We start from the raw sequence: 71043 nt of genomic DNA, 5'->3' as shown, positions 1-71043 counted from the left end.
ACATTGATTTAAAGCTGTTTTGCTTGGTTTGTCAAGGGATACGTTCATCACATTTTTTATCTGTACACAGGAGGAGAAGAGTTTGGTCTGAAAATAACAGGTAAAGACTCCCTGGAGAGTTCCATTCAGTCACATGTGGAATGACACTGCAAACACATGCCAAAGCATAGTATTATTAATACTGCAGTAGAAATTTCTTATTTGAATAGCATTTGTTAGAAAAGGCATTCCTCTGTATTTCTCTTTTTTTTTTTTTAGATAACATTCAACAACAACAGCAGCAGCAAACACTCATCTGAGTTTACCTTTGCTTTTCTGGCATTTGGCTTTTTTCCCTACTTGCTTACTGAAGTATTTCCTCCTCTCAGTTTGTAAACTCTACTTCCTTGTCTCTTCTTTCATATTTAGGAAGCAGAGCTCCTCATTTGTGATTACCTTCTTCCCTCTGCTTGCTTAGCTGCACGTTTCATCTCTAAGAAGATCAAGTGACACCACATGCACATCTTTTCTAACTTTCACTAAGGGAGTCCCAACTAGTGGTCTTATGTTCAGGCATATATGCCTTCAAAATACAGCAGAACCTCCCATTTCCACTCTCCATGTGTTTGCTTAATTTCAATATAAAACATTAAATAAAACTGCTGACATTCAGAGTGTCAGTTTCTGTTAATGACTACATAAATGGTTAGACAGCACTTTTGAAGCACAGGCAAATCCTGTTTGGGAAGCTTCTTTGCTTCCCAAAAATTGCTTCTTGGAAATTCATCACTTCAGTGATGAATAAACAAAACCCCAAAAAATTAATTAGGAGTAAGACGATTTTCATGTCTATGGGTAGTGTCTAACTGATGAAGAGCCTAATTGTTTAAATATTTTATTTGAAAATACATATTTTTAAAATTATTTTATATGAGATACAAAGTAATACTTCAGTATTTTCTCCACTGTTTTCTTATATACAGCAAACATTCCCACTGTGAAAAATGAAAATATACTTCTCTTACTTTACCCAGAAGAACAGCCATTTTATGTCTCCATCTGCCTTTATTTAAGGAGGCAACTCTGATCCAAATGTTGAGTTGAGAGTTATAAATCCAGACATCCCGGCTATTGATTCTTCCACCTTTAAAATGAAACATATGCCAATTTGAATAATCATTGAATGGGTAATGCTGACTATGAACATACCCCTCTAGAGTGGACAATGAAAACCTTACATCCCCTTTAGGGATGTAATAAGGCTCTACCAGTATTTACACATTACACTAAAAAGGTAATTTGCTGTAGATTTCAAAGATTAAATCCTGCAGTAAGTTGTTTTCCTCATGTTTTCCTTTCCCATAACGCTGAGATCACACCAGATTATCTCCTGAAGGTGGAATGCATTTTAATGGCTTTTGCCCAAGCTCTCCAGATTTCCTGTAGTGTCAGTACCCAGATGAGACCCCCAAATCCCCTGCCCGTGGCTCATCCCTCCCACCCCACCCTGTGAGCACCTCCTTGGCTTCATACCCTGTTCAGATGACACAGGCACACACACCTGAGGCCATATCTATGGCTAAACCAACACACAGAGCCTGCTGTCTGAACCATTAGCTGCACCTGTCACTGTCCCTTGCTGAGGGACTGAGTGTGCTGCTGAGAAAAGCCTGCTTGGGGTTTTTTGTCTGTAGCTTTCCCAGCTGTTGCTGCACACAGGCTCCTGCTGCATTTCAGTGCTGGTCTCTTTAAATACAATTGATGGCCTGGAATCAGCTGTAAAAAACTGTGGATTCATGCCAAACAAGAACTCCAGAAAACACTTTTGTTTACAGTAAGATTGTGCTGGGGCTGGTGTTCACAGCAGCAAGTGACTTTCAGCTGAGCTTCTGGAAGTTCACAGTACTTAAAAAGCAAACCAAAACAAACACACCCCACACAAACAGGACACAACAAAAACCAAGCAAGCAAAGGAAGAACTCTTCAGTTTTTTAGGCTTATTCACCTGAAACAAGAATATCATTCCGCAGAGCACACACGGCATACTCAGACTTGGTAAACTCTGGAAGTTTGGCCAGTGACTTCCACTCTCCTGTCACAGGATCATAGCACTCTGTGTATGGCAAATTAAACCCTCCAACTCGTTCACAGCCTCCAACAACAACTATCACCTCAGAATAGCCGGTTGATCTAAAAAAGTGAACACAGAAAATTAAGATGTAGGAGATATTTATTTTTACATGAAGGCCAAACAACATTGTCTTCAAAACTCTGTGAAAATCAGAAAAAAACACTATTTAGCTTTAACTTCCACAACAATGAAAAAAGGAAATAGAAGAAAGAGTCATTTAGCAAACAGGTTTTCACCATTTCCAGCTTATTTCCACATGTCTCATAACACAGCAGGTTACCACAGTGACAGGAGTCCTGTGAAAGTGGTGGAGTTGTAGTGCACAATGTTCTGTGTAAAAACCATGTCATTAAATAACATAAATTAAACAGAAAGCCCTTACTATAACATTTTTCCTTTGACTGTACACAGAATCAGAACAGAAACAGAGTTCAAGCCAAGCCAGAAACAATGAGATGAACAATCTGTTTCAAAAACAAAATCAGTCTTCATTCCCCCTCCTGAGCTTTACAAAATTATTTACACTTTACAGCACTTAAGAATTCCAAGTGTTTAAAAGCAGAAGGAATGTAGTCACCAAAATAAGGAAAACAAAAAAGACCTTAGAGCCACTGCACAGTAAAACACAAATCAGCAACGTCAGGAGGAAACATTAAGGAATACTGAAATAAAAATTCAAACCTAAAACTCAGTGGGAAGAAATGAGGCATTAGACAGTCTGCAACATACCCAAATAGACCTTTAAATTCTATTCCACATACTGATTATCCTTCTACTAACCAGATGCTTCTGCATTATACATATTCTATATTCACAACAGTAACAGAACTTATCTAACAAAAATCAATGCACATTTGAATGTAGAGAATCAACCAACTATCTTTGATGTGCAAATCGAACTGTGACCACCACAGACTTATAATTTCTTGTCAGCATTTGCCAAACTCCTTTCTTTTCAGGGCATTTTAAAATTAAAGCACTTTGCACTGACATAGTTATTTCAAGAACTGCTGTCAGTTAAGCAAAACTGAATACAAGATTGATTTTATTTCTGATGAGCCTTTTTGTTGTGTTGTGCTTTGTACTATGATCCCACCATGAATAGGTATCTCATAGAACAGCCATTCATGCCATTGCTGAGTACTGCAGTCTTCTCTCAAAAATAAAGAAAAAAGGACTTATGACTGGATTTGAGGCAAAAGTTGCATGATCTGTCCCTAAAGTTCCCAACATGAACCTATGCACATATTCACCTATAAATCCTGATGAGGCTTTCCCTGTCTTGAAACATCATGAATAAAACCAGTGAGGCCTTCTATCTCCTTGTCACCACACTGCAAATTGAAATATTCCATATGTGTTTCCACCCAGAATACTGTGAACAGGCAAAGGCAAAGCTAAATGCTCACACCCTGCAGGATGAGACAACTGAGACGTGTCTGAGGAATGGCACTCGCGCACCTGAACCCGCAGGAGAAACTCCTGTCACTGCTCAGCTTTGAGGTCATGCTCCTTCCTGGGTTCTGTGTATTTACTGCTTACTGCTTTGGGCTTTTTTGAGGAACAGCTCTGAAAAGAATCTCTCAAAGGGTAAGAGAAGGGAAGTTCCTGTGCCAACAAAGCATTACCCAAAAAAAGAACTTCCATAAAAGCAAGACACTCATCTCATAATCTGCCTGAGAAGCAAGGCCAAAGACACCAGCTGTGTACAAAGAGGTTTGTCTGTGCATGACTTTCCAGATCAGAATTAAGGCCTCTATTCACTTGCTGAAAAGATGACTGTGACAGATTATTAATCTGTGGTTTAAAACTAAACGAACCAAAAAACTTTCTCAGAAAGAGCTCTTTATGAATTGCTCTAATGGAGTTTTTCAAGAAAAGATTCATTTAGCATAGTAATTCAAATCCAAAGAGAACCAAAAATTTTCTTAACGTTGGAGTACCTATATGACCATAATTCTTTCTTCCGGTGCACCTTAAGTCTTTCTTTCTCCATTATATTTTCTTGAATGAGTCTTGCACTGTTCAGGTTTTATGGTGAGTTCCAAACTTATTTTTTTTTAAATGACAGAGCGCACACCCGTTTTTTAAAAAAGTAAAGTGTGGTAAGAATACACAAAAAGAACATCCAGGTAAAGGCTAATTCCAGAAACAAACTAAGGATATAATTAAATGAAGGTTAGAAAGAGCTGTGACCTCATCCACTGGTACAGGTGCCCTTCCAGTAGCCCTTGGAAGAAACAGTGTGAGCAAAGTAACACAGGTGTTAAACAGGCTGTAAAGATTCCAGGAGACACTATCCCAGCAAAAACAGGTGCATCAAATAGAAAAGAGGGAGTGAATGACACTCAACAGTGTCATGCAATTCCATGCATTCCCAAGAGCAGGCTTTCCAAGACTCCTGAGCTCCACACACATCTCTTGAGGAGCTGAAAACACCAACCAGCACAGCATGAGCTGCACAAAAGAATTTGTGGTAGTTCAAACAGATCACATTCAAAACCATGGTATGTTCAGAAAACAAATTACAGACATCCAAACAACTACAGAAATTCTGGTAAATCACTACTTTATTTCTTCATCGCTGTTAAATCAATTTTGGGTAGTAAATGAGGTAGCAGACAAAATATAAAGTGAAAGAGAAACCCATCTCCAAGTGGGAAAAAGAAGGGACTACATTAAAGCTTTCCAAAGGCAAAAAGGACACGTTAAAATGTATAAACATCCTAACTTCTGGTTAAAGAGCACCCTCGTGTACTGTTACCAGAGAGCTTCACAGCAGCTTTGATCAAAGGCTGAGGATAACTCAAAGCACACAGCAGGAGGAGGCCCTGTAGTTCTGGGTATGGAAGTGCTTGGTCTCAGCTTGGAGATTTGGTGTGCGACACCACCAGGAGGGACAGGACAGGCTTACAGGGAGCAGGAGGGACAACCTCAAGATGTCACTGTGTCATTGCAAGTCCAAGGCTTTCTCAGAAAGACCTGCACTTGCCAACTACGCCCTAATGGCAAAGAGAACAGTTATGCCACACTTTAAACTTTTATTTACTTCAGGTAACTATTCACTGGCTTAAAAAAAAAAACAAAAAAAACCCAAACCAAACAAAAACAAAAAAAACCCTACACAAAACTCAACTTGAATTGCAATGTAGTCTGTTCTTTGGAAAAACAAGCAGAAGCCATTTCACCCACGGGTGCATCCATATCCATACAACTGATCTCAGTTTATATCCCAAAGTTTCAGTTAAAGCATTGGTTGTGGGGATTTTTTTATCCTGTAGCCTGTCTCCTTTTAGAAACAGTTTCTACAGAAAAGACATTGGAGGAAGGCAAGAAAAGGAAAAGAGCTCTCCATTGCCCTCCTCAAAGCCCCCCAAAATGCCCAGAAAAGGTGCAATGAAAAGATGGGGGAAGGGGGAGCTGGCAACTGTTTTAAAACATCTCTTTTTGCCATAGGCAACGGAAACAAACAGACAACAGAAACAAATGACAAAGAACTATTCCATGAATGTAATATAGAAAAGGAGAAAAAATTCCTGCTGGCATGCCAGCCAGTTTTTCTCTTTGTAAATTGCTTCTCTTGTTCCTTCCTACTCAAACTCCCACTGCAGCTCAACAAACTCAGCAGTAAAACCAACAAACCCTTCGGCTTCAGAAATCACCTGTATTAGGCAAGGTACTTCACTTGCCAGCTGGAGCCCCACTCTGGGGATGTTCAGAATTTCAAGCACACACATCCCCCACACTGACAGAACTGAGTGTATTTGCCTTCCTCAGCCAGTTGAATAAGAAAAGCAGAACAAACACCAAACCAAACGCTGCAGCTTGCAGCCCCCTCCAACTGTCTGAATTCCCGTGCTCCCTCCTTCAGCCCTCTCCTGGGGCCCTCCTTCCTCCAAACAATCACTGCAGCAATTCCCGAACTGCCCGGGATCCAAAGAGCCCCCAGGGCAGTGCCCAGCTCAGAAAGCCTGCCTGGGAGCAGGGCTGCAGGGATCTAAGATGAGTTTCTTCTCTCATGGCAGGACTGAAGACTGGAAAGCCACTAATCGGGCAAACACTGCCAAGTGTTTTTTTTTCCCCTTAAGCAAGACTTTAACACCTGCCAAAAAAATAAAGGTTCCCTGCACAGTCATTGTAGAGTAACCATCTATGAGTAAGAGTAAACAAAGAGGAGTAACTCCCAACACAATCTGTTTGTCTAGACCATCATTGCATCAACTTAATGTAACATATTATTTTATAAAAAGCTGCTCAAATCAGCTGGAGTTAACTATATTGTCTCTACTATCGTTGACATGAGGCTAGGAAAATATTTTTCAGGAAAAAAGGAAACATAATACTCATTGCTCATAAATGCCACTAATGGATTCTTCCTCATTTCTTCTTGCAACCTCAGTCCCCTATTTGTGTAACACATTATTAAGCAGCAGCAATTCTGAATTATTAAAATGTCACCGAATGAGCACGAAATGCTTCAGGAACTGTTTCATGATTCTTTAAAAATACAATATTTTGTTTCTTTACAATGAAGAACCTGTTGTTCTGCTGTCTATTACAAATACATGTGCTACTCCATCGGTAAAATATTTGTGATGTGGCAAGGAAATGCTCTGAATACATAATATCCCCATCCACATCCTCTGTGGTGTGCTGTACATTTACATGGCTTTGTTACAAAAAGAAAGCTGGGGAAATGGAGTGGTTTACCTGCCACAGCACAGTCTCTTCAAGACACTGCTATTATACAAAGTACCTTAAGATCTCCTCTAGCAAACTTTAAGTATTTCACTTGCAAGATAATATTACTTCACTTACCTTTTTTCAGAGCAGTAAAGTGCTCTGTGCAAGAAGACACATTTACGCACATTCTCAAGAGACATGTGAGCTCCATGCATGTGGGGAAGTACAGAAGTACAGAAACTGCAGCAGCTCCAGAATTTAGCAAAGTAAAATTATCTGCAAGAGATTTTTCTTCAGGCACGCAGATATCAAACATCTGTATATCAAATTATGTCTTCCTGCAGAAAAAAAAGGTTAAAAGGATTTCCTCACCTGCGCGGCCTGGTTCTAGGAGACATCATCTCATTCCCAAGGATGTGGTATCGCCTGGCCTCGTGCAGCAGCTGATAGCACTCTGGGGAGTTCTGAATCAGCTGGTCCACCTCCACAGTCTGAACAAAGTAATTGGGGTGCAGGAGCGGGAGCCTGACGTGCGTCAGGAGCTCGTGCAGCACGGGCCGGCGCAGCTCGACGGCGCGGTACACCCAGCGCATCACGGCCTCGAACACCATCTCCTCCTTGCTGATCACCAGCTCGTCGCTGCAGATGTAATCGATGAGCTCGTCCTTGCCCAGCTCCAGGAACTCCTCGTGCTGGGACACGTCCTCGAAGGTCTGCAGCGCGAAGTTCCTGCACTTGGTGAAGAGCGTCTTGAGCGAGTGCGTGTCTGCGAAGCGCTGGATGCCCAGGCAGTTGCAGGGGTCCAGCTGCTCCTCCAGGAACTTGGCGCAGGCGTCGCGCAGGACGCTGATCTGGAACAGGCTGGACGTCTCAAACAGGTACTGCACGTTCTCCGTGGTGATCTTCACCTTGCCCGTGTACACGTACTGCAGAAAGCAATCCATGGCTTCGGCAAAGATGCCGTTGATCTCCACCAGCATCTCCCTGCTCTCCCTGTGGTCGTTGCAGAACATGGCTCTGAAGTAGCTGCTGCAGGCGGAGAGCACGGCGCGGTGGCACGGGAACTCGCGGCCCTCCACGCAGATGATGACGTCCGTGAACAGCCGGCTGTCGCGGAACTCATTGAAGATTTGCAGAATGCTCTCGGCGTGGGATGATCCCGAAGAGAAGTCGAAAAACTCAGGGCCTGACAACGACTTTGGGTCCATTTCAAAAACTTTCCGCTTGGTTGCAGGGGAATCTCGTATCCCGCTCTCCTCTCTGTTCAGTCTGCGTCCCAATATTAGTACCATTGTTACATCAGTTGGCTATAGAGTCATTGAGAAAAACTCGTCGAGGTTCTTCTTCTCACTGCGACGGTCTGAAAAATGAAAACATCTCAGTATTCAGTCTCCCAGTCTTAGCTGCATCACGGGAATTAGACAAGATACTTGCTTGCTCACTCTAACAATTGGGGAAATTGGTGACCTTTCTTGGAGGTGGCACAGGGCAAATTAGTGTTCACCTTGCCCAGGGCAGTGCAGCACTGCCAAGTGTTAAATGTGTTAAATATCCCCAGCAAACACCTGTCATGGATGGCAGTTGCTGCATGTCCCAGCATCACGGGTACTGCATTAGTGTGCAAGACAAAAATCTGAAGATCTCAGCTCCAGCAAATCACCTGCCTGACAGAAGCCAAAGACTTCCTGGATAATGACCCAGAGCTCGAACTTCTCCCTTTTTCCAGTGTGATCCTCATTTCAGCTGGAGCCTCCAAAGTACTAACATAACAGCACTAGTCAAAAATGGGGGGGTAAGATTGAAATTCTAAATTTGATTTAGAATTAATTTTTTAATTTTAATTTTTTAAAAATTTTAGTTTAATTAAATAATTTTAATTCTAAAACTTAATTGAGTAACCACTTCATTTTCATTATGAAGTCTATCATAATGAAGTCTTGTAACACTAGTGTTAAATAACAATCTGTGATCTCTACAAGAAACCTTGACTCTAAGTTTTTATCTGTTCAGTCCTAACATCTAAAAATTAGTTCACTGATAATCTATGAGTCAAAAACTAATGTAAACTGCTAGCACACAAAACAGAATGAAAGATGAACTACATTTTCTTGTGTAAAACTAATGGAAATATGAACAAAGGAAAATTTGCTGAGGACAGGGAGATTTTCTGTTTCCAAAGCACTACTGGCAAATAAGTATTAGCAGAAGCTTTTGCTTGAACACCTTCCAGTTTCAAGTACAAGTGTAAAGGTTCCTCCCAGCCTGCAAACACACACATTATCGGAGTACTGAAGTTGCAAAAATCAAATACTCAAGCGTTTGCATGTGCCAATATTAAAGTGTGTAGGTGAAGAAAATGCAGCTGACTTTGCAAATAGCACATTTTAGAGGTAGTGAGAGCAACCTATCTACCACAGGGCTTTTTGCTTCTCCTGAGCTTAAAAATGACCTGGATGAATGTACACCAAGACATACTGAGGTAGCAAAAGCCTGGCAAAGCACCTTCTCGGGCCTGGGATTGGTACAATTCCAAATGTTTGTAATATTTATTTGTATGTCTACAAGGCCACAAAAACTGAACTATTTTAAAGTTTATGGAAATTTTTTTCATGTCTCCCAAGGTTTTATTCAGTTTCCCTGAATGCACAGTCAGGAAACACCAACTCCTCATGGCAACTTGATTTCCTGACGAGCTCCCATCGTCAGAGCTGCAATTACCCAGTCCCAGACTGGCCACGTCATCACTTAATATAGAACACAATGAACATGCTTTTTTTAAACAGCCTTTTTACACAGCACCTTTAAAAGGCACCACTGGAACAAACAGCAAGGAAAGAATGCAGGCTGCACCTCCACTCATTGAGAAAAGAGTTCTAAAACTATCATGCTCCCAACAATTTTTTTTACACACATTTACAAGGCAGATTCTTGCTGTGGGGCTCATTTACCCTAGGAAATACTTAGTTTTAATTTGATTTCAAATAGGACCAGTTTGTCAGTCTGATGCCTGAAAAACACTGTTGCAATGAGCCTATCTAATAACTGATTGCTTCAGAGAGACTAACGAGGCACAAATGGACAATCTGATCTGCAGCTGACATTCTATCCCATGTATTGCACAATCACCTCACCCTGGAATGACACAGGCCCGATACAAAACAACACCAACAACCACCCCCAGCACCTCACCAGCCCTGCTGCCAAAATCTACCCCGATATTGAATTTCATCTGTAACTAACTAGATACTACTACCAGGAGAAACCGGGCATAAACAAAACAGCAGAAGCAGCAAAGGGAAATACAACAATGCAAATGTAAATACTAAAAGCTGAATTCCAGCATTGCAGATTTGAATCAGATGAATTTCACATAAGCTAATGGACCTTTTCCAAAGAAAGCCTGAAATGAGAAGCAAGACCCTGACGTTGCATGAAAGGGCAAAACACAGCAACCAAGTAAAAATTCTTCAAGATTATATCTTTCTCATTAAGTGAGAAGTTAAGACAGCACTGTATTATGCAATCATTAATAACCAGAAACAAGGGCTCTGGTTTATAACTGCTCACTGAGGGAAGCAATGTCTTCTTTATGCTTGGAACGCCACAAAATTAGTGGTCAGCAAATGATTTTTTAAATGTCCTAACAGTTTAAAGAAATGGGAAATGAAAAAAAAATTACACAGAATAAAAACTAATCAAAGGGATAAATATTGTACACTCACAGATAAGATACTAAGAAGGAGAAAGAACTCCACTTCATCACAGAACATACTGTTTTTAAATGTACTTTCCTTCGGTTTCTGTCCAGTTAATTACTTCTGCAGGTTTGCTTCAGCAAAACAATTTCACAAGCCTATCAGTAACAGTGTCACATGTTCAGCTCTATCACATATACGTGTTGCCTTCCTGCAAATCTGGCTCTGGCAGTTTTAAAATGTCACCTTCCAGCTGCCGAAGTGGGAAAGGCAGAGGGGAACCTGGGCCTGGGGCTGAGCAAAGAGGGGAAACACAGCAGGACAGACCTGCCTGCACCTTTCCTCTATGCAGAGATACTTACATGCCTTACCTGCCTACAGACCCTGCACTGTAAATACTGGTGATTCAGAGAATTTAACACTCAGATCTCCTCAGTAAACTTAAACAAAGCAAAAGAAAAGTACATTTTTTTCCCCAAAAATTCCCAGTAATTCCCCCAGGGAATTATCTAATCAAAGAGAAAAAAACCACAAAATCTACTGGATTGCCTGTCTGAGCAAAGGCCAACAAGGATGGATCTTAAGCATTGAGAGTCTGCCCATCTGAAAAACTGGAAAAGAAAAATGCTTTTAAAAATGCTTTCCAAACACAGACAGGGCTCTGATACAGATGTCACCTCACACACTTGTATTTCTGAGTTAAGCTGGGGTCACCACGAGTTCGGGTTCCTCTATTTCCTTCACCTACACCACCTGTAAGCCTGTCCACACAAACCGTTCAGGAATACCCTACAGGCCCAATTCAGAGGCTGCTAGAAGTCATCTATAAAACATTTGCCCTGACACCTTCTATCAGTAAATCCTCTTACTCAGAACACTTTTACGTTGCACTGAACTCCTCCTTGCCCCAGTGCAGCACGCAGTGTGTTCCCCGTGTCCCCTCAGGCAGGGCTGTGCGGCAGCCGGGTCTGTGTGCCCCGTGTGTCACTGAGCCCGGGCCGGGCCTCCCTCGGGCGGCGCCGTGTCCCAGGTGTGCCCGACTGCAGGGCCCGCCCGCGGGGTGTGATTTCCCGTACCTGAGGCCGCGCTGGGCTCCTGCGGCTGCCGGGGAGGCGCCGTCCAGCCGTGTCCCCTCTCCAGCGGCCTGGCGTGGCCGGAGCGCTGACCGCCCGCCTGTGAGGGGAGACGGGGAGGCGCTGGGACGGGCCCGGTGCGGGCAGCGGCGCCCCGCGGGTACCCCGAGCACCCCCAGAAACCAAACCAGTGCGGAGGGGTGTTCTCACCCCGGGGCCCGGGAACTGCAGCGGAGCTGGGCCGAGCTCACGGCGGGGCCGCCCCAGGGGCGGGAGGGGAGCACAAACCCCCGCGGAACCGCAGCGCGTGTTCGGTGTTTGCACAGGAACGGGGGTGGGGAAACAGCACAGCCTTCCCTCCCACAACACAAAAACAAACGCCACGTTTAGCTTTCCTTCACCTTTCTTTGTGATATCAAAAAGACCAAAAAGTTGTTGGTTTTAAAGATTAAAAAAAAAAAAATCTCGTTCTACAACAGACTGAGGATTTGAATGTCTAAGATGAAATCTTTAAGAACGATTAATTAGTAAACATGAATTCAGTGATCGAACTGATCGACATAGGCGTTAGCTGAACGGCAGTTTTTTATTCTAAGACACTATCTTGATTTTTGAAAGAGAATGTCAAAATTCAATAGCAATCCAAGCTAGTGACACACGCACAAAAAAGCCGTAAGTGCCCTCAAAAGTCGCCCAGCAAAAAACAGGAACTGACTTGGACACGAGAGTCACGATTAAGGGAAACAAAACAAAAACAAGCTTCAATATTTCAAGGGACACCTTGAAAATGCAGAACTCTTTACGTACTGTGTTGTAAACGAGAAAGTCCCTCAGAGGGGAAAAAACAGCTTATGTGGGGAAAAAAGGAGAGGAAAAAAAAAAGCACACTGCGTAGTATTAGTATTCACGTACGGGGAAGAAAGAGTGAAAAAGTCCGAACCCTTCCCCTTTGGCTGCCGCTATTGCACGTGACTGAGACTTTGCTAAAGCAAACCCGGCCCGAGCCCCGGCCCGAGCCCGGCCACAGCGCTCCCGGGGCTCGGGTACCGCCGGCACAGCGACACCGGGCACTGCCCGCCGGGCCGGAGCGCGGCCCGAGACACCGGGGAAAGCTGCCGAACGGACCCGCCCGGCCCAGCCCCGGCCCGGCCTGGCAGGGAGCCCGTGGGAGCCGCTCCCGCAGGGCACACCGCGGCACCGAAACCGACCGGGACGACGGAAAGCGGGGCCGGAGGCGGCGGCACAAAATGGCTCCTCCCGTCCCGCCCTCCAGCTCACCTTCACCCCGGGCCCCGCCGCGGCCCCCCCGCGCCCCGGCCAATCCGCGCCCGCGGCCCCGCCCCCGCCCGCCCGCGCGGCCAATCCGCGTCCGTGGGGGGCTCGGGGGCTCGCGCGGCCCCGCGTTACGAAACGGCCGCGGGCGGTGAGGGGGCTGCGCGCCCCCCGCCCGCTGTGCCCGCTGTGTCCCCTGTGCCCCGCTCTGCCCCCGCTGTGCCCGCTCGGCCCCGCTCTGCCCCCGCTGTGCCCGCTGGCGCTGCGGAACAACAACGGAACAACAACAAAACAACAACAGCACCGCGCACCGCCGCGGGTCCGGGGCTCCGGCGCTGCCCGCAGCCCTCCCCAGACGTGGCGCCGCTGCCGGCAGAGCCCGGACGCGCTGTCCCCTCCGCGGGGACTAACGGTGCCGCCCTGCCCCGCGTTCCGGCCCCGCGCCCGGCGTGTCCCGCGGTGGCCTCCGCGCCTTCCCCCGCAGCTCCCGGCCCGCCGTGGGGCACCGCGCCCCTCGCCCTCCCAGCCGGGAGCGCGCCCCGCCGCCCCGCACTCACAGCCGGGAGCGCGCCCTGCCCGCGGGAGCCGCCGGGGCCGGTGGGGCCGGTGGGCTCGGTGAGGTGGGCTCGGAGCGGAGCGCAGCGATCCGGAGCGGTGCAGCGCTCGGGCCTCTCCGCCGCCGGTCGCGCTGCCAGCGCCGCTCAAAACAAAGGGGCTGGCGGGGCATGTGACCTCGGAGCACCGCACATGATGTCACCGCTCCGCGGCCCTGGGAGCTGTAGTTCTGCAGTTCCGCCGCCCCGCCCGGACGGCCCGCGGCCCTCAGCGCCCCGGGAGGGGCCGGGGACCCTCGGCGGCGGCAGCAGCAGCCCTGCCCGGCAGCAGTTCCCGTCGCTGGGAGCTCCCGCCATCCCCGTCCCTCTGCCGGGGCCGGGAGCGCGCCCCGCGCACCCCACGGGTACAGCGACCCCCCGGCCCCGGGAGCCGCACCAGCTGCAGGTGCCTCGGGACGGCCCTTCCCCCGGGACGGTCCCTTGTGCCCCACCGAAGCCCTCCAGCAAGAGCCGGCCCCCAGACTGAAAACAACACCCTGTCCTGGGGTGGCTGTTCAGCCTACAGGACCAAAACAAAACATATTACGTGAAAAAAACTGACCAAGATAGAATCTTCGTCTACCTGAGCTACAGCTCCACCCAATTAATTCAGAATTTCCAGTTCCTCTCCAACAGTAACACAAAGCAGAGTATCCCTGTCCCCGCTGAGCACGGGAAGCCAAGGTCAGTTTAAGCCGGGGCACTTACGGGAGAGCTGTGCTGGCACAGCTGGGGGTCCCGGCGGGGGCGGCCACTCAAATGCAAATGTAAAAGCAGGACCCTGGTGTCATCGCCCTGCAATTCCATGAGCAGGTCTGAGCCTGTCCTGGAGCCCAAATTCACTTCATATCCAAAGTATTTGGACAGTGGCCCATGCTCCAGCACAGGCTGATGGAACATGCCTGGGAGTATGGAAATTTATTTTTGTTCTGCCCTTTAGCATAAGCAAACTTGCAAGCCCATAATGCAGAGTAGCGAGGCGAGGGCAGGGACATGCATGCTTAAATTAAGATCATTACCTGGTACTAAATGAGGCCTTGTGCAACGCCGTGGAGCTGATGTGGGCAGGTAACTGGCTGTCTTCTCCTTCCTAGAAGGATGACCTCCCCCTCTGGCCCCTTGCTGCCAAGGGAAAGGAAGAAATACAAGTTCTTCTATTCGCTCCCCTCTACTTTGCTCTCCTAAATGTTGGATATATCAATCCCAGGCATAATATATCTTTACCTTTCGGTGGCTCTCCCCAGTCTTCTGAGCCCAGGGTATTCCCAGGAAGCGCAGCCAGCCGTGTGCTCTTGGCAGGAGCTGACTGTGCTCTGCCACTGAAACTTGAAGAGGAGCAGTTTGTGCTCAGGACTCCAGGGCTGACCCCCTCTGGAGCAAACTAGGCTCAGGTTTTCATAGGCTGAACAAGCTCTGATTTCTCCTGGGGTCAGGTAATTGCAGCTTTGCAAAACAGTTACAATTATTAATTAAAAATGAAAGGCTGAGTTCTGAAAATAGACAAAATTATCAATTGATTTTGGTACATAAATTGTTTTTATATAGATCTTAAACAATTGAAACTTTCAACCGTTTTCCTGCAGAGCTAAGAAGTCAGAGTGTTCAGCCTATTTCTCTTGACCTCTGCCTGGAAAAGCAAGAAGGACTCCAAACAACATAAACAGCAAAGAGAAAATCAGCAGCAAGTTCTCCTCATAGAATACAGGTCTGTTGCAGTAACGTATTCCACCCACTGAATACAGGAAACATTAATAACCTGAAGTCTTACTTGTTACAAAGACATTAAATCTAGAAGTATATGACCTAAGAAAAATGTTTTGCTTAAAATAGATTTCTTATCCTTTATATCCTCTTGTCTGCCCCAGTTCTTTGAGTCTGTAACTCTTGGGGTCAATATGAGTACGTAGGGTTCACTTGAGAAAACATAACTGGGATTAAAGGAATGAGTCAGAGGAAGGAGAAAATCAAAACAGGATCAAGATACCTCTGCACTGGCTTGAAGGAGCTATCTGAAGGGACTATGTTTACTCCAATAAAAACTGCACGTGGCAAAAAATATCTTGAGTGAAGAGGATAGATGGAGCATTAAAAAGAAAATACTAATTAAAAATACTCATTGAGCAATCAATCATTTCATAATGTACTCATGTATGCATGTGGTCACATCCAGGCACTTCCAGTTCTGAAAGCCAACGTCACTGAGGATGTCTGAAATTAAGGATACTTGAGTTGCCACTACATCCTATTGCTCTTCATTCCTCTGCTAGCAGGGGCATTGGCTGTTCTTTCTCAAGCTGCGCCAAGCATTTCTCTCAAAATAAGCAGTTGCATGCTGCCTGAGAGGCTGAAACCAATTATTAAAGATTACTCATTTCTATAAAGCTTTGTTAATACTTTTTTTAACAATGTAAAGTACTTGTAAAGCATTTAGGCCAATGTTTTCCAAACAGGTCGGTGATTTTGGAGATTTTGGAGGCTTCTTCAGGGCACTGGAAAGGTTAAAACCTAAAATTAGAAGCCTGCGTGAAGGTTTTGGCATGTGTCCACCAATGTTCACGTGTTTTTCTGGTGGTGTTGGATTTGAATACCACTGCTGGGCACTTTTCAGACACATCTCACCAATGCACTGGGCTACCTAAATGGTCTGTGCATTCCTCCAGGTAAAGGTATTAGCTATTTTGGGAAGATTGCCACTATGCTCCTGGGAAGTTTCCTCTGCTGTGGGGAGCATGGTACCTCCTTGCCAGGCTTTTCTAAAATTGGGGAAAGCCCAAAGGTGTTCAAGTGGCTCATACACAGAGAAAAAACCCAAGAAACTCCATGATTGCTGCTCATGGGCACCTGTGCAAAACAGTCTGGAGAGGAGCTTGGATCTGAACAAAGGAAGAGGTGAAGCAACCAGAGGAGGAGGCTGAGGAGGAATAGACATGGAGGGGACAGTCTAAGCACCATGTCCCTTACCCTGATCACTGATCAGAGAGAAGAGAGCAACGTGTAACTTGGACAACATTAAAAACCCTGAATGCAACACGGAAGGGTATCACTGGATAAAAGAGAGGATTTAGACATTTGAGTTAAGACAAAGATGAGTACACACTGACAACTAATAACCAACACAAGGAACGTTATGAAGAGCTGTGCAACAGATTTACAAAAAGGCTGGATAAAATGAAGATGGAAGTACAGCAAAGTCTATTTGTGTGATAAGGGGACAATTCTCCCCCTCTGCTCTTGTGAGACCCCACCTGGAGTACTGAACACAGCTGTAGTCCCCCCAGCATAAGAAGGATATGGAACTGCTGGAGAAGTCCAGAGGAGGCCACAAAGTTGGTGAGGGGACTAGAGAGTACCTACCCTGTGGAGACAGGCTGAGAAAGTCAGGGCTGTTCAGCCCAGAGAAGAAAAGGTTGCATGGAGAACCCATGGCAACCTTCCAATACCTGAATGGCCTTAACTGGGCCAGAGGAACTCTTGGTCAGGAACTGTGGTGATAGGCCAAGGAGTAATGGCTTCAAACTGAAAGAGGGGAGATTTAGGGTAGATATACAGAAAAAATTCTTTCCTGTGAAGTGGCTGAGGCACTGGAACAAGTTTCCCAGATGACTGCCCCATCCCTGGCAACATTCCAGGGGGCCCTGAACCTGGTCAAGTGGAAGGTGTCCTGGCCCAGTGCAGGGGGGTTGGAATGAGTTGATCTTTAATGTCCCTTCCAACACAAACCATTCTATGATTCTGTGATTCTATTATTCTGTGATAAAAGACATCACAGAAATACAGAGAACACACAAAAATTTTCTAAAATCCTTCTCGTGGCTCTAGACTCTTTCACTATCCTGCCAAAAGTCCTGTGGGTCATGTTGACTTGAGCTGGTCTGCTGGGATAATCAGTAGGTACACCCATTTGGGCTGGAAGGCATTTTTCCAGGACCAGTCCCTTTCAGCCTCTCCTCTTCCCACCACCTGTTTGAAATGGCACCTGCACCAGGAAATGCCATCTGCAACACAAGCTGCTGGGCTGGCTCTTGCATAGGAAGGGCCCTGGCAAACACTACACCCCTCCTCTAGTTATTTTTCCATTTTCACTGTGTCCTGGATGGCTGTGTAGATCCCCCTTTCCTTTGGACACTTCTGCTGCACATTGTAGCCCTTTGTTTAGGCTGGCAGTGCCTCCTGAGGCAGGAAGATGGGAAGGAATGGGGCATTCTCCAGAGCCAGGCTCTGTGCTCAGCCCTGCACACCCCATGCCCAGCTGGGCTGTCCCACTGCCTGCACACTCAGTGCTCACTCCTGCTCAGCCAGGGAGGCTCTGAGATTACACGGGATTATTTCCAGTACACACAAAAGTCACCGTGTAAAACATCAGTATCGTGATTACATATTCAGCACTGCAATTAGCATTGCCTACCCCCTGTACACCCTGCTCCTAGGCCAGCCCATGCTCCTAGCCCATGCAAATCCCCTCTCTTCCCACCCATCCCAGTGATTCCCACTCATTCACTGCTGCAAGCACCTCAAAACAAGGCCCGTGCCAACAGTCCTCCTGTGCAGAAAATAGGTGTCTAATTTTTTCCACCCAGTATCTCCCGTGTTCCAGGCTTGGGAGATGACTATGGGAGTGTAATTGCAGAGCTGAGAAGAATGAACATTGCATCACTGCTGCCATAAACACTGAACTATTTATTTTTTGTACAGCACAGAGTATCGAGACACCATGAAACCAATGCCTAGCTGGGGAGATGGAGTCTGTTGTGCTGGTGTTTAGTTCCTCTCTTTGGGGACAAGCAAGAAACAAAGAAACGAAAGATATTTGAGTTCTTGTTGGTCCCATGGGTGATGACTTGAAGGGAGTTGTTCTTGTGGAATGGCAGACACATGCAACCACTAACCCAGCAAGAGAGTAGCAGGTACTACAGAAACAGTTCCCTGAGCCCGTGAGGTGTTATCACTGTGTTCCCACTCAGCCCTGTAACCTCAAGCCCAACCACAGCCCCACAAGTGTTTGCATTAAATATTCTCTCACAACAGTATTTTTTCACACCTCCCTATGCCACAGGCCATGCTGCCACAGAACACCCTAGGGCACAACTCCAGCTCTGCCCTTCAGCCACAATAAGTAGCTCTCTCCTCAAACCATTTGTCAATACCAGGACCAATTAATAGGCAGGAACATTGCACCTCTTCATCTCCAAGACCTTTGGGCATTTCACAAGTTAAATAAATCCTTTCTCCAACCCAAGTAACCATGAAAAGCTTTGACAGTGAAGAAAACAAACAGGTTGCAAATAAACAGTATTTTGAATGGGCACATGCATGCCAGTCTTCCTGAAGAGAGAATCTCAGACTTTCAAAGCTATCAGAGACTTCCAGGCTTGCAGATCCCTGCCACCACCTGCTCCTGGTGCACCTCTGGCGATAGGCTGGAGGATGGAAAGTTTAGAAATTGGTCAGCTTGGATTAATACCCTTTGCTACCCCTAACAGTGGCAGTGGAGAGCATATTCCCAGTTGCAGGAGCAGCCATTCTGTGTGCCAAGGTCCTCACACTGGTCTGGGCTGCCTTCGGGGTGGTGCTTGGGCAAATACCTACATGACTTTTGCTATCTTAGATTTTTGTCTACTCCTTCACATTTTTCATCAACAAAGCTTCATCAGTGAAGTTAATCCAGAAGAGGTTAGTTCACCAGGAGCTCTGTGATTTTTTTCTCCTCTGCTTGCAGCCAGAGCTGCTGAATGGCTCAGCACCTGCATTCTAAGACACACTGAGCAGCTGCTCTGTACTGGCACAGGGGTGCAAAGCAATCTCTCTCCAGGCTGACTTGGCTCTCCAAGGATGGAGGAATCATGGATGCCAGAAGGATAACTGATAATTCTGTCCTCAAATCCTGTGCTTCCTTCACCCAGGAAAGAGCCCCCTACTACCCAGAAATCACTGGCTGGACTCACCAGCCTGGCATTCCCAGCCTGAAAGCTGCTGCCTTGTCTAAAAGTGGTGGCTGCCTTGGGCATGGACAGCTGGGAGGGATGTGGAACAGCTGCTGTGCCCATACATCTGCTTTGGAGCAGCACGCAAAGTCCCAGCTCATATCAGCTCCCCGGTCACCCCCTCCTTTGTAAACAAGCTTTTGCGCACCTGTTCTGAGATCTAAAATGGGACTGTTTCTGGAGCTGGAATAATCCTATGGAAAAGTGTTGTGTCCTTCTCTAAACAAAGCTCTCAGCTCTACTGAAATGCTCAGGCAGACTAAAGCAACTTCAGATCACTGCTCTTGGACAAAGACTCATCACACGAAGACAGGAAAGAAAATGTTAGCCAAAGTAATCCCCGGAAAAACACATGTAATGAAGGTTTGCAGATTCCAATGCAGCAGCAGCTACATCAACACCCTGCTTTGCCAAGAAAACATTGTGAAACCTGCGGTTTACTCTTTGATCCTAAGCCTTCCCTACCCTAGGTCTTTTCATAAGCAGTATCATTAGACAGAAATGATTGTAAAACTAAGATTGGTTTGTCAGTGAGCCTCTGATAAAAGCCAAATTGACTTGTCACATCACAGATGGTTGCTGGACTATGCTGGCATGCATTACCATGGTATGAAACCTTGAGGAAAAAATGGATTATGTAAAATATTACATATGGTAGGATAAGCTTTATTGGACTTTTTAATTAACATTTTATGTATAGGATATAATATTTTGTAATTTTAAAAGGGGAGGAGGCTGAAATGAGGAACAAATCATTACCATAAGCAGGAAGTAATACAAGGCAAATGCATGTCTCATTTCTTTAGATGTATGCTGTATTTATATTATTCATATTTTTCCTCTAAAATTAAATAAACCTAATAATGCCCTTTAACTCAGAATCACACTAATAAGAGTGTGAAATTCTGAAGAACTTCTGTCTTTCCCCGGAGCAGATATTATGGAAATAGCACTGGAATATTCAAATTCTCCATTCTCTTTTTAAGAGAAAATTTTAAGAGAAAACTTTTTCTTAAATCAATATTGATTGGCGGAAAAATTACAGTAGCGCTTCTAAAGTTAAAACTCTATAATTGGAAGTGGCAAACTTTTAAAAATTCCCCGCCTGCTCCGATCTAAGATGGTTTTGACGTCCTGTTTCTCCTGTGTCGCGCCTCCAGAATTTCCCCCAGCGGGACTTGAGCTCCCTCCCTCTCTCCCTCCATCCCTCCCTCTCTCCCTCTCTCCGATCCGGGCTCCTCCTCCCGGCGCTGCCGGCGCGGGATCTGTCAGTGTTTCCACAGGGCGGGCGCGGCGGTGATCCCGGCCCGCTGCGGTGTCCCAATGCCCTACATTCCAGACAGCTTCGCTGATGGAAGGCAGAGCCCCGAGAGCCGGCGAGGAGCTCTCTCGGCGGGTCCCTGGTTGTGCCAGCTCCCGGGGGATGTTCACACAGACCCCGCGGGCTCCCGGGGGATGTTCGCACAGACCCGGCCGGGCTCCCGGGGGATATTCACACAGACCCTGCCGGGTTCCCGGGGGATGTTCACACAGACCCCGCGGGCTCCCGGGGGATGTTCGCACAGACCCGGCCGGGCTCCCGGGGGATGCTGGTACCGGTACCGGCCCCGCGGCTCCCGGGGGATGTTCGCACCGGCCCCGCGGGCTCCCAGGGGATGCCGGCCCTGCAGAGCCGCAGCAGCTCCTGGAAGGACACCTCGCCCCCGCTCCCGGAGCTTCCCTGGACCCTCCCGGGAGGAATAGCAGAGCTCCCGGCAGTGCGGGCCCCTGGGCTCGCTGCCGAAGGGTGCCGGGGGCGCTGCTGTGCCCCAGGAGCAGCTCAGGCAGCCGGGGGATAGCGGGGGCTGCAGGGCAGAGGGGCCGGGCCGGGCAGCCCGGGGAGCCCGCGGGGAGCAGAGCCCGACACGGCCCGCCCGGCCACATGGCACTGCAGCAGGAGCAGGGCTGGCTCTGGAAACTGGCTGTGCTTTTCTGGCCACCGCTGCCGGGAATCTGATGTTCACAGCTACGGCTGTGTTAAGTAAGATAACTCTCTGATCAGCTTAAAAACCAAACTAGCAAAGGCACAGGCTCCTAACAGCAGAACTCCTTCCAATTTGGTACACAGGCAGTTAAAGCACACTCAGATAATTCCCTTCCTCGGCAGGAAATACTGTGACTTTTTCAGCAGTTCCTCTTTTTATATTTGAAATCTTTGCACTTGACCCAGTACCTTTATTTGCATAGGGATCGTAACAACTCACCTACACCGTTTCTAACTTTGGCTCATTCATAATTCCCTTACGTAAAAGGCAATAACGGTTTTTGCTACTGGCAATAATTAGCAAAATGTACATTTCTGCAGCATAATTTCTGCTCAGATAATTATTTTCCCACCTGCTCAGCTACTCAGCTGACAATCTGCCAGCTCAGTTCTCCCATGGGCTGCAGGGGTCTGGAAGCTATGGGGCAGGAGAGCAGGGCTGATCCACATCCCTGCTCTCCCTGGCTCACCGCAGGATTCTAGTGGATCCTTGGCAGGGGGTTGGAACAAAAAGGTCTTTCAGGTCTTCCAGCCCAAGCCATTCTATGATTCATACAAAGTTAAGAATAAAGATCCTTCCTCTATAAGTGATGTTGACTTCTCCTGTCTAACAATGCTACCTAAAGACCAGTTTCACACAAGTTTAAATTTTTTGCAAAAGAGACAGTTAAGACACCCTGCTGAAAAACTGCAAAGGTTCCATTTTTTTAACAGTATCTTAAAACTTGATGAAGCTTCAGTTGTTGTAATGGTGTGGAACTAAATGAGAACTACAGTGTTTTTTAAAACTAACATTCAGGTTCACCAGACATTCACCATTCTTCCCACTATTAAATTGCAAGTTTAAATGTCAGGTTTGAGCTAAAAAAGTATCTGTGGATGAAAAGAGTCAACTGGAAAATCAGAGGGACGTAGGTAGTGGTTTTGTACAGGAGAGCACTTGTGTGTGGATGTATTAAATCAAAATGCACTTTGACCAGAAGTTATGCATTTGTTTATTGAAAAACATGTAGATTTCTGCTCCTTTCTTTGCTTCTTTCCCCCAGACCAAGCAAGGCTCATCTTTCAGCAGTCACTTGTCACTGAACCAACTGATTTCCCCCTTTATTGTGTCAGAACAGGAAACACAAGAATTACAGAAACTTTAGGATAAGTTTATCTCAGGGATAAACTTCCAGGGATAAGAGTAGCAATTCCAGCTTCCAAGAGTAGCAATATTTGCCAATGCCATCCTTATTTTCTTGATAATTAGACAAGCTAGTAAATGACCCCATGTTAGCCAGTAGTGGCAAATGTACCACACGATGGTCAAAAGAAATGACTGACAGTGATCTTCTGAGTGCACCACAGAGTGTCACTCCCTCTTGAAAAGAGTCCTGCTTCCTTTTCCTATTACAATCTCCAGATTAAAAAAAAAATAAATCTCATTTGGCTCCAGAAAGTTTAGACTGGACTTGATTCTTTTGCTTTGGGTCTGTGTGGGTTTCTGGTCTGATAGACTCAGTCCTGCAGGGAAGCAAACAAAGCAGCCTGGTTTGACATCCTGGTGAGGATACAGAGCACACAGACCATCACATTGGCTTCTCTGCGTGAGGTCTGCCCAGGTAAGAGGCTGAGAGGCTTTACAACCCAAGAAGGAGATCTGTGTTGCAAATGAGCAGAATCCCACCACAAGGAAGGTAAACAAGGAACCACACTGATTTTGGGGCCAGCATTTCTAAGCTTCATGCTGGTGAAAAACTGGAGCCAAATTCAGTCACAGCTCTGGAGCATCACTCAAAGTGTGAACCCATCAGTTGGGTGTGTGCACAGAACTAGCTGAGATCAACAGGCCTCACAAGAAATGGAAGTCAGTGTTGCTTTACACATCCATCAGAGATTAGGTTTATTTCCATGGTTTGGGGTCACACTGTGAGCTTTTCACAGGGCCACTCAGCAAATACTATGAATAGTCTCAAGAACTCAAACTTTAATCCAACCAGTGTCCCATTAACATTTTAGGCACTAAAACACAGACCTCCACGTAATTCACTACAAGGCAGCTTCCTCTGTCTCCCAGCTCCTGCCAAGCAGAACGGCTCTCCTGCATTTCAAGAGCTGCTTTGTTGGTCAGGTTTTATTAGGCTGTGGAACAAGTGTCTGAGTTACAGCACTGTCATTCTTGCCAAGGCTCTGTTCCTTACCTTGTGTGCTGGATTCCAGAGCCTGGCAGCAGCAGATTGAGGCGCATGAAGAATACATCAAAATATCACTGAGGACAACAGGCCTCTATTTCTTCTAGCATGGACCTGGTTCCTGCTGCCCAATTATGAAGATCAAAGGTATAATTTACTTAGAGGAAGAATTATTTGTGCATAAACAGCCACTAGCTAATAATACAGAGAAGATGCTAATAAATTCTAATGAGTGGCAGAGCAGACAGCAGTACAAAAGTGACCTGAGCATCTTGTTACATAAACTGAAACAAGAGGGAGTCTGATGCTGATGACAAAACCTTTTTGTGAGTAACGCTGGCAAAATCTTTCAGAGAATAACTCAACTCTAAGTTAAAAGAAAGTGAGGCTCTTCTTTCCTACTAGAAACTAACTTTAGGAACTTCTTTCTGTCTTCAGAAATAACAAGAAATGAAGTAACTGCTGCTATTTTGTTTCAAAGTCTGATTATCTTGAGGACAGAAAAGGAAGAACACTTGTCTGCTGTCTTGAGAAACCTGCAGTAGTGTAAAGTGTTGACGAAAGGCCATCCTTCTTCCAGGGAGAAGGAAAAGACTGTTGTGACTGGGGAAGGCTTGTTACAGGTCTCCTGAGCTGCCATGGCTGGCACCTACTACATTTCTTTTGGTTCTTACCTATAGCCACATTCCTGTCCTCAGCCCTTCCAGTTTCATTTGGATGTATCTCATCCTGGGCTGTAAAATCTTAAAATACGCCGCTAAGTGATGTCCCAGCTTGTTCTGCCTGCTGCTTTGGGAGTGACCATACTGCACCCCCAGACTGCAATTCAGCTGCTCCAAATGGAACAAACACTTATTTAAATAGCAGCCTTCCTCCACCACTCCCTCAAAAGCTAATGAGCAGGGGATCAAAGATTCTGGAGCTCAACTGGCCCATCCACATGTCAGGGTGACCTCCATAGCCTGTAGCAGGCATGGGAGCAATATAACAACCAGACTTCAAATACTGAACCCAAATAATTTGGCATTTACAGCTTGGTCAGCTGGGACCTCTCTTTTATACAAGGTGAAAGCATGGTTTGGAGTCACTCATCTGGATTGTTAGCACAATGCCTGACCATCCCGAAGAAAACAATACATGGAAGCAGCAGTTTTTTCTAGAAACATCTCAGTGACCTAAAATACATGCAAAAACACTCTGAGAGCAAAAGATGGACAGGTAATAAATGCAACACAGCAGGGTAACACTGCAATCCTCCCTAAATAAGAGGTAATTTTCAAGAGTGAGGGAATGAGACAGGCCAGCTTCACAAAATCACCATTATTTGCTGACTTTGAACAACTGCAGCTGCCCAGAGGGAGGGACATGAGAAGGCTCAAGTAGTAGTTTTTGAAATGGAAGGTGGTGCTGGTTCAGCAGAGGAAGTAAACTGCAATGAAACAAAGATTCCAGTTTGCATTTTGTAGAAAATCTGATCCAGAAGTTCTGTATGTATTTTCAAAAACTGAAATCCCATTCGTTCCCCCATAGCTAAATTAGGAACATGCTATTTTGAGCCAGTGAACATTATCCCAATGTACTGAAAACACAGACAAAAATCCAGCAACTCTCCAGGGTCGACATGATTATCTCAGGCCTCAGCTATCTTGCTTTGCACTGTGCTAGAAAATAGCTGATGGTAAGATGAGCCCTGATACGTGTCCAGCTGCAGTCACCACCCCTGCTCCTGCACCAAGGAACTGTCTCTGCTACCCAGCAGAGTCCTCTGTGCTCTCAGGTGTTTTGTGCAGGGATTGTTGGGATGCACAGTGGAAGCAATTGCACAGTTTTTCTACTTGAAGAAGTCAAAACCTTGCCAAGACCTTTCTTCTGCTGTTGTGTCCTTGCCCTTTTGGAGGCCAGCACCTTTAGAAGAGCTCTCTCAGATGAAGGAATGCTGCCTTTCACAGCCATCAGGAAGCATAGTGAGGCCTGGAGATATAGCTGTCAACGTGGTGTTGGGTGGCTTCAGCTTTGAAAGGAATGTAGGAACTCTAAGGTGGAATAGCCTGGAACAGACTTGTCTGGAGTAAGAGGAAAAAGACAAACTGCAATGACCACTTTGTATGAGCTCCAGGTCAGAAATAAGAAGTCATTGTCATCTGAAAGTTTGGCAACCTGCTCATTACTTAGAGTAGGAGGTTTCCATATCCCATTGTGATACCAGGATGGCTGAGCATCTTATTTCTCACTCCAGAAAACTTCCTGCCAGTCTATCTGGCCTGTTCTTTGACGCAGCCACACACTCTCATGTCTCATAGCTGGTTCCTGTCAGACTCATCTGGTCCAGAGGGGCTCTGTTAGCTAAAGTACAAAGACGTGGGAAGCAAAACAAGTAACAAGAACTGTCAGAAACAGGTTCCTGAGTTTCTGCCTCTGTTTAAAGAGTACCTCGGCTCCTTGCTCTTGATCCATTGTTGGTGGGTGTGATTTCTTCCATCCTTCCTCTTAGTCATGGCCACAAGTCCACAACTTTTTCCTGGGACCGCCTGAATCTTTCACTTTACAAGATGGGAACCAGGACTCCTGGCTGGCCTAGGCAGATTCATCTGTCGAGGTCAGACTCTGCAGTGCTGAAATGCCACAGTGATGAGATCCTGGGTTCAGGAACAGACAGTTGAAAATGGGCTGGTGTTGGCTACAGATCAACATTTAAACATGGAGCATGGTCAAGAGGGAGCAGAAGACACAGAAGTGAGGAAGTCTGGGCAGGATGGAAAGCAGCCTCTGAGCTCAGCTCAAATGTACTGTACAGAGATTCACAGGTACCAGCAGCAGGCTGTGATGCTACAGAGCTCTGTAAACTTGCTATGACACAAGCGATGGATATACATAATTGACACAGTAATTCCAGCCAGGTAGCAAATTCTCTCAAGCTGATACAGAGTATACAGAGGCCAGCTCAGTACTCATAAGGTAAAGACAATAGACAAACAAGTCATGAACAGACAAGCCTTCAGCTCTTACCAGTTCAGTGTTCATTTAGCTAGCAGGTAATTCTTTACTGAAAACAGTATGAGAGTGCAGATAGAGCAAGTCTCTAAAGGCCAAATGGAAGAATGTGTCTGGAAGCTTCTACTATGAAGTAACAAGCTGGATTTACCCCAGGATTAAATAACACATTGCTGCTGCAGGCCTGGGCCATAGAGCACCTCAGGAGAGTAGCTGCCTGGTTGCTGGGTTTGCTGTTCCCTTATACCTGCAAGGATACAACACTCACCTCAGCACTGTCCTTGTGCTAGTCCAAAGAATGAAACCAGTTACTGCATTTGCAGGTTAATCCCCAAGCAAGGGGTTCTCTGAATACAAGGCAGCACAAATGTGGGGCACAAAGGGCACAGATTTTCATTGGGATGTCCTAGACTGAATTTATTGCTGTTATTTTAGTTTAGCTAGTAATGAGCAGGTTGCTATGCCTGCCACGGGCCTTGATTGCCTGCCTGTAAATGACATTCTGGTGCTCACTGGTGGTCACTGATGCTGTGCTGCTGATTGCCTCACTGTGTTGTACTGGGAGCTCTTTGGTCACAGCCGTGGTGACAGGCTGGGCTGGCAGGTGGCCAGGGCATCACTGCTGTGTCTGTGCTGCTGCATTGGGCAGGCTGGACCTCCAGTGGGAACCGGGATGGAAGGCACTGTGACCTGCACAGGAGTCCACGGTGGAGCAGAGATTTCCCCTTCAGCCTGTGGAGCACGCAGTGCCAGGGCAGGGGGATTCCTGAAGCAGGATGTGACCCCATAAGAAGCCTGTGCTGGAGCAGGTTTGCTGGCAGGACCTGTGACCCCACAGGAGACCCACACTGGAGCAGCTTGTGAACTGCAGCCTGTGGAAGGACCCATTTCCCATGTTGGAGGAGTTCAAGGAGTGTCTCCTGTGGGTGGGACCCCACGCTGGCACAGGGGAGGCAGGGATTCCCCTGCAGCCTGTGGTGAAGGCTATGGTGAATTAGCTGTGCCCCTGGAGCCCATGGAGGACTGTGATGTGGACTATGCTGATGGTGGAGTATAGCAGGAACCCCTTGTTCAAGCCAGGCTGGGGACAAGGGGAGGAGTTCACTGCAATGTTAAACCCTGTAACCTGGCCAAAAAGGACCTGGGGTGGAGATTGTAATGGATACACCTTTGTTGTAAGCCCTGATTTGAGCTGTATGTTATGGGAATTACTGTAACAGGAAGCATCCAAATCAATGGAGGAAAAGCCTCCCAAGAGGCTGCTGCAGTGCAGAAGTGACCTGACCTAAGCTGGCTTTGGTGCCCAGGAACTCCACCTTACACTTGGGACAGTGTCTTTCCTGTCCCAAGTAACCACCAGAACAGATGGAGCTCAGTCACAAACTAAATTAACTCAAAGGACATTTTGTGGCCATTTGTGAACATGTTGTTGGTATTTTGCAAGGGCAGTACATAGACTAAGGGAATAACACCTGTGTATTATATCCAAGGCTGGGAGGTGGGGTGGTGGTTAAGGAGGTTGTACTGGGTAGTGTGGCACCTGAGCACGGTGTGAATGATATGGAATAAGGGTGGAATATGTTTGCTTTATCTGGGGTAGGGTTGATTTTCTTCACAGTGGCTGGTGTGGGGCTTTGGTTTGGATCTGTGGTGGACATAGGGTTGATAATATAGAGGTGTTTTTGTTATTCCTGAGCATGGCTTACACAGAGCTAAGGCCTTTTCTGCTTTTTGTACCACACCCCAAGTGGGAAGGCTGGGAGTGCATGGGAAGTTTGAGAGGAGGTGCAGCCAGGACTGGGGACTCCAACTATTCAAAGGGATATTCCAGACTGCGTAGCATCATGCTCAGTATGTAGTGTGGGGTGAAGAAGGAGGAAGAGGGGACATTTGGACTGATGGGGTTTGTCTTCCCAAATAACCATCCATGTTTGATGGGTCCTGCTCTCCTGGAGGTGCTGAACACCCACTTGCCCATGGGAAGCAGTGAATTGAGTCTTTGCTTTGTTTTGCTTGTGTGTGTGGTTTTTTCTTTGCCTACTAAACTGTCTTTATCTCAACTCATGTTTTCCATCTTTTGTCCTCCCTGGTCCCACTGGTGGGGGAGTGAGCAAGCAGCTGCTGGCTGGGTTAAACCACAACACCATGGCAACAGAGAAATGAGAGGAGGTGCTTGTCAAGAAAAAAAAAAAATAATTAGGGGTTAAAAACACACCATATGGGTTAGCAATGGCACGGAAGGAGACAGACTGTGGAGAGTGATCACTGCTGCTAACAGTGAACAGTTCCTTGAGCTACTGAGGTCCTTCCTGCAGTGCAGTTACTGACAATACCACAGACTTTGACCGACCTAGTTACTGCAGGGTTTCCGTTCCCAGCCCTCACAGCCAGCACAGACTGACTCCAATTTCACAACTATTAATGCTTTGCTTAAAGCTTTGGCAGCTGGAATCAAGTGATCGCTGCGGAATCTCAGCTTTCCCTCAAACAGATAAGCACAATGTGAAGCTTCTCACCCTCAGAGAAAGGTCAGAAGTCATGATGATAAACAGAGAGAACCTAGCCCAAGATAGGGTTAAAGTAATGTGATCTTTAAAGCACACCTAGTACTTTTGAGGAGTTTTCTTGATTTTCTTATTGTATTCCTACAGGAGTATTTGGGAAAGAAGGGCCTGGCTTTAGAAAAGGAAGCATTAATTAGCCAAACTTAGCACAAAAGGCAGCAGGAACACCTTTATATCTGCTAGGGAAGGAAAAAGCCAAAGGGCTGCACAGACTACACAAGATGAAGGAACATTACAAGGAGGTAGAGGAAAGCAGGAAGGATATTTTTTGCTTTCCTTCCTCTTCACCTTCCAATCTGTCTCTCTCAGACCCTGCTTTCACCTCCTAGAAGAGGGGGAAGCCAAGCTTCCCATAACACTCTGAGCTCAGCTATGCAAGCTGGAGACAAAAAGAGGAAACCAAATACACAATAAGAACCTGTGGATTGGCCAAACGAGGATTCCTAGAAGTAATTATCACAAACACAAGGTTGGTTAGCACTCAAGCTACCAAGGTGAGGATTGGCCCTACATTACTCTCAGGGGGAGACAGAGGTGTGCTTTTTTACTTCCCAGTGTAAGAGTTCCCTAAGCAAGCCAGGGATTTGCTCTGTTACTCTGTAGTGCTTATTAATTCACCTTGGATCAGGTTCTCACCTAGGTGACATCCAAGTAGATCTGGTCCATCCTTAGGTGAAGGGGAAACCTTCAGCACTGTGCTCTATGTGCTGCTGTCATGCTGGAGGTCCAGCCCCTGCAGTGTTCCCACTGCCAGGTGTGCAGACTTGGCCCCACCACTCACCACTTTGGGGACAAGTCAGATGCAGCTGTGCCCCAAACTACGCCCATCAGTGAGGCTGGTGGGGATGACACGGGTACACTGCTCCCCAGGCTCTCTCCCTGGGCTTTCACTGCTAGTCAGAGCAGGTTGCAGGGCTCTGGCTGCATGGACCACATCCCTGTGCCCAGCAGGGGAGCCTGAACACCGCCAGCTGTGAGATCTTTGATGCTGCTCCATGTCCTTGAGAGAGTTGTGCCCATTTAGCCTTAAAGAAAAGCCATGCAATGGTTGCCAGCTAACAAGTCATGAGGGCTAGAAACATCCACTTGGAGGCCGTTCTGAATATGCAGGCATATTATTAAAAACAAAACCAACCCCCAAACCAGCTCGGTTACTAATAACTGCATACCTGGAAAAAGAAACATAAAATATTTTGCTTTTACCCTTAGCAGCCCAGTCCACTAGGAGTGCTTGATAGGCATGTGGTTCACCTATCAATACAACCAGCAGAGCCAGATAACAGCCAGGGACTGGCCTGAGGGTGGGAAGCAGGCTGTCCCTGTCACTTGTAATCTTCTCACATCCAGTGGCATCTTAAGGCCTTTCTAAAAACGTTGATACTGCCTGAAAATCACTGAAAAAAACCCACCCTTTGTTTGTGTTAACAGGATGAGAAAGTGCAAGGCTTCCTGTTATGTGTGTGTGACAGCTACAGATAAGCGGAGACCTCTGGACAGGAAATCCGCCCAACTTCTGCAGTGTGATTTGCCTGAAGCTGAGGAGCCCTTTTTAGATCCAAGCACCAACAGAATGAGACGGGGCTGCCCAGAGCATGGGGGACACACTGGAGAGGAGCTCTGAGGAGCCTGACACCTCTTTGAACAATGAGTGTTCCACCAAAATGGGGGATCTGGTGGAAGTGTCCAGTGGTGAAAAGGTCAAGTTTGACGATACAGGTCTCTCCCTGCTGCTCCAGAATGGCCTGGAGAACCTTCGGCTGGAAAATTCCCTCACGGACGTCATCCTGTGCGTGGACAGCAGGGAATTCTCCTGTCACCGAGTGGTCCTGGCTGCAGCAAGCAATTATTTCAGGTAAGGTTTGCAACAAACAAAACCAATAAACTTATTTTGCTTCTTTGACTTGAGCTGTAGGTCTCCAAGGAGTGCAAAATGGGCACTAAAGATTTGCAGTGAGCTTCTAATTCCTTATGTCTTTCAGCTTGTTTTTTAAGGTTGGAGACTTAAATAAGGCAGGTGCCAAGTTGTGGATTTGCTGGAGTTCTGATACCAGCACTCAAAAACTCTGCTGGAGGCATGCAAAGGAAGACAGAGTACTGGCAGACAAGTGCATGAGAAAAGGGTGTTTTAACCAAGTATCTTTAGCCACTCGGCTTGTCCCTTTGGGACAAGAGAAATACCCATTCAGATAGCAGGCTGTTTTTATTGAAATAGGAGTGGGGTTCTGGAACTTGTTATTTTTCCCTATTACCATTCTGGGGTAAAAATATGTATTGGATTAAATTGTCGACGGGGAAAGAGAAGGAATTTTCCATTTGAAAATCAGTTGCAATGGGAAATAGCTCCTTGAAAGCAATTTTGCCACTTCACTGTCTCCTTCTGGTCTGGTTGAATTTTTCATTCTTTCAGTACAATAGATATTCTATCTGAGACCAGTGGCCAACAAGAACAAATTTTAGACACACAGAGGAACTTGGTATCAGTTCTAGCACAGATTTTCCATTATCATTTAGACAACATCATTTAGACCATCACATTTGCATGGCTGGGATTTTTTTCTTTCTTTTTTTTTACTGGTCAGATGACTGAGCTAACAGAGGAAACACAAGAAAAAAGAACCTGTGACCACTTGTGACATTAGCAGAAAGCTAATTTTAATGGAGTCTGGTAAGCTTTGCTGATAGTGCCTGGAAGAATAGTTCTGCTTTTCTAATCTAGAATATTGTGCCTGTGAATATTTGGAGACAGGTATTATTTCTACAGAGAGACTATATTTACTGCATATGAGAAAATACACAACTAAAAGCAGACATGGCCAAATATTTCTTACCAGCATTGTTTGCATAATGGACAGCAGATGCACAAATTAAAATCAAAATTATCATAATGATACTTTGACAAAAAACCCCAATTTCACTATAAGTAGAGGTGCTGGAATCAGAAGGACTTCCCAGTTAAAACCAGGCAAGATAGTTTTATGACAACAGCTGTTGGCCAGCTTTCCACTGAGCTTTTCCTGAGCTACAGCCTGTCCCTTGGAAGGAGGGGGATACCTGGACAGAAGCAATCTCATCCAAAGACAACTGCGCATTTGTTTAGGGTCTGCCTCTCTGGGCACTTCTGTTTGGCTTGGCTTCCCACAGAAGCCAAGAGATTTGGCTTCCCACAGAGTGGAGATTTATTACCTGTCTGTCAGTGCCTCTTGTCATGACTCTTTGAGTTAGTTTCAGTCACGTTTGGAACAGGATTGAAATCTGAAACCTGAAGTTCCTGTGAGATTGATGGAAATCTGCAGCTAGGAGAGGAGAGGAGAGGAGAGATGCTGGCCAGGCACCTCTGCAGGGAATGAGCAGGGTGTCCTGGGCAGCCAGCACACACAATGCCCAGACTGCCCTGCCCTGCTGGGCACAGCCAGCACAGAGCTCAGCTCCTGGGAGGGACCCTGAAATGTGTGAGAGGAATAATGAGGGAGAATGGAGGGCTCAGGAAGGGGAAGCTGAGGTTACTGTGAGGAGGGAAAGGAGGACGCAAGTCTGCAGGGAACTGAGCTTCACTGGTTCTGCTGCTCACGAGGAGGCTTCATTCGACTTGCCATAATTCTCTAGAAGCTGCACGGCCCCAGAGAAAGAAAGAATTCTTAAATCAGACTGTTGCTGAGAGTACTCTCCATGCTATTACAGGACCTCTAACAGCCATGCAGGGGAGCAAAGCAAAGGGAGCCAGTCAGTGACTCATGGGCTTCATTCCCCTGCAAGTTGCACAACCCCCTTCCTGAACGTTGGGTGTCACAGAGCAGGCAATCTACAGAAGCTGACTGGAACAGTTAAACAAAGCTAACCACTCCTAGTCCTTCTTTGCACTGCTGGAGAGTAGATAGACTAATTCTTGTGATGTCCTGCACCTATAGACATAAAGTCATTCACTGTCCATTAACCTCTGTGATGGTGACAAAGCAGGGAAGAGAAATACCAGTGGACTAAGGTGGAACAGTAGTTCTTTAATCCTGCACTGCCCAAGAGTAGTGGGAGAATGGGGCTGGGAGAATTGAAGACATTTTCCAGAGCATCCTTGAGCTCCAGCACAGTTGTTTGAAGTCAGGTTCATAATTCCATGCACAAGCATTCCAGTGGGGGAGGGTGCTTTAAAAGTGCCTCACAAACTGCAATCCCTCATTAATTTTATTGAGATTTCTCCAATTTTGAATTGGAAAAGATTTAGAATTTTTTCTAAAATTACCCATTTTTGGGTATCCAAATTCGGAACTGGGCCCTCACTTCAGAAGTGCATTTCTTAGAGTACATGTTGGTTCAAAGGTGCAGTTTAGAATCACACAGGGACAAGAACCAGGAAAACATACAATGGAATCAGTAGCCACATCTGAAGGAATTAGAGGGTAAGTTCAGAAAGATTCAGAGACACCATTTTAATCCCTAGGAGAGAAGCTTGGCCTGATCAGCCTGAGTGGTGTCAGTGGTATCCCTCTGCCAGCACACAGGGTGGTAATGAGAACCACTCCACGTGTGCAGAAGGAAGGCCACAGGAGCCAGCTCTCCTGTGCAGCACTGCCCAATTCAGCCCTGCCACGATCTGGAGCAGAGAACTGGTGGGAGAGCACCGTGCTTTAGATGTGTGATATCTGCAGCTCACAGCCACATTACATGAATCCACACCCCATGAAATCGGGAGTGGATGGCAGCTCTAAACCAATTACAAAGATTAGGAGATAGGCCAAAGCACTCTGACCAGACCCCTGTGCAAAGCCACCACCAGGATGCTGAGGCTGTGTCTGAGCAGCCTTGCACAAGTGTAACCCTGGGTGTCTCTGACTGACCCCATCAAACACTCCGGGCTGTGGGACGGAAGTGAGACTCTCACCTCCCCGACAGGGATGGTTCAATACGAGTCTGGAGTCAGCAGCTCAAGAGATGAAAGGAAGAAGAGCAGACAGCACCTGCACCCTCCATGGGCCCATTTCTCATTGAGATGAAGCATCCGGCACCTGTCAATCCCACAGGACTGGGGCAGCTGTCCTGTGCCAGCCTCCCTCTCCCATGGGGCTGAAACCCATTCCCAGGGAACAGTGGGAACTGAGGCTGCTCTTGTCAGGTGGCCATCGCCCACACATCCCCTCTCACATCACTTGACAGTGCCAGCGGGAGAGAAGCTAAATGAATCCCAATCTTGTGGTCACCAAAGTTAAGGAGAATTTCTCTAGGTACCTTCGAAATACTCTGATTTCAGCAGAAGCTGGACTATGAAGCAGGGCAGTGAAGCAATGCCTCATGAGCTGAGATGAGTGAAAGGTAAAATGAGAATTTTGGCTGAATAACTTTTCTGGCAAGTAACTTCTCTGCACAAATTTCCTGCTCAAAAATTAGGCTTCTCTATCCAGAGGCAGTTTTGCACACTGAGGTAACTAAGACCTTGCTATAAAATTTCTGCTGAGGTAAGGAACAGGTAGTTCTTAGAGCAAGTAGCAGCTGGTAGCCTCCATCCATTTGCCATTCATCGTGCCTAACTGCTTTGCAATAAAATCTGTTTACATCTTGGTTCCAGTAAGATGTGTCAATCAGACAGCTTAATTCAGGCACTTCTTTTACAAGAAAAGCGTGGCCTAAGACTTGGGACCTCTAGCCATTTCCCAGGCTGAGGAAGGTCGTTGCATTGTCCTGTCAACACTGTGTATGACTAATAAAGAAGGGCTTGGAATGCAGGGTAAAGAGCGCTCCTAATTACACTTTAGATCTGCACATGTTTTTCACCAATGCAGTTACAAGTGGACTCATGTAATTCTGATCTGTTGAGACAGATTCCAAGTGATGTGACATCTCGTTCTCTGAATGCAGTGAACAAGAAGGGGCTGGTAAAAATGCTAAGTAAAAGCAAAAAGCTTTGGAAGAAATACTTAAATCTATGAATTGAAAATGCAGAGGAAGATGGGTATGTTTGTCTTGCAGCTGTCACAATACCAAATGGATTTAAATAGCCCTTAGAGAATTTCTGATTTATACCCCACATGAAATATCTGCCTAGTGCCAAAGGTATGTCTGGTGGTCACCTTTCAAAGTCAGTATTATCCACCAAAGAAGAGTTGCTATCTACATGTATGAAATATGCACTTTATACATAACAGTAATTCCAATTAATGCAAATTCAATTGCTTCTCTAGCCAAGAGGTACCAACTCTACAATCCCAAAATTTAGCAGAGGAAAAGCTGGACTCTTAATAAGAAGAAAATCCATAAACCATTCATTTTCACCTGGCCCACCACTGGTATTGATGTGGTCAAAGATGTATTAGAAGCTGAGCAGTGAGGCTGTCAGACAGGTGGATCAGCCTGACCTCAGGGTTCAGTCCCAGCTGTGCCCTGCAGCCTGGGATCAGGGGGGTATTGACCTGCCAAGGGGTGTGAAATGTACTAACCAAGTCTGAAGAATGCCAGAATGAGCTGCACCTGTACTAGAAGCAGACTGAGCAAGAGGCCAGCAGGTGAGGCACCAGACCTGCCCCACATCACCAGTCCAGACACAGGTACCAGTCCCACTCAGGCACGGTCCCAGCTCCTTTTGCTGCCATGGAACCCCAGGTCTGCTGTAAACCAGCCATCATGTGTGTGTGCCTTATCAAACTTGTGAGTACAGAGGTAGAAGAGCAACAAAATTTTTTTTTAAAATTTCTTTTCAGCAGGAGTAATTGCATAAAATATGAAGCAATCAGAGCATTCTGTGTTGAAATCTAAGCAGCCCAGTGTTTTCAGAATGCCTCATCCTGACTGGAATGCAGTAAAAGATAAATGTCTTTCTTTCCAGGGCCATGTTCTGTAATGATTTAAGAGAGAAATATGAGGAGAAGATCATACTAAAAGGAGTTGATGCAGAAACCATGAATATACTCTTGGACTACACCTACACCAGCAAGATGCTCATCACAAAGCAAAATGTGCAGAAAGTCTTGGAAGCTGCCAGCCTCTTTCAGGTACAGAAAACTCAAATGCACTGATCCAATCTCACTGCTCTAGCAACACCTTGTCTTACCCTGGCTAGCACACTGCAAACCTCTCTGATTTCACGGCTTCTGGAAGCATTTGGCATCATATTTTCTTACATGAAGGTAAAAAAATGGCAGTGGCAGCAATGTACTGGGATTTTGCTGTGCTGAGTGCCATGCAAACAGGAAAAGAGCTGCTGCCACGTGCTTCCTGCCTGGCAAGGCTCCCCAAAATTCAGGTCAGCCTGTGAAGACCAGTCAGAAGGGTTAGTGGGCAGCAGCTGGCATGGCTGGCCAGAGCAGGGAGCTACTTTGCCTCTCCATCTCCCCTGCCTTGAGATGGAAGCTTGCCAGCCACAGTTAGCATCCTCCTTTGTAGCACTTGTGATGTAAAGGGCTTTAGTCATGACCTGGCACTCGTGGGAGGTCGGAATTGGGCAGTGTTACTCAGCCTGTGGTCCACGAGGTATTCACGTGTCCTGTAAATCACCTGTGAGGTCTCCCAAATTGCAATGTCTGGTACCTTGCTGCAAATTGCTAACAAATTGTAACCAACACCACCTGCCAAGTGCCAACATGCGTGTGTGTCCAGTCCTCTCATTAAGGAAGGTGAGAAACAGCCAACTCCCTGATCATCCTGGTTCATGAGGGAATTCAGATCCCTGAGTCTTATATGGAAATTTTGCTCTGGAGCTCTGGAACTCTGCTTTCTGGAACACAAGTCCTGTGACGAGCAGCTGAGTGACGAGCAGCTGAGGGAGCTGGGGGTGCTCAGTCTGGAGAAAAGGAGGCTCAGGGGGAACCCTATTTATCTCTTCAATTCCCTGATAGGAGACTGTAGCCAGGTGGGGTCAGGCTCTTCTCCCAGGTAAAAAGTGATAAGACAAGAGGAAATGATCTCAGCTTGTACCCAGGGAGGTTTAGATTGGATGTCACAAAGGTAACTTTAATGTCACCTGGGCCTGCAGTGCAGTAACTCACTGACATTTTCAACACACCAACACTGACAACTGGCAGCATTCAATGGCTCCCTTTGATTCATTTTCAGGACGCTTTTATGTCATTTTTTTCTTTTCTTTTGAGCCTTTTTTCTTCTTTAGGATCATTCCTCAGCCTTTTGTTGTTTATTTTTTTCCTTCTGGAACTTTCAAAACTATAAACTTATGTTTTTTTCATGTCTCTTCCCTATTCTTCATTAAAATTAAGATTAAATTTGATTCCCAAGGCTGGTGCTTTAAGAAAACCATCAAATTCTGTTAGAATAATGATAAAATTGTGAGGGTAGCATAAGAAGAATAGTAAACTGGAAAAAACTAGACAAACCTAGAACACCAGGAATGTTCAGCTAAAAAACAGAGGTTGTCTTGGATACTATCAAGTTTTATAAGGCCTTAAAGCCTCACATTATAAATGTGAGGGTTTGGGCTGAAAATGTGTTTTGTGCAAAAAAGATTTAGTAACTACTAAATCTTTAATAATCTACTATATCAAGCTGACAGAACTAGAGTTCTGCCAGCTTGTCTGTGTTATTTCTGCTGAAAAACAGAGTTGAAAGAGTCAAATGTTTCATTTGGATATATCAACAGCTGAAAGGATTATTTCTGCAATTTATTGTAACATTTTTATTTGATAAATTCTTTCAGATTAGTGACATGTGAGAAATCCAAATTCCAAACAGAATCTTATCTGACTAGCAAGAACTTGTGGCAGTGCCTCTTTTTAACCTTGCAGACTTGGAAAAGAACCAAAGAAGTAATACGTTTCACACTTCTAGATATTCCAATGTTAATTATCTACTTTCTCTAGAAACTGTTTTTGGAAACGTTTTATGTAATGAATGCCTTCTTTTACTCCCCTCTAGTAAGTTTTGACCAAATGCAGTCAAAGCTGAGAGCAGGAAGGGGTGGAGGGCTATTTGGAGAGAGCAGGCGTCCCTGCCACAGTGGGGGAGGCAGGTGAAGGGTTTGGAACAGGGAGCTGCTGAACAGCTAAGCCTCACCCTCAAGTGACCCAGACAGATTTTTTCCACCTAAAGCACAGTTGCAACATGAGTTTGACAGTCACTGCCTCTGTCTGGGCTGGTGGCTGCCCAGCCACTGCACTTGCAAGGTTGGTGCCCACCCTGGATCCCGCCCAGCAGCCTCTGCCACCCACACTGCAGAGTGCTCCTCCTTCCACCTCTGGGAAGGGTCAGGATCCAGCTGCTTCCCAGAGCCATGGCAGGTAGCCCTGCTTCCCTGACCAGGACTCAGCAACAAGCTCCAGACCTGTCTGCACTGCTCCTGCCCCTCCAGGAGCCTCTGTAGGAGCCATTCCCTCAGCAGGGTTTGGGTGAGGGACCACATCAACTGTGGTGGTGGAAGCAAAGAAATGGTGAGGGAAGCAGGCTTCTGGGTGGATGGAAAAGAAACTACACTATCCCCAAAGGCTGTGATGTCCACTGCCATGGGAATGCCAAAGGCTGTGATACCCACTGCCATAGAAATGCCAAAGGCTGTGATGCCCGTTGCCATGGGAATACCAAAGGCTGTGATGCCCACAACCATGGGAATGCAACGTGCATTGGGAGCAATGGAGGATGCCCCGAGCTCCCTCTCTAAGCAGAGCAGGGCTGCTCTGCCCTCAGGGCACAGCTGAGCTCCAGCAGCCTGATGGCCTGACCGAGCCCCAGAGCACCCCTCATCCCTGTGTTAATCCACTTTACACAAGAAGACACTCCGAGGGAAATGCAGTTCAGTACCTGGCAGCCATCCTGAGGCCATGAGCAGGGCAGGGGCAGACTGGGGGTGCAGGATCCAGCCCCAAGTGTGCTGCATACAGAGAGGGATATGAATGAGAGACCTTCCAGTCCCCATTCCCCTCCCTTTCTTGGGGCTCTATCTGGAGGCAGAGCTTTGGCACTGCTTACACTTGACCATTGAATCAAAGCTGGAACAAGGGAGGACTCATACGGGGAGAATAAATTTTACTGTTCAGAGTGAAGGCCAGCTGGAGGCCAAGTAGGCATATGGGATGTCTCTAGCAAGTGAGGACCTGGAGTGAAATGGGTATTAGGAGAAGGACTAACTTACAGAAGAAACTGTTCTCAGGGAACAGGGCTTTTAAAGTGCCTGCAGTGGTATTAGGAGGGGTACTCACAGTGGCCAAGCAGAAAATTCAGAGCTCTGGCAGAATAATGAGTGCAGATGAGATAGAGGCTCAGGGGTGTCTTCCTTCTGATGCTCTCTTGAGTCACCCACCTGCTCTCCTGGGACTGACTGACACATGCCCAGCAAGTTTTAGGGGACTTTTGGGGGAATTTAGTGTCTAAATGAAGGCAGTGGTGGGGAGACAGCGCGGCGCAGAGATGAGGAGCAGAGCAAGGGAAAGTCCTGCCTTGATTTAGTCCCGAGCAGCCCGGGCTCTCTGGTGAAGCCCTGAGCAGGGCTGTTCTCACACCCACACCTCACAGTTCTGCATTTGCCTGGCCACAAAGAGCACCCAGCGAGGGAGCAGGGCCTGCTGGCCGTGGGACCCTGTGCACTGCCTGGGACAGAACCTCTGCTCTCACCTCATCAGTATCGCTCTGAACAAGCCACGTGCAAATAATTAGAGAACTCTGCAGAGGTTTGCTGCAGCCTGGTGAGAATTTTGTTTCGGGGTCTATTCCCAGACTCACAGATGACTCGATGAATGACCTTGGCAAATCCTAGATTTGTTTTTTTTGTGTGTGTCTCATTACTTTGAATGCTTATGCTTAATAAGCTTAATAAGGCTGATGCTTTACCTGCCTGAGGTCTGAAGCCTGCCTGGTAGCCAAGTCCCTTCAGATCCTCCAGGAAATGCCCTGGTGAGTTCCAAGTGCTTGCCTCGTGCGAGCCCTGAGACAGGCAAGGTGAATGTGGCAGGTGCTGAGGGGTCACCACGGGCCACTGTTTTATTTTTACCACAATGGTGGCAAACACATTGTGAGACCTCACATAGCCTCGTTCATCAGCCAGTTGCATTTCTCTAAACTTTTGACCACAGCTAAATGTAAAACAGGAACCAGTCTGTGCACAGTGTCTGCGATCGCTCAGCTCTGATAAACAGTCTAAATATGTCAACACGACACCAATGGGTCTGGAAGATTCTACCCTAATTACTGAAACAAATCTACATACTACAGTGTTTAAAAAATGTTTTGCTTCCTCTTTGCCCCTCAATTACTGTTGTGCAACTTTCCCCAGTGAGAAAACACGAGTTAAAATGGTTTGCTTGCTGACACTCAATGGAAAAACAGCCCAAAAGGAGCAGATGGAAATGCACACATTAGCTCTGATCCATCTTTATTTCACTATTCAGTGGTAATATTTGTACCTGAAATCATAGAGGTGACAGAAAATCCATTAGGATGAAACACTGTAACTGATCGGTTCACCCAAAACTGGTTCTCAATTCCTGAATAATCGTCAGCAATTCAGCTCAGATCATAGTTTTTAGAAATACCCTGCAGACATGTGTGGCCTAGATATGTGCATTTGGGACACCCTCAGGTGGGGTTATTTTGCCAAGGAAAATTATGAGAGGGGTTGTGATGCCTTATTGAATGCAAACACAGCCAGTTCTCTGATTGAGAAGACTCTATATGTAAAATGCATATCAATATTTTTTTCAGCCAGTGGTGATGACAAAGGTCACTAGACCCTCTGAAGGCCTCCCCCACAACAGACTTGCCAGAAAGCCCTGTCTGTCAGGAAGCTCAAAAGAATTGCTGAACTCAAAATAGATGGCCATTCTCTTCCTGCCACTCACCCCAGTCTAGGACTGCTGCCCTTTCCTTCAGGGGCAGCACACTGCTCCAAACCTCCCAAACTTCAGCACCCATTTCCCACCACTCTCACAAGGCCTCAGATATATTTGGAGTTTGGATGGTGGGAGCATAAATGCAGACAGTGAAGTCACTTTTACTCTAAAACTACTCTGTTCTAGTTGGTTGTTCTGGTTGAGCTGATCTGCAAGATGAAGGAGGGGAAGCAAATTGAGGCCTGGGATCCTTATCTGTGCTTTGTAATTCCATGATTGCCAGTGCTTTGAGATCTCATGGAGGAAAAGGGAAAAGTAGGAAACCCTTTTGTCAAACAAATAAAATTCATGACTGTCACTGGTCTTTTGCATCCTGCAAGAGGGGAAAGGAGCAGTTGGATGCAGAGGAAATAAAAGCAGTGGGAGGAAGAAATTCTCATTTCAGATTGCAGATCCTGGGAGATGCCTGTTCTCAGATGATCTAATTCTAGTCTCCCCCAGCTCTTTGCTGTACTGGGCACAGCTGGTTGCTCCATAGCCCTCCTGTGACAGGTGCACAGTAACCCTGCTGTGCTCATACAAGCTTTTTCTGCCCACAGTTCCTGCGCATGGTGGATGCTTGTGCCAGTTTTCTCACCGAAGCACTCCAGCCTGAGAACTGCGTTGGCATCCTCAGGCTGGCTGATGCCCACTCCCTGCACAGCCTCAAACAGCAGGTGCAGAACTACATTATCCAGAACTTCACCCAGGTGCTGAACTATGAGGAGTTCCTGGAGCTGCCAGCAGACATCCTGTGCAGCACACTCAAGAGTGATGAGCTCTATGTGACGGAGGAGGCCCAGGTGTTCGAGACTGTGATGAACTGGGTGCGGTACAAGGAGTCGGAAAGGTTTTCTCTCCTGCCCTACGTGCTGGAGAATGTCCGGCTGCCCCTCTTGGACCCCTGGTATTTTGTAGAGACTGTTGAAGCTGATCAACTCATTAGGCAGTGTCCAGATGTCTTTCCTTTGCTCCAAGAAGCAAGAATGTACCATCTGTCAGGCAATGAGGTGAGTAAAACAGGAAGGTATTAGGCGCTCTTTGTAAATGTCTCATGCTTCAGCTCCAAAACCGATTTGAAAGGAGCAGTGCCATGGGGCAGAAGAAGGTAATCACACTGAATTTTCACTAACTGGTGCTGCTGAAAAGGCAAAGTGGGCCTCAAAATTTATCCTGCTGTCTTAGAGAGTTCAGAAGCTTTTGGTAGGTTGTTTTAAAACAAAGTGCACAGCTTCTTGTTTATGAACACCTGAGCTTGACCCTTCATACACACCCTTGCTAAATGAAGACCCCAGGTAGCTTCCCTAGTAAAAAGGCAAATGGTGTTAGCCCTGACACCTCGCCTTCTCAGCTATTACTTCAAGACTAAGAAAAGAGGAATAATTTCCCCACCAAACTGTGCCACCATCTGTAATGACTGTTTCAAATGTGAATATGTAACATCTTCCCCTGTTACTTATGGGGTGAAATGCTTCATAAAGGAAATATTCTTCCTCCTGTGAAGAAGATGGTCTCTTTCCAGAGGGGAGGGCTGCTCATCTGCCTATTGCAGAGGTCCCTGCACCCCAAGAGACAGATTCCTGACATCCAGTTGAGTCCTGTCCTGCCTGCTCAGTGCAGGCTGTGGTGGATCTTTAGTTCTTCCATTGCCTGTCCCCTTTGGAAAGTTGGGTATCAGTCACATCTCCTTGGTCAAAATATGGGGGAGAGGGGAGAGCAAGCAAGAGGTTGGATTTCACAACAGGAGCAAAGGACGCGAGTGTGTGAGGAAACGTGTCAGAGTCAGAGGAGGGCAGGAGGGTGTCGTGGCCCCATCACTCGCAGCAATGTGTCACCTGTGTCACTCAGGGGGGACAGACCAAGTGCTCCTTATGCTGGTGACTGTGTAAGACACGCTTGGTGACTGGGGGCAGTGTGGTGGGAGCTCCAGGGGGAAGCCTCGTCCCACTGGGCAGCGCTGTCAGGTGCACACGGGGCAGGTAAAGGAGCCTTGCCCCGGGCTGAACACGCATTACTCTCATCTTCAAAGGGCAGCCGCAGGAGGCCTCACTGCCAGCTGCCCTCCCCAGGGCTGACACCTGGCAAGGGGGGCAGACAGGTTACAACAGAGCCCTGGGAGCTGCCGAGTTCCGGGACTCACGTTCTATAAAAATGTGCTGAATCCTTTTCTGGACAAAGTCAAAATGCAAGATTCATGTCTGTGTAGATAATATTCTTTAGTATGGATAAATTATAGTGATTTATAGAAACATGGTAAAAGCAGAGAGAGGAGTAAAACTTTAAGCAAGTTGCCTGCTGACAGAGCATTTAACCTGTGGGTCTTGTTTGCAAGCATTTCCTCCACGCAGAACACAAGTTTCCAAGCACCCCTTGCATTCTTTGCTCCTGGTGAACACCTACTTGGCAAGTGACCTTTCCCAGTGTCCCTGAAACAAAGGCCTGGTCAATGAACTGAGCCAACAAGCAGTAAATTAGAGCTAAGCACATTTCAGAGCCTGGTGCTGACTTTAAGTAAATCTTCTAATTTTGGCTTGAAATAAGACCTTATACACAAAGAAACAAATAAAAATAACCCCTCCACAGTTGAGAACTGTTATTGTTTTGACACTAACATATCTCTCCAGGACAAATAATGAGAGGACTTATTTTCTTCTAGCACAAACTGCAGTCTTGCTCTCTCCAAGCTCCCCAGAGCATACACAAACCTTGGGCCCCCTTACCTTGCCCTCACTTTGTCAGCCCAAATAAAACCTGTCCTTTTCAGCTACCTGACATGCACCCAGCCTTGTCACTACTGCTCACCTGCATAGCTCTTGGTGCCATCCTGGTAATTCCTAAAAGGATCGGAAAGGATCCTAGTAGGTAGGCAAAAGCAACTAAGTCCAGAGTTGGAAAAATCCTGCTGAAGGAAGGACACAGCAACCTCTACTGAATACTTCTAGGATGCTTTTCAGGCTTTCAACTTAGAAAGCCTTGGCTAATTGGTTCAGTTGCTGTAAGCCTGCTGTGAGTTGAAAAGCAGGTAATCAAAAAGAAGGTCCCCTGGCCTTTCTGCATTGCAGGTGTAAGTGCCCTGTGTACTCACTCTGTCTCACTTGCATTTAGATTATTACAGAGAGGACCAAGCCCAGGATGCACGAGTTCCAGTCTGAGGTGTTTATGATCATAGGGGGCTGTACAAAAGATGAGAAGTTTGTAGCAGAAGTGACTTGCCTGGATCCTTTGAGGCGAAGCCGTCTGGAAGTAGCAAAGTTACCAATCACAGAGCAGGAGCCGGAGAATGAGAATAAAAAATGGGTGGAGTTTGCATGCATTACTCTAAAAAATGAAGTCTACATATCGGGTAAGGAACAAGGCATTGATGGGGGAGTGCAAGAGGGGAGAAAAGGGTTTTCACAATTATTTCCAGCTTTTATTAAGACCATGCTTGAGGCAGCTTTAGAAAAATGAAGCAGTACAGGATTTTAATGCTTTGGCTTTGGAAATGCTCCAGGGAGCACTGGATGTGTAAGGACACTGCCCAGCTCTGATTTGAGCACAGGATTCCTTTTTAAACAATATTGATCTATATGCAGGGGTACTCATGTGCAGCACCCAAGGTCACAGAAGGGTTCTTGGGAACATTTTACCAAACATAAAATGACATAAAATTTGCTTCAGCATCTTCTCATGACAAGTCCATTGGAAGCTCCACATGCATAAACAAAATGCTGCCAGAATCTGAGTCATTCTGCAGAAGTCAGTCAAGAACCTGCAGGGAGCTGTCACTGATGTTTGGCTGCCCCCTGAAAGCTGCCATCACAGAGGACTGTAGAAGTGCCCACCCACAGTTATTAATTTGGCAGTATAAAGTGTCAAAGCCAGATGCAATCCCACGGTCCAGACACCCAGAGTGGCTCTGAGCAACTCATGTGCTGATCATCATCCCAAGAGCTTTAGGAGATGGGTTTACCTTCTCACACAGATAGAGTTGAGCTCCACACAGGGATTTGATCCCAGAGCTACAGAGATTTTACTCTGACAATCAAAATGCTAAAATCCAGCTTGTTAGCCAGTTTGACAGCTGCTTTAGATGACCTGTCAAAAACCGACTTTGGTGATCTTGTTCTACTTCCAGAGGAAAAGTGACAGCAAATTTTCATCAGTGTGGCATTACAAACCATGATACAGAGAGGGCCATCATAGGTAGAACACTTCCTTTCTGCAAAACTAGCCACCAAATTCTATACCCCATTAAAACAGAAGAGTAGAAAGGAGGAGAGTAGGCCAAATTGTGAATGCTTTGCTTAGATGTGAATAGTGGTCCTCTGCCTTTATTCAAGTATCTTCCATTGCAGTCTTTCTTTTGGGAATACACATATTTTTGAGACTTCATTCCAATTTAACACTTATTAAAGCTTTATCCTGGGGTAAGAATTAGATTACTTTTCCCATAACCACAAAAAATGGTTTTTCCTTTCATTCCACCATAGAGAGTTTCTGGCATTAGTCCCCCTGTTAAAAGGCAGCTGTAGAGAGGAACCTTAGTCAAACATTCCAACTAGGGAATATTCCCCTCACCTTCACAGCCTTGAGTTGAGAGGTCTTTTTTCCATATGTCATCAATTTGCTACCCTTCCCTCTTTTTCAAGGCTTTTTGCATTCTTTTATTTCTGACATCTTTTCCAATATCTCTTCTCCACTTTTATTTTATGTTCTATCCAGGCTACCTCCAGGCCAGGCTAACACATTCCCTGCTGTGGTGAGTCCAAGCTGGCTTTCCCTTTGCTTCTGTCCTCATAGCTTTTCTTTCTTCCTTCTCTGCTTACTTTCACACCTCTGGATCCCTCTCTCCATTCTCTCTTTGCCTTTCACCTTTTTGTCCTCTGCATATAAATAAAAGGCTTAGTGGACCAAAGCCATTAGCATGTTTTTCTCAGCTAAACCAATTATTAGTGTCTCAATCGTGATTAAACACCTGCTTCCTCCTGCATGTCCTTCTACTTTTGTTTTCTTTCTTCAGCTCCTGTAATTTGCTTCTTCTCTAACCTGACTTTCATTTTTTCCTACCTTGATCTCCCCTTCCATGTGCTCATTTCCCTCTGTATCTTGGTACAGTCTGGAATCTTCCCTGCTCCTTTAGCATCTGAAAAATAAGAAAGTCTTTGCACAAGGTTATGACTACTGTTAGATCGTGATTTCCTCAAAACATTTTAAATGCTTTGACTGGATGGCCTGAAACACTACATTTGTAGCGTAACTAAAAATTACATGAATCATCATTCACCATTCTGATGCTTTTACTAATTTAGTACAATTTATCTTCAAATTAGAAAGAATTGTTGTCCAGAGGAAAACCAGAAACAAAATAAACCTCCAATCCTCTCAAAAACCTTTCCCTGTCCGCTGATGTGGAGCAAATTCACCCACTGGTCCAGCTCAAGCTACTACATGAGCCTGTGGAGGAAAGCACAAGCTCATGTCAAAGGGAAATTTCAAGGGAGAGTAAGGGGAACACCTGCAGCCTCTCAGCCCCATTGTGGCCATGACTGCTGCATTCAGGCCCTTTGGCCACTTCAGCTATTTGAGTGCAAATAAAATTCAACACATACATGTGAAAAATACTGGGACAAAAGCATTACAAACGACTCTTTCTAGCATGCTAATTATCTCCCATTCAATCTGCTATTTGGCCCAGAGATAGGCTCCATCAGTTTGCAGTGATCTGTCTGCAGTACAGAATACCAATGAAGGCAGACACTTTCTCAATGGAATATGAATTCTCTTTTCAGTATATTCACCAGTGAAGCAAATGTTTAATCGGGTTGCAGATGACGGAATAAGCTACTCAGTCTGTAAATGTGGTTTCAGGCTTAACTAGATCCCTTTGTATTACAGTTACACCAGAAACTGTAGGAAAACAACAGCTCTTGTTTAAAACACTGCTCTCTGCTTTAGCACAAGCAAAGATCCGCTTGCAGCTCAGCTCTAGAATGAGTTTGCAGGGTTCAGTTTTGATCTTCAAGCTATAAATATGAAGCATACCCTAGTCTGTAGAGAAAGAGACCAGAAGGAGAGGCACAAAAAGGAGATCCCAGCCATACGGTCCCAGGGTTGAACAGTGAAACTTCCAAGTCCTGCAGGACTGTTGTTGGTAGGAGTTCAGTCAGGCCTTTTGCTTTATGACACAAAGCACAGGGCTGGATCTGCCCTGCACAACCTGGCAGTTCTCCAGTGCAGGCCTGTCTTCAAGGGGTTTGGCACTTGAGCTGCAACATCCTCCACTATCTTATTTAAATTATATTTGTTTATTTGCCCCTTTGCAGCAGTTCTGCAGAGCCCCGGTGTTGCACAAAAATCTCCTGCATGTCACCCTGCTGTGTGGTTGGTCATGCACTCAGTATTGAAATGAAAGTGCTTGTGGTCTGGTAAAGTGGGGAACAGTGATTTATCTTCACTGAATATTTGGCTGTAGAAATTGTTCAGTTTCCTTCACTATTAAGTAAACTAAATGCATAAATTTCCTCCTGTTGTAACAGGACCACTTAACAATCAGTAATAATGATTTACTTTCCACTGTGAGAAAACACACTTAAATTTAAACCTATTGGAGTTTTTAAGTCAATACAGGCTGTGCTATCACATTTATACGTGTCATGTACACTACAGGTGGCAAAGAAACAAAGCATGATGTCTGGAAGTACAACGCCTCCATCAACAAATGGATACAAATTGAGTATCTCAATATTGGGCGCTGGAGACATAAAATGGCAGTGTTGGGTGGCAAAGTCTATGTCATTGGGGGGTTTGATGGCATGCAGAGAATCAACAGCATGGAAGCCTATGATCCCTTTCATAACTGCTGGTCAGAGGTAAGAGGCTGCATCACATAACATTTTAATCATTTGGAACCTTTTAATCAGAAAATCTTAGGGTTTGGATGCATAAAAATGACCTTGTATAATTCTTTTAAGTATTTCTGGTCTTTAAAAACCCTAAATATTTTTTTTTCTATAGAAATGCATATCCTTTAGAAGGTAAAAATCCCTGGATTTCCAGCCAATCATTTCCTGTGAAACATCTAATGCCTAACTTTCCTTTTCTTAGTTGGCTTTTAAAGCTGGTAGTCCATAAATCAAGGAGTAAGAATATACTCATGTATACATGAGCTAGAGTACAGGCTGAAAACTACTGCTCTGACACATTTTATTTGTATATAAAATCTATCTATCAGGCTTTGCATTATATATGGTATGGGTTATGCATTTCAGTTAAAAGTACAGGTTTGAAGATAAACAGAATAAACCCTCCCCCCAGTTCTACTCACTGTACTTTAGGCAATGAGAGGAGAGAATTAGGCAACCAATTAATCCATGGCAGTAATGAGATTACACATTGTCTCCAGATTATACAAAGCAATGTGGATGACTCTAACAATCACAGCTGCAAGTAGAAAGATCAGTATGAACAAATATCTTGTGGTTTTTTTGCAAGTAAGTATGTAAAGGAGATTTTTGGCTTTTCTGACATTTCCTAGCTTTTAAATTATTGATAAAGTAATTTTAATTTCAGCATTCGAACAGAGCATATTTTTATTAAGGGTTTTTGCACTCTTAAGAAAAAGATGGAACATACTTCTCCTTTATCCTTAGAAACATCATCTTCTGAACCTGCTGAAAAAGGGATGCCTGATTTAAAATTCCGCAGGCTTCCTCTCTGCAGGCATCAGTCTGACTGCTTCTCATGGTTACTAATGATCCCTTTTGGTCCCCAGGCTGCTCCCCTGATGGTCAACGTGAGCTCCTTTGCAGCAGCCAGCTACAAGAAGAGGCTGTACGTGATTGGGGGTGGCCCCAACGGGAAGCTGGCCACGGACAAGACTCAGTGCTATGACCCTGCCACCAATGCCTGGAGCCTCAGGGCTGCCATGCCCGTGGAGGCCAAGTGCATCAACGCTGCCAGCTTCAGGGACCACATCTATGTGGTGGGTGAGTGAAGCACCAGTGCCTCTCCTGGGCTGCCCCCAGCAGGGCTGCTCCCTGTGCTCCTGGGCCAGTGTTACCCACACTCCCCACGGAGGGTAATCAGGGTCAGATGGATCCTCACACTGAGCTCAGCCAGGGGTGGGAATCCAGCATGTGGGGGAAGGTCACCAAGTCCAAATCCCTGTTAGCATGGTAGCTATCTTGGAAAGCTGGAGCTAGCCCAGAGACAGCTTAAAGCCATCCAAAGATGTGTTCATAGGCAAGGGCATGATCTCATGGCTACATCATGTCCCCACTCCTCTCCAGAGCTGTTACACAACCCACTGCACACAGGATTTATGCAGGGATAAGAGTACTCTAGGAGCAGGTCAGAGGAGCAGAGCCACCGAGACACAAAGACCCAGAGCTCCTCACTAAATTGCACTTGGGGTTAATTCAGTCAGTCACCAGAACTGGAAAAAAAAATCGGAAGAACAAGATTTTGATGGTGGAAAGCTGAACTATGGGGGGAGGAGGGAGCCTGCACACATCTCCAGATGGTACCGGGAAAACCAAAAGAAAAGAACATTTGTTTCCAGAACAGGAGCTCTGAAAAACTCCCTCCCTCTCTCAGCCTTGGTGAAGAGAATTTCCCACTTGCAATGTAATCAATATGGTGCTGAGAGCTGGCATAGAGCTGGAGTATTCACCAAATAATTAATGGTGCTCTGGAGGGAGATTTATAGTCTGCATGTGTGTGCACATACACACACACACACCCCTTTTGTGTACATAAATACCTCATGCTTGTCCTCAGCACTGGAGCTGACCTCACCCTGTTTGTACAGGATGACAGAGAGAGAAGGCACATGACTTATGGGCTACCTGATATAACTCCTGATAGAATGGACATGATACTCCAGTCACATTCATGCAGCATCTGTCAGCCAGCAACATCCACTAGTAAATCTCTTGTTTATCTATCTGAGAAATAAATCTACTCCAACTGGATAGAAATCAGCCCCATCTGAATTTTAAAAGATAAAAGAGTATTTGGTTACTGCATCCAAAGCAATCAAATTACCAACTGCCAGGCGAATCACTACAACAAACAGTGTCTGTTTTCAGTCTGTTCCAATTAAGTCACCTCTGAATGACTTGATCACCCCCCAGGTACTGTGCTAGTATTGTCAAATACTATCGTACAAATACTCAGCATCTATTACAAGGACCACAGATAAATGCTGACTTTGCCAGCAGGGAGGATCCCAGCTGCACCTCATCAATAAGGCCATGGCTCCAAGGTTTCCCCCACCCTATCCAGAAGGATGGTGCCAGACTCTCTTCAGTGGTGGCCAGGGACAGGACAAGGAACAATGACTGTAACTACAACACAAGAAGCTCCACCTCAGCCTAGGAAGGACTTCTTTATGTTGAGGGTGGCAGAGCACTGGAACAAATGAGGTTGTGGAGTCTCTCTCTCTGGAGACGTTCCAAACCCACCTGGATGGATTCCAGTGTAACCCATTCCAGTGATCCTGCCTTGGTAGAGGGGTTGGACTGGATATAATCTCCAGGGGTCTCTTCCAAGCCCAACAATTCTGTGATTCTGTGCAGCTCCTACAGAAGACATATTCAGTGCCTGCAATTTTCAGAATAAGAACCATTTAACTGTTGGTAATCTTGGGAGGGAATTTATTTTCATAGTCTTTCTTGACAATTGAGGTATTGACCATTTTTTCAAGAGAAAAGGATACTGCAAGATTGAAAAGGTGCACTAAAAGTTTCATTAATAACTTCAGTTTTGGGAAACACAGAGAAACTGAAGGTCACTCTCTGTCTAACAAACCCATAGAAAGCTTATTGATTCAGTCTGACAAACTCTAAACAAGGAAGGGCTTTTGAAAGCAGCAGGAAGAAGGAGGTTTGATGGACGGATGGACAATGAAGTTAGAGGAGTGAGTGGAAAAACCCTGTACCCATTTCTAACAGTGATGGTTTACCACAGCTGGTCCTCCATGATCTAAGCTCATTTAAACAAAACAGTATTTTTCTGAAGCTGTGTCCTTAGCTGGTGCAGCAGATATGAGAAAGATCTGTTGCTTAGTGCACTGTGGTCACACTGAAGAATCACAGCAGTTTGTTCTGGCCCTAAATTCCACAGCCTTATGAACAATAAGTGGCCTTCTGCAGATCAGGCTTTCAAAACAATAAAGTATCCTGTGACCTTGTTCTTTCTTGGCTTTGGGGCAGAAACCTATTCTTATTAATGTCAGCAAGAGAGTTTTGTTGAAGTGGATGGTTTAATTAAAATCCCTTACAGGAATGGCCAGTGCAAACCAATATCCATTTCCTTCCCAGGTGGGGCAATGAAAGCTCTCTACTCCTACAGCCCCCAGCAGGACACTTGGTGTCTGGTGACTCAGTTCACCCACGAGAGAGCCAGCTGTGGCATTTCTCCCTGCAACAACAAGCTCTTCATCACCGGCGGCCGAGATGAAAAGAACGAAGTCATTGCGACAGTGCTCTGCTGGGACCCTGAAACTCAGAAGCTGACAGAGGAGTGTGTCCTGCCCCGGGGGGTGTCTCACCACGGCAGCGTTACCCTCAGGAAGTCTTACACCCCCATCCGTAAGGTGGTGCCCGGGGCAGTTTCTGTCTGACCCAAAAGGAACCTGGAGCCTCGGTGGCACAGGCTGCAGAGGATGGGTTTTGTCTTCAGGGAGCGATGAAATACCACCACAGCTCCTCTGGGGGGTATCTGTATATATGCTCATCCCCGTGTTTCCTCTGTACATTTTATCCTTAAATTATCTGAATTCCTTCCCTCCACAGAAGAACAAGGGGATCAGCTCTAGTTTACTCCTGCCAACACAATACCTCGAATCAGGCAAAGAAATGTAGGTGGGAAATTTACTTCCCAGCTATATCTACCCTGGAATGTGCTTGAACTGGCTCAGTCTGCTCCCAGAGTTTGCTGAACTATTTATTAAATTGGATTTGCAATACCTACTAATGAAAAAAGAGAAGTTGCTTTTGGAATTAAATATTTTTAACTTTGGTGGAACATAATGTTCTGTCTCACAAAGCTGTGCTTTTTCCCCCCAGTGTTTGGCACATTAGATTAAGTTCAAACCAGTTTGTTTGTTTGAAGATATTTTGTTGGTTTTTCAGTTCTGCATGACCAAAAATAATCCATCTCAGTTTGCAAACCTTGCTTTCATTCCCAAGAAAGCGACTGCACAGGCTGCAAATGTAAATGAACGCTAATTTGTTTCCAGTGAACATTCAGTGTGGCTGTTTTCTAAATAAACCAGAGCAAAACGTAGTTTCCCTTTCCTTTGTTGTGTGTGGGGTGAGTGTTGTGCCTGGAAGGCTTTTCCTCTCCTGTGCTCCATGGCCGCCTCCATCCCACTGGGTGGCACTGCGCTCCAGCCTTTTCCTCCGCCCTTTGCTTTCCTGGAACGCGAGCGGACAGAGCAGTCTGCGGAGAGAAAAACAGTTCTAGGTACTGTTCCCGGCCTGGTGCCCGACACTGTCACATGCTGGGCCACAAGGGGCAAATGTTCAACAGGCCAGGAGGGCACAAGTCTCAAGTCGCAGCATCTGGGTCAGTTGTAGGGAAGGGAAAACAAACATTGCAGAGGTCACGCCCGGGACGCCCTGGGACACTCTTGGCCAAAGTCTGAGAACATATTCCCGTCCCTCCTCCCCTGCCGAGTGGCTGGAAAGAGCCAACTCACTGTTAAATCAAGACAGAAAATACGGTGCAAAACAAATGTCTCCAAGCAGAGAGCAGTGACTCCTTCCAGCCTTCCCTCCCTCCCTCTCTGGAATGTCTCCTTTTGCCTTATACAGTATTAAAAGTAATATTTCTGTCATGATCTGTCCCTGAATTTCAGCACAGTAATGCTGGAGTGCTCAGAGGTGTGGCAGGGCTGCAGACAGGGCTGGTGCAGGCTGGGCAGGGCAGGCACAGCCTGTGGGGGGTGCAGCCTTCCAAAGGTCCCCACTGCATCCTTCCCTCACAAAGACTGCAAGAAATCCTGTTTCTTCTGCAATTTGCCCCATGCCTTGAACTCATCTCTGTAATTTCAGCCAATCCCCACATATTCTCACTCTAATTTTCCCACAGGCCTTCCATTTTCAACTACTTTTTAATTGCTTCCCTTCATCTTTACATTCCTGTCATTCTGCAGGGTCAGCACTTCTCACACTTCCACGCTGGCCCACACTCTTCCATCCCACTCTGCTTTTCAGAGGGCACAAAGAAATACCCTCCAGACAGAGTATTTTATTTCAAAAGGTTTTTGTGAACAACAGTTACCACCTTTGACTTGGTTGGTAGCACTGGCTGGTCTAGAGGGACAGAGAAGGTGCATGAATGGGGGTGGGGAGGAGGAATATCCCTTTCCTCTTGAGGAGCTGCGTTTCTGTATCTTTACCTATTGGAAAAACTAATTATAGCAGCTGCTGAAGCTGATTAGTTCTTCCTACTGGGAATCATCTTAAAAACCAGCAGTCCTGGTTGCTGATTTTCTCCCTGTAATGTCCGTAGCAAAGACTTGTATTTCTTTTTCTTGAGAAAGATAAACCACTGAATTAGGAAAAAAAAAAAAAAAAAAAAAAAAGTTTAAATCAACTTCTTAAGACAAATTCTTAACTCCGCATCTCAAAGGCAGAAAACAGCCTCTTGTCTGTGCTAAGGTGGTTTCCTAGTCACCTCTGCAAGCCTTGGGCAATCGTCAGCCAAAACAGAGCTCACTGACAAACACGAGACAGCACAACCACAGCCACAGTTTGGCTCCTTTCCCTCTCCTCACTCATGAATCGCCCACAAATTCTGACATTTTAATAGCAGTGCCTGAAGAGTTGTGGTTATTTGCCTCTCTGCTCTTTGTTCCTTCTGGATTCATGTTGCAATCTGAAGAACTTTCAGTATATTGAAAAACAAAAACATTCGAATCAGTAGTTTTACGCAGACGCCAAAAATCACAAGGCTTGTAAAAAAATTGCCAAGAACCAGCCGTGCTGGGCACTCATTTGTCAGCAGCGAGGTGGGGGTGGAGACAGCAGACAACAGAAATCGAGTTTCAAAACCTCGCAGTTTCCTTTTCCGATCACAGGCTCTTTCTCATCGGCCGTGCATGTCCCCCTCCGGCAGGGAATGGCCACAACCGCAGTTTCTGCCTAAGGAACTCAGAGTGTCTGGATGTACAGAACAATGACCAGCAAAGCACGGAGCCGCTGTCCCTGCCGGAGCTGTCGGGGGAAGCTGGTGCTGCTCCCCAGCACTGACACAGCCCCAGTGCAACCAGGCCAATGCCACTGTCCTTCTGCCCTGCTCCTATGTTACACTGCCAGTAGAAAATGGCACAGCCAACTGATGGAGCAGAAATAGACACTCCAATAGTAATTACTAAAACTGCAGGAGGTTAATTAGTTTTACTGAATAATTACTCAAATGCTTGCCATGAACTGTACCTCAAACCCAAAGCTGTGCACTTGTTTACCTGCATGGAGATCCTCTGTATCTCCTGATAGTGAAACTGATCTCATTTGAGGCACAGACCTATCTGTGATGTAATTGTGTCTGCAGTGATGTATGGCACAGCCCCAGGCCCTGGAATGCAGGTCTGACTCCCTTCAGTCTGCAGGTTACAGGCAACAAACTGCACTTGGATCCAGCTGGGAGAGGGAAGAGAGCAGAGGTAAACGTTGTGACAGTGTTGGCAGGAGAAAAGAGGGGAAAAACTGACCAGGAACATATTTAGGCTATAAATTAGAATACCTTTAGTGATTCATGCTATTGCAATTCATTAAAGGATTACTGCCCCTAGCTGCCAAATCACATGTTAAAGCCAACCCTCTCCATTTCACTTCAAATGAAAATGCAGGACAGCCACAGTGACGTCCAACAAGTTCACTTATGTGACCTGGGAGAGGTCGATTACTGGGCTCTGGTAAACAGTCTCAGTCTGAATTTTCAGAGCTTATGTGGAGACATCCTTACAAGGCTGGTGATCACTACACCCATGAGGTTCTGGAAAATGCAGAAACCTAACATTCTTTGAGACAAAACTCACAATATTTATGAAAAGCATTGTAGGAACCTAGTACTTGTGATGTTGCCCTGGTGAGCCCTTTGATCCTATTCAGATAGATTGGGGAAATCCCAAAGGCAAATAGTTCAGACACATGGTGTGTTTATTTTTTGCAGGCTACAACCTGCTGCTTTTGTACCAAACAGCACAGTAATATTCCATGGGAACTTGTTTATAAGCAGTCACTTAAGAAAAATGTACCTATCTAATGTTAAACCACTTTAAAGAGAATTAATATCAGCTTGCAGTGACCTTTCTTAGAAGACCACCTCCACAGAGCAGTGTTTTGCTTGCCTGGGCCTTGTGATGTCACTGTGGGCAGGCTTTATACATACATAAACTTGCCACAATCACTGATTTGTGTGTTCTGTCTTTCAGCATCCTTCTTTATGTTACCAAATTTCTCATTGCATCTAAATATTTCCAGGAGATGTTGTATGTAAGAGGGAGTTACAGAATTGGCAACAGAATCCTGTCCAGATTATACCTTCATAACTGTCAGAGGTCTGCAGGAAGACCACGTACCGTTAACCTGCTGTTACACAAAGTCACCTATGTCTCCATAGAGAATTACCTTACTTTATGCTATTTACACAGATATCTTTACTACTTGTCATGAAAATTTCCAGTAGAGGTAAACATGAATGGACCTTGCAAGGACAAAATAACCTTGTTGTTATCAGCATCCTTGTCATTGGGCACTGGCATAAAAATTTGGCCCAGGAGATGAAAGCCTGGGGATTCACAAGTAGGTTTTCCTTTCTTGATCTTCCTATATGCCAAAGGGGTTCAGCAGAAAGAACCTGATCCAGTATGCAGACATTTTCCACATCCTCCTTATGTGCTATGGAAGACCCCTGTTACAGGCTGAATATAAAGTATACAAACAGTTTCTGTGACAGATGTCCATGGTACATTCATCTTTGAGGAAAATAAAAGCAGCCAGTAAAAAGCAACTTCTAGATCCTTTTATTGAAGAGGATTGAGAAGCACAGAGCCATGGTTAAAGAAAACCAGTATTACAGTTCATTCACTTGCAACAATTTTACCTTAAAGGTACTTCTCACACAAGAAGTGTCCCTTAGCAGCAAAGCCTTTAAGATGTCTCTGCTCATTCCCCCCACCTCTGAACTGGAATCTGTTACATCCTCAAATGTTGTGCTGATGCAGCTGCTTTCAGAACATCCTATAAAACAGATAGCTGGGATAATCTTGGTTAAAATGAAAACACCACTTCTATTTGGAGAGATATTTTTAACCTGCAACCCCAGAAGCAGTTGCATCAGCAAAGAGGAGAGAACGGGCACGGCAATGTGAGAAGAGTAACAAGCAGTTTGGGAATGAGGAGAGATCAGCAGGAACTGCTCAAACTCCCTTTGCTGCCAAAAACATTTCGTGCAACCAGACACTGATCTCCTCCTGGCTCACACAGAGTGGAATTCTTCAGATGAGTGTGAAATAGCCAAAAGCCACATTCAGCACTTTCTGTGCATCGCTTTAAGCAAACAGAAGGTGGAGAGTCTGCACAAGGAAAATAGTGCACAGAATGAAATCAAGGACCTTTTTAAAAAGTCCAGTGTATTTTTACATAAAACATAACAAATTAGAAAAACAGAACTCTTAAGTCCAAGGGACAGAACAGCAATTTAAATTTCCCACACTGATGTTTATATCCAATGACATTTTGGTTTCTTCAAAGGTCAGATATATGTTTTGCTTGTCTTCCATAGGTAGGTGGCTGATCTGGAGAGCCTAAAAGGCTCTTACAAGATCTCATTTTTCTTGCCCCAACACAGGTCTGCAGCCTCTCCTCCTGACCTTCCCAAGGCTTTGGTGGCAGGTACCCAGCAGCAGCTCTGATGTGGTGTAGCTGTAAACAGAGATCAGGCTACTGGAGAAGATTTTTGTGAGGCAGAACTGGGAGCTGCCTCGGCAGAGACTCAGAAGTGGTGTTCACTCTTAGTCCCTCGCCCCAAGTCCTGTCTGAGCCATGGTGTGGGTACCCCTGTGCCCAGCCTGGCACCTCTCTCTCCTGCCCTGCTGCCCCAGGTGCTGGGCTCAGCCTTGGCACAGCCACCTCAGCAGGGCCCCAGCAGGGACTCGGGGTTTGGGCAGCCCCAGGCTCCTGCAGCAGTTCTGTACCTGGCAGGGAGGGAAAGCCACCTTCTGCCCCCTGCCCTCCCTCAGCCAGCAGCACATCCCCCTCTGCAATACCTGGCAGTGCCATGGGCTGGGCTGCCCAGCACACACTGATCTGAGGTGATTTCCCATCAGGCAGAGATGTTATCAAACCATCAGTGTTTTGCAGATTGTCAGATGGAATCCATAAGGCAGTGAATACACCAGCACCCTGCACAGGCTGAGCAGTGGTGTTTCACTGAGTGCAGCAGTTTCCAGAGGCACCTCTCAGTGCATGTTTCCAACAACAGGACTTTGGCTGCCAAGCTTGCAAGAATATACTATGTGAAAGAAATGGGTGTTGTTTTCACAGCACATTTGGTTAAGGATCCTCTGCTGTAGGTGATGCTGCCACAAGACCTGTGGTTACTCCTTTGCTTTGCATTATCTATTTTTAATTTTCTTTTTTCCAGAAAGGCATCTGCAACAGGTGGGTGAAAATGACCTTAATATCTCCTCCAGAAGGTTCTGCCTTTCACATCAGAACAAGGCTTGGAACTTCATCCAGGGTAGCATTCACTATATTCTCAGCTGTGTCGTGATGAAAGAGCTGTGGCCTTTTGGCATGAAGGAGGCAGTGATGAACCCACGGCTTCTTACCATGGGTTGATCACTTCTCCACTCAGAAGCTGGGTGATTTCCATCAGTGTTGCACAACAACAAGGTGAGGACAGCTCCTCTGCTGTGAGTGCTCTGCTGCCTCAGGATGGTGGTGGGGCAGGGGACACCGGGCGAAGCTGCTTCCTCCTGACAATGGATTTGAGGGAGGCTGAGATCTCTCTGTATCGGAGCCCGTACAGAAAAGGGAACAGAACTTTGGGGAGAATCGTGAGGACATTGCAGACTGTCAGGGAGACCAAGATTCCTGTCTGCAGCCTGATGACAAAATTAACGCACAAGAATGATTCTACAAAAAGGGCCAAGAGTGGAAAGAAGTAAAAAAACAACACAGTGTTGTGCATTAAGAATGTTACACTGGCTCTGGAGCAGATACTCTCCCATATACCCGAGTGTTTGGTTTTAAAATACAGAATAGCATGGCAACAAAATATTACAGACAGGCAGAGAATGATAACTGTGGCAGAAAGCCAGAAACAGAGTTTCACAGCACCGGTCCCATTCAGAGTTAATATTAGTATTACTGGAACTGAGCATGTTTCCAGGACACAGGGCACAATGCTGTGGGTAAACCATAGCACCAAGAAGAAAATCCCAGGGAAAGCTCCTGAACATATCCACAGGAATACAATGACTTTTTTAGTCCGTGAAGGAGGCAAAATAACAATGTAGTGCAAAGGAAACAAAACAGCGATGTACGTGTCCAAGACTATTGCAACAGCCGTGAACAGCCCTCCACAGTAAGCCACTGCCAGCAGAAATAAGAGGAGGACACAAGCCTCCTCTGGGAGCTGCAGATGTGCTGCATTGAGAGCAGCTGACACGGTGTAGAAGAGCAGGTAGACCAGGTCAGAAAACAGAGCGTTTCCCAGCAGCATGTACCTTGTTTCCTGGCGGATTCTAAACCGAGAGAAGATCACAAATAGGATGGTAGGGATGATGAGGGCACCTGCCATGAGGCAGACAACTGGAGAGATTAAAAACATCTTCACATTTGTGCCTGATGGGGTGAGGGACCATTCCTCCAGGAAAAGGAACAAAGCTCTGTAATCCAGATTTGAGGAGCTGTTCAACTCTGTCTCCCTGGTGTAGATCACGGTTCCGTTTGCTCTCCTTTCTGCTACACAGCCAGGGATGTCCATTTCCTTAGGATTTTGGGATGATTGTCTGAGTTGGAGGAAGCAGGATCTTCTATGCTGAGTCCTTAGAAAGACAAATGAAGCAGAGGACGCAAAAAGCCCATGGAAGCAAAGTGATTTCTGTAGCCAGTTCTACCAGGTCTCCTCAAGGACAGAAAGTTCAAATTTGCAAGTGAATTCTGTGGTGCCAAAAGATGGTTTTGCCTAAAAAGGAGACTTTATTTTCTTTCTGCAAAATCTAATGTTTAGAAAAGAGAATGAATCTCTGTGTGGCTTAAAAAAGACTAAATCCCTCAGCTAGCTCTTGGAACAGAAGTGAATGGGTTGATCAGTTTCAGTAATTTGAGTTTTTCTCATCACATCATCACTCCAATGAGGCAGATGAATTATTAGCCTGATTAAACAAATACACGATGATACAGATCAACATTCCACGTGTACTGATGTAGAAGAGTCATAAATGTGATTGGGTGGTTTTGTACCAATTTGTGTGCAACAACACAATTAATTTGAAGTGATCGATAAAACAGGCTCTCAATCCTGTTGTAAAATTGCAGCACAATCACTCTAGTGAATGAAATTATCTTATTTGCAGATGAAAACCATATTTGGTTCAGTGAATCAATCCATGTTATTCATGAATGATAAACCTTCCCCTGCCTTTTTTCATGCATGATACACAAATACTGAATTCTCATCTCTCACAGCCCTCCAGTCAATCTGTGCAGTCTGGGATGAGTGACATACCCTGTCCCATACCAGCATACCCCAGGGCAGATTTGGCACTTCCAGTGTCCATTTAGAGCCCAGTTCCTGGTTTCCTGGCCCTCACACCGTTGCTGCACTGTGCTGCTTTTAATGCCAGATCTCAGTATCAGGGCTGGGGGTGCAATGAGAGAATTGTGAAGGATCTGGACTCAGAGAAGGAACATTTTAAGTTCTTCCAGGTATGGTGTGATCATAAAAAAGCTGATTTTTTTTTTAATAGGCTCACTTAACCTGGCGTTATTATATTCATTTTCTTCCCAGTGCTACCAGCACACAGCAGTGCAGCTTCTCTCCACAGGAGAAGGGCACAGCTTACCACGCAGAGAGTCAGAAAGTCCTGCTGTGCCATGGACACTCTGCCTCAGGGCACGCCAATAACAAAGCAGACTGCTCATGAAACTCAGCATCAGCCATCCAATCTTGTGCACATTTCATTTCCTGTCATACTGATAGCTGGCACCATGGAACTGGATGTTAAGGCAGTTGACAGGGTGTGCCATATGGAACAAAAAGATAGAAGGAAAAGCCAATGGTAATTTTAAGGACGGCATTTCAGTTGCTATGGTGTCTGGGGTAGGCAAAACAAAAGGTGATTATTTTTGCTCACTCGATCCTGCATGCACTGAAAAGTGTGTGGGCAATATTGATACAATTATACATTTGGTGTCAGGATCATGCCCTGCATCTGTAATTGAGTCACAACACAGTAGACAATAGTACTCATAACTGTTGAATTACACTTTTGTTGCAAAATGGAAGGGAGGGACTGAAAACTCAGGTGCATAAATCACTTCCAACTGTAATTTCAGATCTCTGTTAACGGTGGAGGTGTTTGCTGCCTCCCAGCTGCTGGCACTCCAAGGATGTCCTATTAATGGGAAGACTCTCTAATTTCCATATAAAATCACAACTGTATTTTTCACCAACTGCTTAGGATTCAATGTGAAAAAACAATAATTCATTGTCACACCAGCTGCACACCTTTGGCTGATAGAAAAATAAATCACAGAATGGTTTGGGTAGGAAGGGAACCTAAAGTTCATCCAGTTCTAGATGAGTGACTGAAGGCTCAGTTGACATCCTCATGACAAAGGGAAGGCATCTCATGGCTCTCGTTCAGCCCACACACAAAGAGAACCACAGAGCTCTCAAGGCAGCACAAGTGCACAGCCCTGTGTGCCCTGTGCTCAGCTGGCAGAGTCAGCCCCATGGCATCAGCCTGTTCAGTTGTACCTGTGCTCCTGTAAAAGCCTTAGGAATGCAGGAGAGCTTTAGTTTTACAAAAATGGACGACAGCAAATAACTGGAAGGGAGATTCAACCCCATCAAAGCTGGGCAGGTCCAGCCAAAGCCACTCCCCTCAGATTTCCACAGGGGCTTTTAACTGCTCAGTAGAGTTGTGCCAGATTTAGAAATGTGAAAGGTTGGTGTCTTGGCACACGGATATAACCCAGAACAGGTGGTTCTGGAGAATATCTGTTCATTGTCTCCTTTTAGTTTTCTTGACCTTGGGAGGCATTTCCACATCTGGGCATTTGCAAAGAGCTGGCAGCTCTGAGAACCACCCCTGAGGATTGTGAACTGAGCTCCTTTTGCCATTGCATCTCAGTGTTCAATAGTTTGTGGTGCCAACCTGAATGATCCTTTTGAAATTTCCTGTAAACCTGGCCTTAATGCTCTGGTTATTGATTTTTTAAATGCTCTCTAGTAAATTTATGTTAGGTGGACGCACTTTTTACGTATCTTGCTGATGCAGACACAAGTATTAGCAGCCTCTCCTCTGGCTCTTAGGCTGGCTCAATCCAGTCTGTATCGATTTTCAGGCTGAACCACACACCGTTAATTACTTTACTCATTTCTGCTTCAATAAGCATCCTGCTGAAAGCTTAGTTAATTATCTGATGGGTTTGGGAGATCTCAGGTTGCATGCTGAGCACTGTCACTCCTGCAAAGACTGCACTCCATTGGGTTCTGTTCCTGACTATAGACAGGCATTGTCAAACTGAGCAGAAATGTGAGAAATGTTACTGTCTTAACTGCATGCACACACAGAGAAGCTTCCTACTTCACAGAGTTTACCTGACAGATTCAACAAGTCAGATTTAACAGATACACTGCTGCTGTGACAGGGAGCACCAGACAAGAAAGGGAAGCAAACAGAATAATGCTGGATTTCCCCAGCCCTTCATCCCAAGAGGCTGTGTTAGAAGGGGATACCCAGAGGAATGCTCACAGTCTCCTCTGAGGCTCCCTCCCTGGGTGCCATCATGTCCCAGTGTGATCACAGAGTCTTTGATGTGGCTGCCTATTCCAGCAACTCACACCATGTCCCAGCCTAAAAACTGTATCCTGTGCTGTGGGTCTGCCCCAGAGATGCTGCTGCTGGCCAGAAGCCCAGGGAGAGCAGGGGACAAGGGCTGCCTCACATCTCCTCAAACACAAGTGTTTTGGTTGTCACAGTTGGGTCCAACAAATCAATATTTTTACTGGAATGTTGTTTCATGGGGCTGTTTCCAGCCGTGTTTAGTTACAGGGCTTTCCTGTGCTGTCAGAGTTTCTTCAGCTTCCTCCCACGAATGCCCCCTGCCCCTCCTGGGCTTGTGTAGGGCCAGAAGGCACCTCTCTTGCTGGTGAAGCTTTCCTGTTCATGAACAGCCAAGTGCCCACGAGCAGGACAGCTCCTCCCAGGAGGGCAGGAAGAACCGGGTTTCCTGCCTGTATCCATGTTCTCACTCTGGGCAAATGAGCCGCTGCTGTCAGGGAAGAAAGCAATCAGAGCAGTTTAACTATGGTGTTTTTCTGGTTGAGCCTTTCCTTTTTCTTCTCCTTTAAACAGAAAGTTAGTTAGAAGATAACTTCTTGCTAAACTTTTAAGATTCCCTCTAAACTTTTCTGGAAGCCGCAGGGAGAGGAGGGACTCGTCCATAGCTCAGCCCTCTGTCCCCAGGTGGCTCCAGAGGGATTGTTCAGTGCCTGGCTTGTTATTTGCTGTAGATAAGAGACATACACACTGCTCTTGTAACTGTACAAAGTTCACAAATCGGGCAGAGCAATTACTAAAGTGAAGGAAGTAAAGAAATGGGTGTGAAAACTAAGATCAGATTACAATGCTTTGAAAGGTCAAAGGAAACCCGGAACAGAAGAAAACAGGGATTAGAAAGTGCTGGTTTGAAGACATTTTAATGAGGCTCCCAAACAAAAGAGGACATTGAGAGAGACTGGGAGGACTCAGCATTAAATCCCTACATCACTTTTTCTAATTCCAAATACCATCAAACCGTGGTAATCACAAAGTCAAAATAAATTTTGTACCAAATCGGCTTTGCAGATGCAATAGTGAGAAATAAGCTTGATGCCAGAACAGATTTCCTAAAGATTTGGCAAATATTTCAAAGTTTAGAGAAGTAAGAGTGTAAGTCCCAGACACCTCCTGCTTTCCTGCGGGTCACTGCATGGCCCTGAATGCTGCAGTCAGCGGAAGTCACCCATTTTCATTCCCTGAGCCTGGCAAGACAAAGAAAGACAGGTTTTCCTCTTTTGTGCTGAAAGGACACACAAACACGTTTTCCTGTGACAAGCTGCAGATGTGAGCAGAGATTTATAGCAAACAACTGCTACTTTTCATGGTCATTTATGGACAGACTCACAGGACTCCAAGAGAAGCCATCCTAGACTGTTCCTTCGATTTAATGATCTCTGCTGCCTGCCTACTTTTCATAACAATGCATCTGCGAAACAGGACAAATAGCCTACTAAATAAGGCCTATTTGTAAAATATTAGCCTCTTTCCTAAAGCAGTTTAATTTATAAGGAGAAATCTTACTTAAATTTTGAACACTATACAACTACACTGGTGCTAACAGGATTTACCTGCCAAAATCTAAGTCCTTTAGGTAAAGAACAATAACATCATTCTTATCTGAGTTTTTAACAGCTATCAGAAGAGATTAAACCAATATTCAATACCACACAGAGTGATGAGCAGAACTAGAAATACACATCTGAATGAGTGACTCATTGATTCCTCCTTTAACACAGGAGAAAAACTCCTTCTCCTAAGGGAAAGCTTCTCAAATGGGGAAGATCCATCCACCAAACTCCTTGGAGTGCCCATCCATCTCAGGCTGTCTGTCCTTCTGCTGGTGGCTGGCACCACAAGTTTTCTGTTCCTGTCCTGTCTCACTTGCAATTATCTCCAGCATCACCTAGGAATGGCTGCTGCAGGCAGGCAAAAGCAGAGTTATCTGGCTCTGTCCCTGTCTTACTATGTTTTGTCTCATTAAAAAATTTCTCTGTCTTAGAAATCCAGGCAGCACAGGAGAGGTGTAGCATGACAGTTCCTTGAGGGATGGCTTGCTGAGAAGGGGTACAGGTGCCTGCAGAGTGTTAGGGGCAAGTTAGAATGAAACACCAAACCAGAGGTGGAATTAGAAAGCATAGAAGAGACAGGTTGGCACATCCAAGCTGACAGGGAGGACTCCAGGCACAGCTGCAGTCACAGCTCCTCCCTGCCAGCTGGGAAGTGCTCACCTGGCTGTACAACCTGGGGACAAAGGCAACACAGGAATCAAGATGGAAGGAAACACTCTAGAAGTGGAGTTGAGACAGAAGAGGGAGGAAAAATGCCATGTCAAAGAAAATAACATTATGTCTTGCTATTCATGCCTTCTGGTGACAGGCTGTGAATGAATGTCCATGGCACAGAGCAGCACAAGGCACAGCCCCATCCTGGGGAGGAAGGAGCCTCCTGCCAAAGCCAAGCTGCTCCTTCCCAGTTCCCAGCTCTGTACCTGGGAATGGCAGTGCTTCCCTGGTGGCACAGACATTGAAGCCACATTGATTCTGTGCAATAACTGTGCCCAGAGGGAGATGCTGACCTTATCTCACACTGATGAGAGCAGGTGCCAGGCACAGCCGCCATATGGCAGAGAGATTATCTGCCAGCATGTGCTGAATAGTCACAGTCCCGTGTTAGCCAGGCAGGGAACACGCCTGGGCTGCACTCACTCTGCCATTCACCAGCTCTCTGGTCCCTTCCCAGCAGCTCCTTTGTTACTTATCCAGCACAGGTGCTTAAAAATTAGATTTTCTCCACATGAGGCCTGACTCTGCCTTGTTCTTCCAACAATGGCTTTGTACTGCTGCTCATTTCCATAGCAATGCCCTGTCCTCTCACACTGGAGGGTCACACTTCATGGTAGGAAAACACTGTTAGGGTGGGAGTGTGAACACAAATGTTCCAAACTTATTAATAAAAGAGAAATTTTTAAATTTTTGGGGGGGCAAGGGGGAGGGCAATGTGGCTTTACTACTGTTATGTAAGCCCACATCAGTCTTACTCTCCTGGTGACCTCCACAGGCACAGAGGAGGGCACATCACCCCCTGGTATGTCCAGAACTTCTCACTAAACTGGCAGAGTTACAGCTCACAGCAGGGAGGGTTTGAGCCATGGACAGAACAGCAAGCTGAGATTTTCACTAAAACACAAAGTTAATTTCATTTCTAGTTTAATTATTTGTTTATTTCTTCTCCAATCCAAATTTTAAAAGATGTTCATGAGAAGCAGCAGAGAAGAGACATCCTCTCTTTTCCATTACTATTATCCTAAGCAGCACCTAGAGCCAAAAGCAACTCCAAACTTCCTCCAGGTATGTCAGAGATGGCTCAGCTGTTCGCAGGCAAATGATTATCTTGTAGGAGTCCATTACATTTACAGCTACTGAGGTGAAACCAGACTACTTTTCTAATCTATTCTCAGTATTTTCTCAGGAATTCTTAGGTCCTTTTAATTGACCTGTTTTTTTCCTCCCATAAAGCAGCAGCTCCTTGCTCCAAAGAAAACATTTCAATGCCAGCCCAGCACAGTGGATAGCAACTAAGGGAAATATAAAGATGCACAAAACTGCTATAGAGCACAAAATATTCAAGGCAACATATCCAGGAAGAAAAATGAATTAGCAACCTTTTTTAATAGGCCATTTTAACAAGCTGTGAGTTGAACCAGATGAGAGAATTGCCCCAGTCTCCCACTGAAGTCCTGCAGTGATGCTCTGGGGCTGTTCATGGGCATAGTTCCCATTCCTGGAAGCACCATCAGATGTTCTGCTGGGCACCCCAATACCAGCTGCCCCAGGACTCCTCCTCCTTTCAGACACCTGGTTTCCCTGGGGAGCCCACAATATTCTCCTGATTTTGAATGTTGCCTGAGCTGTGTTCAAACCAGCACAGTGACATCAGTGCCAGCTCCAGCACAGCTGTGGAATTATATGTGCCACCCCCCAGGACACCACCTCAAACCCTGCCACTTGTGTCTCTTCATTTCCTGCCAATTTCTTCCACATCAGTTTCTAAGCTGACACCTCTTCTCTGCTTATTTCTCTCTCCTGCCTGCTGTTAGATGTTGGAATGATGGTGAAAATGAGACACACAGGGCCACTTTTCATCCCCAGCTCTGTCCTGGCAGTCTCCTACAAGGCCTATTTGTGAACCTCCTCGGGTGCTGTCAGGACCCTCAGTGAGGCAGTTTCTGATGTGCAGCACTTTGATGAGCTCCACTTTGAGTTGAAGGCATCCCATGTCTTAGGCTGTGTCTGCTCTTGGCAGCCTGGGAAGAGGCGGAGTCAGGGTAAGGGGAACCCCTCCGCCCCCACAGCTTCAAATCTGCACCAGCAGCCTCAGAGAATCAAAGAATGGGTTGGGTTGGAAGGAACCTTAAAGACCATCTAACCCCCCTGCCATGGGCAAGGACACCTCCCACTAGACCAGGCTGCTCAGGGCCTTGTCCTGCACATCATTATCCAAAATCCCTCTTTGAGCTCCTTGGAAGGTTTTATAGGGTCTTCCCTGAGCCTTCTCCAGGCTGAATAACCCAAATTTTTCCAGCTTGTCCTCATCAGAGAGGAACACAGGCTTTTCACAGAAGTCAGGAGCTCCCAACCCCTGCTGTGTGAGGGGCTGACCCTGGGGCTGCCTGCCACGTGCTATAGACTGGATTTCACAGCCAATGTCCCACCCTGACACTGCTGAAACACCACAGGAGCAGCGACCTCAGTGACCTCAGCCCTGCGGGGAGACAAAGGCAGGGAAGGACAGAGCAGGGGAAGGCAGGAGCCCTTGAGGCTACACCCCAAGCTGTTTCCTGGCAAGATCCCAGGCCCACTCTTTCTGCTCCCAAAACAGAGGGAAGTCTGTCCCATTATTAACCATCAATAAACACCAGCCTGGGGATTCCCCCCCCCACCAGGCAAAGCCTTTCAGGCTGCTGGGGAACAGCTTGCAGTGGGTTAACTCCCTCTTTGTCTGACTCGAGGTGGGGTCCTTGGAGCCTCACAGGGGGTCTGCAGGGATACAGAATTATAGAAAGGGATTTGTTTTTGTAAATGAACTGGAAGAGAGTCAGCTCCTCCTCATCACTCTTCATGCTGTCCTCTCTTGTTTTAGCATGCTATAAATGACCAGCTTCTGTGATAATTTTGCATAATTGGGACTGATTTCAGCAACTGGCCCAACAAAAGCTGCTCTGAACTACTAAGTAATTTACTGATTTTGTTTTCAATTAATATAGTAACCTTAGGAACAGGCAGCCTGTGTTCCTTTTTTAGGCACAAGAAGATCTCTAGCCTGATGAAGAGACATCCAAAGCTCAAGCAGCATCTAATCAGCTGAACACTGGGAGGAAATATGTTCCTACACTCATGTGCCTTATTTATTTCTCAGAAGACCCCTCCTAATCTGGAAATTTTTATCCATTTTCATCTGCTCTGGAATTTCCCTTTTTCTGCTTCCAGACTATCCCTTCCCTCATCTCATGGAAATATTATTCCTGCTCTGGTCCTTTCCTTGGTTGGCTCTTGGGGATTTTTTGGGTGGAGGAGGTGGTGGAAGGAAGGGCTTTTCTGTGCAAGCCTGTCCTAGGAGCTGATGAGCCCAGGCCTCCTATGTCTCCATGCAGTCCATTAAAGACAGCAACAAACCCAATACCCCAATGTGCTGTGCCTTGGATCTGTGCAGGAATCAGGCCAGCTGTGAGAGGATGCACAGAGGAGGAGACAGAGGAGCTATGGCTGTTTAATTCAGTGTGCTCTGAGTAGGCAGAGCTTGGAGGGCTCCTCCAGCTGATCCAGGGACATTTGTGCACTCTGATCCCTGGTGGGGACTGGACACCAGTGGATCAAGGCTGCTGTGAGTGGCACAAAAGCCACTGTCACTTGTCCCCTGCATTCCCCCTCCAGGCCAGAGCACAAAGCCTCTGCTGGGACCCCCAGCAGAGCAGTGACTGGCACCTCCAAGGCTCACTTGGTGTGCTGAGGTGTTCTTGGAACTTCTACCTTGAAGCACTGAAAAGGATGGGCCAGCCTGGCTTGGACTGGGCACAGTTTGTCTTTTGTTTAACAGACTGGCCTGGGTTTGGCTCTGCTACAGCATGAGTGTGATGACATTTATTATGACAAGCCAAGACTGTGTACAAGTACCCTTCTCCACAGACCCAACTCCCATAATTACAAATGTTGGGTTAACCCTAAAGCTTGCCTTTCCCTTCACAAATTCACACCAGTAGTGGTGCTTAAAATGATTCTATCTGCAATTCATATGCCCATGTCTATTCTCAGCTTCTGCTTCCAGCCTTGAGGTTGTCCAGATTGTCCCTTTGTCCTTTTAAGACCTCTGCACTAACTACACTAATCCTCAGTAAGCAATCAAATCTCCCCATCTGTGCTCTTACTATTTCCCTTGGCACCATGGTATGACTTCTCTATTTTAATTAACTCGAGATGGATGCCTTGTCAAGACTTAGCTGCTCTGATTTCTCATTATGTTATCATAATACCATTTAGCAACACCACCCTTCTCAGCAAGGGAAACCGATTCCAGCCCCTTGAAGGCAAACAGTGAAGCACAGAGCACCGACCAGGGCCCACAGCAGTATTTGGTCTCATTCTTGTTAACCTGCTGCATTTCCTTCCCAGAAAATGCACCAGTTCTGCCTACTCACAAAAGCTCACTTTAGGGTATGTTTTCTTCTTTTGTTTTTGATAATCATGATCACTTAATTTCAACTTTTAACCCCTCTGAGCACTGCTTGAATGCCAACCACACGTACCCTATTAAAGGCAGTTTTAATTTACTCATTGCCAGCTGCAGTTGGTGGTACTCCACACTGCTGTTTGCCCTTTTCCTGCCAAGCAGCTCATTACTTCAAATTGTCCTGAACCCATTTCATATTTTGCAGCCATTTAAGACCTGAAGTCCATGGGTCACCTCACAAATGAGAAGGAAGGCTTTTGCTTTCATGTCCTTCCAAACCTGCAACACCTCAGCCTCAGTCTCCTCCTCAGGCCTCTTTTCATCTCTTAAACTTCTGTGTGATTGCTGCAGGTGCTGTGAGCTGCCATTTGTGCACAAAGCACCAAGTCAGCACCAGGGACCTGTTTCCCACGAGCTCCTGGTCAGCTCCATAGTGAAACTCCCTTTGTCAGCACCTGCAGAGCAGCAGAATCAGACATTCAGTGCTGCACATTCCCCCCAGGCTCAGGTACCCAGGTTTGTAATGCTTGTGTGCCCCTCATGGGCTGTGAGTTGTCCTCTGGCAATAAGAGCACTGAAAATGCTGCTCAGAGCTCATGGCAGGAAGATGAGACTCGTGTCAAGCATCCAGCAATTTAGCACCAGGCAGCATCAGCAAAACGCAGGGGAGGTGGAATCCGGACAAACAGTAGGGCTTGGAGGAACAAACACAGGGAAGTGTTCTCTGGCACACTCCAAGGAAGAAGCCTCCAAAAACAGCCTCCTGTGGGCCTATCACAGGCTGAATTATCAGAAGGGATCTCTCACAAAATTCCTTGACCAAAATCAACACTGAGGTTGTTTATTGCAGTTCTTTAAATGCTAATAATGCTACTTTTACATCCTCTGAAAGTGTGACTCTGTTTTTCCACCCTTAGGAAACCCTGCCAGATGTAAATATTTTAAGCAGACCAGGTGCAAGAAGCCAACTGAGCAGGATGTAATGTCACTGCTCTCTCTTCTGTCCACGGACACATATGAGAGTCTCACAGCCAAAAGTCTCAGGTCTCACTTTGTAACATGTGGATGAAAAGCACATTGAACAGTCACTTTCACAGCTACCACATAGCAGAAGGCAGGATTTTAAGCACATATATTCAGGGTACATGTAGGAAGGCTGCCCTGTTTCAGGACTTTAGATGACTGGAGCTCGCCCTACGTGGACTGTGGAAAAGAGGGTTTGTTGACAACACTCAGCGAAATTCAGAGCCAAGGAATTATTTCCTTGTGTGTGTTCATGGACACATTTCCAATGCTGGATGTGCAGGGCCATCTAGTGGGAAGTCTCTGAGTGCCACAACAGCCCAAACACAGCCCAAACAACAGCCTGAACAAAGACAGCTTTGGCTGTTACATCCCCGAAATGCATTTTCTGAGTTTTTCTCTCCAGATGGAATGTTTCCCTGCTGAGACAGCACAGCATCCCCAGGAGAACCTGTGGAACAGGGAATCGAGCCTGTCTCGCTGCAGGATCCTGTGCTACAAAACTGTGCATTTCCTAAAATTAATTTCTTTTGACTAATGACTACAGGAAGGTTTGCTCAAAAAAAGGGAACAATAACAACAAGATGCCCCTGAACGACTGAAACCCTCAGTTTCAGTTCTTGTTTTCATTAATACAAGTGCAAAAAAGGCTCAGTGACACTCTCAGGCAGCACAGTGTGATGGAGCAGAAAGCAATACTTTATGTGCAACACTCCATCTCTGGTGCTGGATTGAATTAATCAGATAGAGGTGCTGGCTGGGACTCAGTTATTTTTCACAGAAATATCGAATGCTCTGAGTCAGATTCTCTGGTCAAATTACTGTGATAACACAGGGAATACTGATGTCCCTTCAGATTAATTCCCCCATCTGTGCAGTGAGCAGGGTGAGAACTGGGGGTTTACAGCACTTGCAGAGTTACCTAAAAATCCCACTGTGAATCTGGAAAACAACTAGGTTTTCCAAACGCATGGGAAAATCGCTCATATTTAAGTTTTTACCCTTTTCTCATGTTTTATTTACTACTACATTAAAGCTTATAAAAGCATTGCTGCTTAAAAAACAGGTTTTCCCCCCTCTGATTTACATATGAAGTAATAGTTCAAGCACTGTAACAAAGCCTTCTTTTCTGGGACCTTGTTAATCAACTGCTTTTGCTGAGATGTTTACCTGCCACCAATGCAGCTTTTCTGATTTCCAATTAAATTGGAGTTTCTTTTCCAGCCTTTTTCCCACCGTGGAGCCCATATTACACAGCCCATCTCTACCTAGTTTCATGAAACCTTTAAATAAAGGC

The 71043-nt window shown here is 46.0% G+C and overlaps 3 protein-coding genes across 7 annotated transcripts in view; 1 reads left to right on the top strand and 2 right to left on the bottom strand.

The window, feature by feature from the left end:
- KLHL24 (kelch like family member 24) overlaps positions 1–14760 on the bottom strand; it is a 22870-nt gene extending 8110 nt beyond the window's left edge. The window contains exons 1-5 of one of the 4 annotated variants that reach the window (XM_083868689.1): positions 14651–14760; positions 14446–14548; positions 7166–8153; positions 1985–2169; positions 1005–1123 (exon numbers count right to left, since the gene is read on the bottom strand). In XM_083868689.1, the coding sequence (XP_083724815.1) occupies positions 1005–1123; positions 1985–2169; positions 7166–8085 (1224 nt within the window). In that variant the 5' untranslated portion in view covers positions 8086–8153; positions 14446–14548; positions 14651–14760. Of the gene's footprint in view, positions 1–1004; positions 1124–1984; positions 2170–7165; positions 8557–13390; positions 13458–14134; positions 14214–14445; positions 14549–14650 lie in introns of those variants that run through there. The other 3 variants (XM_083868692.1, XM_083868690.1, XM_083868691.1) reach the window with 3 other exon arrangements.
- Positions 14761–30688: 15928 nt separating this feature from the next.
- Positions 30689–51963, top strand: KLHL6 (kelch like family member 6). Of its 2 annotated transcripts, none has more exons than XM_083868627.1 (7): positions 30689–31011; positions 35968–36133; positions 41509–41958; positions 44054–44291; positions 47597–47799; positions 48702–48915; positions 51253–51963. In XM_083868627.1, the coding sequence occupies exons 1-7, from the start codon at positions 30752–30754 to the stop codon at positions 51552–51554; spliced, it is 1833 nt and encodes a 610-aa protein (XP_083724753.1). In that variant the 5' UTR covers positions 30689–30751; the 3' UTR covers positions 51555–51963. The 2 variants fall into 2 exon arrangements, with proteins under 2 accessions (XP_083724753.1, XP_083724754.1); XM_083868628.1 differs by having other exon boundaries at positions 48702–48911; positions 51253–51376.
- A 5911-nt stretch (positions 51964–57874) lies between these two features.
- Positions 57875–58933, bottom strand: GPR148 (G protein-coupled receptor 148; the record flags this gene model as incomplete). The annotated part of the gene is made up of 1 exon (XM_083868181.1): positions 57875–58933. One exon carries the CDS (start codon positions 58931–58933, stop codon positions 57875–57877), a length of 1059 nt encoding a protein of 352 aa, XP_083724307.1.
- Between the last annotated feature and the right edge of the window lie 12110 nt (positions 58934–71043).

Source organism: Zosterops lateralis (genome assembly GCF_965231275.1).
Source record: "Zosterops lateralis genome assembly, chromosome: 10".
Taxonomy (NCBI): domain Eukaryota; kingdom Metazoa; phylum Chordata; class Aves; order Passeriformes; family Zosteropidae; genus Zosterops; species Zosterops lateralis.
The sequence above is the reverse complement of the archived record's forward strand: the minus strand, read 5'-3'. Positions and strand labels throughout refer to the sequence as shown.

Excerpts from the sequence above, each read along its gene's own strand:
- KLHL6 (XM_083868627.1), top strand. The coding sequence starts at position 30,752 with ATGGGGGACACACTGGAGAGGAGCTCTGAGGAGCCTGACACCTCTTTG. Across the intron at positions 31,012-35,967 it reads GCAGCAAGCAATTATTTCAG|GGCCATGTTCTGTAATGATT; the intron begins GTAAGGTTTGCA and ends CTTTCTTTCCAG. Across the intron at positions 48,916-51,252 it reads GGACCACATCTATGTGGTGG|GTGGGGCAATGAAAGCTCTC; the intron begins GTGAGTGAAGCA and ends TTTCCTTCCCAG.